At 44.3% G+C, this 70,163-nt stretch overlaps 7 protein-coding genes across 7 annotated transcripts in view; 5 read left to right on the forward strand and 2 right to left on the reverse strand.

Moving 5' to 3' along the window:
• LOC307237953 (vang-like protein 2) overlaps positions 1–2,595 on the forward strand; it is a gene marked incomplete at its 3' end in the record, with an annotated part of 8,726 nt that extends 6,131 nt beyond the window's left edge. The window contains exons 5-7 of the mRNA XM_080010770.1: positions 1–37; positions 237–480; positions 2,335–2,595. The exon at positions 1–37 is cut by the window's left edge and continues 99 nt beyond it. Coding sequence (XP_079866896.1) covers positions 1–37; positions 237–480; positions 2,335–2,595 — 542 coding nt within the window. The remainder of the gene's footprint in view (positions 38–236; positions 481–2,334) is intronic.
• A 2,360-nt stretch (positions 2,596–4,955) lies between these two features.
• On the forward strand, positions 4,956–9,951 carry fcer1gl (Fc receptor, IgE, high affinity I, gamma polypeptide like). Its single transcript, XM_080011213.1, has 5 exons — positions 4,956–5,145; positions 5,477–5,568; positions 5,750–5,794; positions 8,634–8,663; positions 9,671–9,951. The coding sequence occupies exons 1-5, from the start codon at positions 5,088–5,090 to the stop codon at positions 9,734–9,736; spliced, it is 291 nt and encodes a 96-aa protein (XP_079867339.1). The 5' UTR covers positions 4,956–5,087; the 3' UTR covers positions 9,737–9,951.
• A 7,519-nt stretch (positions 9,952–17,470) lies between these two features.
• On the forward strand, positions 17,471–26,395 carry nectin4b (nectin cell adhesion molecule 4b; the record flags this gene model as incomplete). The annotated part of the gene is made up of 12 exons (XM_080011240.1): positions 17,471–17,484; positions 17,645–17,730; positions 18,923–19,123; positions 20,055–20,222; positions 20,943–21,221; positions 22,054–22,171; positions 23,847–23,998; positions 24,367–24,529; positions 24,619–24,694; positions 24,954–25,013; positions 25,179–25,352; positions 26,102–26,395. The coding sequence occupies 12 exons, from the start codon at positions 17,471–17,473 to the stop codon at positions 26,393–26,395; spliced, it is 1,785 nt and encodes a 594-aa protein (XP_079867366.1).
• Positions 26,396–27,144: 749 nt separating this feature from the next.
• LOC307238422 (uncharacterized protein) lies at positions 27,145–29,808 on the reverse strand. The gene is made up of 2 exons (XM_080011391.1): positions 29,478–29,808; positions 27,145–28,638 (listed from the first exon to the last, which is right to left on the reverse strand). The coding sequence occupies exons 1-2, from the start codon at positions 29,704–29,706 to the stop codon at positions 27,704–27,706; spliced, it is 1,164 nt and encodes a 387-aa protein (XP_079867517.1). The 5' UTR covers positions 29,707–29,808; the 3' UTR covers positions 27,145–27,703.
• Positions 29,809–30,486: 678 nt separating this feature from the next.
• LOC307238064 (uncharacterized protein) lies at positions 30,487–34,187 on the reverse strand. Its single transcript, XM_080010911.1, has 4 exons — positions 33,934–34,187; positions 32,754–32,872; positions 32,478–32,583; positions 30,487–32,352 (listed from the first exon to the last, which is right to left on the reverse strand). Exons 1-4 carry the CDS (start codon positions 34,145–34,147, stop codon positions 31,382–31,384), a joined length of 1,410 nt encoding a protein of 469 aa, XP_079867037.1. The 5' UTR covers positions 34,148–34,187; the 3' UTR covers positions 30,487–31,381.
• Positions 34,188–38,819: 4,632 nt separating this feature from the next.
• On the forward strand, positions 38,820–44,407 carry LOC307238309 (uncharacterized protein). Its single transcript, XM_080011241.1, has 9 exons — positions 38,820–38,927; positions 39,019–39,137; positions 39,210–39,384; positions 39,571–39,668; positions 39,820–39,891; positions 40,231–41,019; positions 41,182–41,363; positions 41,669–42,339; positions 42,586–44,407. The coding sequence occupies exons 1-9, from the start codon at positions 38,836–38,838 to the stop codon at positions 44,261–44,263; spliced, it is 3,876 nt and encodes a 1,291-aa protein (XP_079867367.1). The 5' UTR covers positions 38,820–38,835; the 3' UTR covers positions 44,264–44,407.
• Positions 44,408–45,499: 1,092 nt separating this feature from the next.
• On the forward strand, positions 45,500–52,833 carry LOC307238421 (uncharacterized protein). Its single transcript, XM_080011390.1, has 4 exons — positions 45,500–45,833; positions 48,897–49,511; positions 50,098–50,835; positions 51,373–52,833. Exons 1-4 carry the CDS (start codon positions 45,566–45,568, stop codon positions 51,579–51,581), a joined length of 1,830 nt encoding a protein of 609 aa, XP_079867516.1. The 5' UTR covers positions 45,500–45,565; the 3' UTR covers positions 51,582–52,833.
• The last annotated feature ends 17,330 nt before the right edge of the window (positions 52,834–70,163 follow it).

Below are 70,163 nucleotides of genomic sequence, written 5' to 3' on the forward strand. Positions count from 1 at the left end.
CTGAGATGGACCGCCGCATCCGCAAGCGCAAGGCCAGGTCAGAGAGAAGCCACTCCACGATGAATAATGTCATTTTAAAAATGAGGATGGCGGCTGGGCTTTTGCCCTGGCAATATTTGTACATTTGATTTTTCTAACCCTAACCCCATTTGAGGACCAGTGCAATGAACTAGAAATAAAACACAAACAAACACCTAATAAACATCTAAAACTATGATGGCATCCCGCACCTCCAGGTTGGTCGTAGCTGTGGAGGAGGCCTTCACGCACATCAAGCGTCTCCACGACGACGAGGTTGCCTCGTCCCCCAAGCACCCGCGGGAGGTGATGGACCCCCGCGAGGCGGCCCAGGCCATCTTCGCCCCCATGGCCCGCGCCATGCAGAAGTACCTGCGCACCACCCGCCAGCAGCCCTTCCACAGCATGGAGAGCATTCTCACACACCTGCAGTTCTGCATCACGCACAACATGAGCCCCAAGGTGAGCGCCTCACTTTATTTCAGCTCCAACCCCACTCTACAACCACTACTTTGCAGATTCCTGACTACTGAGGTGGAGCCCATTAAAACTTGGGTCATTTGACGCGGGACTGAGATCCGGGTTTTTCCTTTCCCACTGGTGACAAATGCCAGATTTTAGCGGGGGTTACTGGGGTTTTGGTGCAGTGGGAAAGGGCTATAATACAAAGGTATATTTGCACATAAAAGTTTCAACTGGACATTTCCATGTTGGTTATATGTTGTGTCTAGTTATAGGTTGCATTATACTGAAACATGGTGACATTCCCATATTCTGTTTCATTGGAACTCAGTGACCGTTCCATGTTGTATTACCCCGTCTACCTACCCTGCCTCTGTCTGGAAAGGGTTCAGACAAATCACCAACCTCAAACCAGAAACACCTCACTCCATGAACAACTCACACCTGGCCAACGACCTCATCAACGTCTACTGTCACTTTGAAAGACAATGGGACAGTCCTGACACCTTCCACCAGCCCCCCAGCCACAGCTCCCCCACCTAGCTACTCACCTTAGAGGGCCTCCCCTCCTCCCCCACCACAGTGACACCTCTTCGGATCCCGGAGAGGGACCTTAACAGGCTTTTCAAGAGGCAGAACCCCCTGCCAAGCAGCCGGACCAGACTGTCTCTCCATCCAGCCTGAAGCACTGTGCTGATCAGCTGTCTCTGCCCGCTTCAAATCCTCCACCGTCATCCCAGTCCCACAAAAGCCAAGGACCACCGGACTTAATGATTACAGACCCGCCGCCCTGACCTCTGTGGTGATGAAGTCATTTGAACGCCTTGTGCTCTCCCACCTCAAATCCATCACAGACCCTCTCCTGGACCCCCTGCAGTTCGCCTCTAGAGCCAACAGGTCTGTAGACGATGCAGTAAACACGCCTCCACTTCGTCCTCCAGCACCTGGACTCCTCAGGAACCTACGCCAGGATCCTGTTTGCTCCGCCTTCAACACAATCACCCCGGCCTCTTCTGCAGGACAAGCTCTCCCAGCTGAGCGCGCCTGACTCCACCTGCGGGTGGAACACAGACTTCCTGTCTGACAGGAAGCAGCACGTGAAGCTGGGAAAACCCGTCTGTGACTCCCGAGAGATGAGATGAACGAGATTAATTTGTGTATATATAGTTAGCCGTAGTAGCTTGCATACAATGTTATTATCCTCGTTATGACAGAGCTACGGTGTGAATAACTGATGGAGTCATTTAGCTGCAGTAACTCAAACACCACACCATATTTTCCCAAGTTTGCCAGGTCTGGGCTCATTTGATTTCACTACTCCTGTTTCTTCCCACCTGGAAGACATTTAATTGTCATTGTACTTAAATTATTCATGTTGAAAAATGTGAACTGAAGTTCCATAATAGTCTATTAAAACGATGTGGCCACATTGGGGGGGGGGGGGGGGGTTTCCTGTGTTTTTATGTGGATCTATCCAGGAATCTGCAGTTTGAGATCACTTCGACACTCTAAATATTTGTATCAAAAAACTAAATGTGTCATGGAATTTTTCTTTTGGTGAAAGGGAACTTAAATGTAAAGAGTTGATTATTTGGTTTAACTCCGTATTGCCGGTAGGAAATTATTACGTTGGCATCGAAAAGGAAGCGTTTAGAAATCTGTATCTTATATATAGTGTTGAATAGACATTTTTAGAGGGATACCTGGCGTGACATGAGTTGGTTAGTTATTACTGGTAGTGGAGCTATTCTCTCTGGTTTTGGATGTGGAATAAGTTGTAGATTGCATCATTTCTATTGCACAAAGAAAACTTTTGTATTCACTTTTCTCTTCTCTTTCTCTCTCTCTCTCTAGGCCTTCCTGGAGCGCTACCTCTCTCCAGGCCCCACCATGCAGTACCAGCGGGAGACCGGGAGGGGGCGCCAGTGGACGCTGGTGAGCGAGGAGCCTGTGACCTCAGCCCTGCGCCAGGGCCTGGTGTTCTCCGTGCGGCGCCTGGACTTCTCGCTGGTGGTCACCGTGTCGCCGCTGCCCTTCCTGCGCATCGGCGAGGAGTTCATCGACCCCAAGAGCCACAAGTTCGTCATGCGGCTGCAGTCAGAGACGTCAGTGTAGCGCGAAAAACGGAACAAACAAGGAAGCAAAAAAATGTGAGCGTTGGAGGGCATCCGAATCACTCCCCTGCTTCTTTTTTTTTTTTTTTTGTTTGTTTTTTTGTTTTGTTTTGTTTTTTAAATGTCCTCTATTCGTCTTCTCCTCACTCGATCGACAGAACATAATAATCCACAACCCTCTCCGTACTCCCTCCCCTGTCAACGGTTAAAATGAGCAGTGAAAGGGGAGCGAGGCCGTTTTGGAGTATTGAGAGGCAGCCCTGACGTCACTCTTTCCAACTGGCGGGAATCATCACAACTATGCTCCTAAAATACCGTCATTGTTGGTGAACTGTGATAAGCTACGCAATTAAAACCTTTTTTTTTTTTTTTTTTTTTTTACTTCCCACCCCCCAAACCTGAAGACGGATGCCTTGATCCTTACTCTGCATTGTACAACACACTTGTAAAAGAAAAGAAAGAAAATCCCTTTTGTCTGAAGGGGACTGTGTTTGTCTGCCTTTTTTTTTTTAATTTTTAATCTATATATTTCTGTCACTGTAACCACTGGACTACATGTCGACGCTGACTCAACAAACTAACCACTAGACCGAGGGCGGTGAGGTCGGGCTCCTCGCTTCCTCTTCCTGATGTCTTACCAATGGACCAATCAGAGCGCGGCTCTAAATGCCACGCCCACCGGCCCATCGGTCAGTACCTGGACTGAGACAGTTCTTACTGTTTTTGTTATACGGTGTGTTCAAAAAATATATTGAAATAACAGAATGTAGCATAATACACATTGAATTAACAAACTGTATTTGTTGGCTTTGGGCCCAAATGACTTTTTTTTTTTTTAATCTTTTTGTCTTTCTGTCTGGGGAGGGGAGAAAATAGGAAGTGCATTTCTAAGTGATTGCCTCCTCAGGCAGAGTCAATGTCGTAATGATTCCTGATGTCTACATATCTGGCTCTCATTTGACTGCACACTGGGCTTTTTTTGTTGTTGTCGTTTTCTTCGTTTTTAATGCAGATGTTACAGGAAAAACTCAATAACACAGCTCCATTCATCAATTTCGTCAAGTTTTCCGGAAAGAAAGTTGTTAAACAAAATCCCGGGGGACAGAGGCAGCTTTTCAGGACTACTTTTTTTTTTTTCCGTGTAAATATTAATATTGTAAAAAAAAATAAAATAAAAAAACCCCTTTCCAAATCTGACGTGTGATTGTATCACACGAGTCCGGGATCGTGACACCGCGTCACACCCCGTTACAGGTTTCAAAAATAAAATGAAAAAACGGGCGCAGTCCCAACAATGTCTCCATCCTTTACAGCCTTACTACCAACAAATGGGGGAGAGGTTGTTTCCATGGTTATGCCCCCCCCCCCCCCCCCCCCCCCCCCCCCACACACACACACAGGTTTTCACACCCAGACAAACTGTAACCGATCACAGCCTCAGTAACCTGAATGTTAAAACTGCCGTTGGTGGGAAATTCGCCTGTGAGTGTGTTTGAGCCAGGAAAAGAGTGGGAGTGTGCGATAAAACCTCCAAATGAACAATGATGTTTTTTAAAATTCTGTATTGAGTGATCAAACAGCGAGTGATTGTCTCTACGGTTTTTGTAACGCATGCTGGAATTATTTTTGTTGGGGGGGGGGGTCAGACACATTTGTTCTTTTTTGTGTGTTTTAAAAAAAATTCTTAAGGTGCCTAAGTTATGATGATACTATTTCCACAATGTTTTTACAATTTAAAGCAAAAAAAAAAAAAGGAGATGGCTTGTATAAAAAAAGAAAACACGAAAAAAAATCGACAAACAGAAATTTTGTAGATTTTACCCGGAAGTTTTTTTTTTTTGTTTGTTTTTTTTTTGTAACTGTAGCTTGTATAGTGTCTTAGTGATTATTTTCTGTCATTAAACCATTTACTCCTTGTAACTGCTGCTTTTTGTCTGGAACATTTATTCCTTGACTGTTTGATGTTGATTATCGATGCTTGTATCGATCCAAGGCCTTAATGTAGAATAACGCTCCAGAAGTCCAATATAGTTCGATATACAGTTCAGTATACATCACATTTTATTTATTTAAGCCCTTTTTTATGTATTGTCTTGACTTTAACTGTTCACATTTCCCTGTCGAAAAAACCCTGAAAACAACGCGATCTACGCTTGAATGTGACCCAATCATATAAAGCCATTTTTCAGAGGAATACCTCAATATTCATCATTTGACCATATTAGGCAATGGTGATTCATGCTTTCTGTAGAATATTTAGACACAAAGGCAAAGACGAGTAAAAGGGAAGCCGATATCTGGAGCCATATCTGCTCTCCACCTCTCGAACGAGAGGAACTTATCTGCAGGGAGGGAGGGTGCTGCAGCTTGTGGCTTCTCATATGTTCTCGTTTTCTTTTTCTTTTTCTGATCTTTAGAACGGTCAGCGAGCTGGTAAACACAGCTGTGCAGCTTCCAATTCAGAGGACTTTTGAAACCAACCCACCTGCCACTATGAGCGCACAGAAATCCTTCATCACCGTCTTACTGATGCTGAACCTCGACTGCGCTGGTTTGGATGGGTTTTTTTTCTGTTTTCGTTTTTTTTTTCATAGTTTTTTAATTTTATTTTTTTATCTCAACTACATGATATTCTCTCTTTTCCACATTATTAATATTTTAAATTAGATCAGATGAGTTTATTGGCTGAGACGGGGACGTTGGTACACAGGAAGAGATTTGATGGTTGAGAAGTGTCGGAAATCAATAATTCACTGATGAGAAATAGAAATATAATAACATAATACAAATGATAGAATATGATTAATATTCGTAAACCCTAACGAGAACATTTGATTTGGGTGCGGAGACTGGTGTGAGAAAAGTGTGTTTCTGTGGTACAGAGGCCTTGGAGGACGTACAGATGTGCTACATCCTGGATGGGTTTCTGGTCGTCTACGCCTTGGTTCTCACCGCCCTGTACTGGAAACTGAATGTAAGAAAAAAAAATTCCGTTCATAGGAAGGAATATGTGGAAAAATATATTTGTGAAGTGTTTTTCTTTCATTAATTATTCATATTTTTTGAAGTCATGTCTTTCATAAATCCTTCCATGCTCCATCCCTGATCTGATCTCTGAAACTCTAAACTCTTCTATTAACTCTCTTTTTATTCAGATCGATACTGTCAAGCAACATCCTTCCACTTGCCCAGAAGTAAAGGTAAAAAAAATTATAATAAATATAGCTGCAGGCAGCGATGCATGGGTTCCAGGTTAGTCGGTGTGACGCGTCTCTCCCGGATCTGTATCTCTGTGCTTCGGTGCTTCTGCGTATCTGATCGGCGAGTCGGCTTGGAGCGGATGTCTGCTCGACAGTGAATAAACCGCTTGTATTTCGGGGGTTTGTGTCCTATTGTTATCCCAGTATCTGATCAGCGACCCCGAAGGCAGCCCGTTCTGCCCACCGCTTCTTTGCCGTTTTCGACCTTCGGCTTTTCTGTGGCGTCTGGAACACGAAAACACAAAAGGAATGCAATTATTTCCTAATACATACACAGTAAATTCATGTTCCCTTTCACCGTGCAATTTATTATGGCTATTGTTATAACTTTCAATTCAGGAAGACATAAAACCAAATTAATTGCCTGTAATGGAATACACCCTTATGTAATGACATCTAGTTTTGACTATGAAGTATAACGTTTGTAGACTACCTTTAATTTGGAATTTGACTTAATATCTAAGGACTAACACAAATGCATGCTGGGATATGCAGATATGCATATAAATATATATCTGGGATTTCTATAAATTCTTCTCAAAGTACCTGCCTTGATGTCCCGTGTCACGCAATGATAATGCAGTGAAGCAGTGACGCTTCTCTTGACCAATCGCTATTCTGCAAATGTGTTCACGTGACCGTAACAGGGGTGTTAAGGTCACTTTTTTTCATAACTCCTTCCACAAATTCAACCCGATGTGGATGAAACTCAACAGCTTGTCTGGACTTCCCCGAATACAACTATCTATCATTCATGTCCGTGGACTCAAACAAAAACCAGGCTCTCGCCCCTTCAGGCCGGACCTCTAATAAAAGGCCTGATCATTGACACGTTTGCCCAAAAGCCACTAGTTCTGCTTTAAAAGGAGTCTTATGTAAGCGTGTGGTCATTTCCTGTCAATGAGCTCTGCTGCCGTTTATAACGCTCACAGTTTCCACCGTTCTGTTCTTGGTCTGTGTTCCTTGTTAGGTCTGTCTGTCTATGTGTCCCGTATACAGTACACACTGATCAGCCACAACATTAAAACCACTGACAGGTGAAGTGAATAACATTGTTCATCTCATTCCAATGGCTCCTGTCAAGAGGTGGGATATATTAGGCAGCAAGTGAACAGTCAGTTCTTGAAGTTGATGTGTTGGAAGCAGGAAAAATGGGCAAGCGTAAGGATCTGAGCCACTTTGACAAGGGCCAAATTGTGATGGGTCAGAGCATCTCCAAAACGACAGGTCTTGTGAGGTGTTCCCAGTATGCAGTGGTTAGTACCTACCAAAAGTGGTCCAAAGAAGGACAACTGGTGATTGGGCGACAGGGTCATGGCACCCATGGGTTCATTGATGCGCGTGGGGAGCGAAGTCTAGTCCCTCTGGTCCGATCCCACAGAAGAGCTACTGTAGCACAAATTATTGAAAAGGTTAATACTGCTATGATAGCAAGGTGTCAGAACACACAGTGCATCGTAGCTTGCTGCGTATGGGGCTGCGGAGCTGCAGACCGCTCAGAGTGCCCATGCTGACCCCTGTCCACCACTGACAGAGCCTACAATGGACACGTGAGCGTCAGAACTGGACCATGGAGCAATGGAAGAAGGTGGCCTGGTCTGATGAATCATGTTTTCTTCTACATCATGTGGATGGTCAGGGTTAGGTTATCCTATTGAGCATCTGTGGGATGTGCTGGAACAACCAGCCCGATCCATGCAGGCCCCACCTCACAACTTACAGCACTTAAAGGATCTGCTGCTAACGTCTTGGTGCCAGATACTACAGGACACCTTCAGAGGTCTTATGGAGTCCATGCCTCGATGGTCAGAGCTGTTTTGGCAGAATGAGGGGGAGCTAAAGAATATTATTGGTTATTAGAAGTAGTTTTAATGTGTGTGTGTGTGTGTGTGTGTGTGTGTATTCTTATGTTTTATGTATGTCTGGATGAATTAATTGTAGTGAAATGCCTTTTTAAATGTTTAAATTACATTACAAGCAAAGTCAAATGAATGTCACATTCCCGCTACCTTCTCATCGGGGATGAAAGGCAGTAGAGTTCTTTAACTCCAATACTCTTCTTATGTTACTGTTTTAAGCTATTCAAGTGCTTGTGAAATTCAATTTTAGGCAACTTTGACACTATAATTACATTGAATTTCATAGCAACTATCGCAAAGGTAGCTTTAATAATGAGAGGGTTGACCTTTAACCAAAATTGGACCATAAACACTCTCAACTTTATAAATATTGTATGTGTACTAGTTGCACAGAAATATTAATTTGAGTTTTTATTCTTTTTATTTGATACGACTGCATTTAACGTCATAACTTTAATACTTTCTGCTGAAGTTAGTAGCATATTGAATAGAGGGGTTTCACCCGAGAGCTGTTTTTATGTATACTTCTATATAAATGTTAAGAAATCTGCAAATATACGATAAAAGTTTATCCAACCCTGTTACTAATCAGTTAAAATTGACAAATGGTAAATAGTGTTATTTGCCACTGTTCTGGACAATTCACCACGTTGAGTTACATGGAGCGTATATCTATATCTATTACATGCATATCAAACATTTTAAATTCAGTTGAATAATTATAATGGTGGTTCTGGTGTTAGATCTTAAAGTTCCTGTTTTTATTATGAAGAAATACAAATATCAGAAAAAACACAGATTTGGTATTTGAGATGATCTATAAACTCTAAGCCTTTGTTGTGTTCTATCTGTGAGGCTGTATGCATCATGCAGACTGAACATGTAATAATCTTCTGCTGTGTTTATTGTAAATTCCGCAGAAGAAGACTCCTGATGCAGGGACGTACGTGGTGAGACTTTCCATCCTGATGGTCAAAAAAGACATTTCAAGACTCGTGTTCTACTTTATTTTTATCTGAGCCGCAACGCAAGAAACCCCCTACAGAAGAGAATTGGGGCCACTTGATAAAACCATTGATTGAAATTTCTTAAAAAAATAAAATAAAATAATAATAATAATTGGGAGTTCAGAGATGAATCTCAGAATTCTGAGGGGGGGGGGGGCACATTTTGATATTTTTTAATTAGAATTCTGTGTTTAATCTCAGAATAGAATGAAGCCTGAATTATGAAGGAAAAACAAATCAGAATAAAGATAAAATCACACTTTCTAACTTTCCGAGGGGGGATTCAGGAGGTGTTTTTCTTATGTGTAAGTGACAGTTAAACGTGCATCACACCTAGTCCGTAATTGCATCCGAAAATTCGGTTCCATCCCCCAGTGGCCGTCGGATGAACCGCGTCTGGGTTTCGCACATTATATTCATCACAAAAAGATGTAACGGAAACGGGAGAGCTCGTTTTTTTCCAGAACAAAAGCGCGAGGTTTGCTCGGCTGGACATTTACCATGTTCTGTGAATGAGAGTTTAAAACTCCCTTTATAGAGTGTTCGTAAAGCGGGAGAAAAGAAAACAACAAATACACACAATCCCCTTAGTAAAAAAGAGATGCGATGGTGGATGTGGTGACGTCCAACGTTAATGTTAATCACGTCATTATTTTGAAAAACGTGACATTTACTCCGTTTTAAGGCTCGGATGTGGAAATTCCGCGCCGCAGCGCATCATAGCTTTTTCCCGTCCGGAATCCCACCCTTCATAGGAATGAATGGACTTCCGGCTTCAGATTTAAAGTCAGACCTAATCGCGGGGCTCACATATTTATTTTGCGCGGAATTCCTTTTTTCCGATGTGGCCCCAACCCTTTCCTGTGATCAACCATCTCTCTTATCGTTGTGGTTATTGCTGCTGAGGGAAGCAAAGCTGTGTTTGAAGGTACTTATCATCTGTCGCGTAGGGCCTGTTACCTCACAGCGCAGGCGCCTACGAGACCATCAGGGTGGAGAAGAGGCCCGTGCAGTGACCGCAGAAGGATGGTGGAAGACGCGACCGCGTCATTGAAGAGAAGCCAAGTCAACAAAGCCACAACCTCCTTTAAAAAAACTCTCCAAAAATGTGTCTGTCGTGCATGTCTGTCTCATAGTTGAGCGTAACGTCGTAAAGTTTTATTGCTGAATTATTACCGGCCATATTTCCTCTTCGTTGAATTTATTTTGTAAATAGGATGAATAAAGTGTTCCAATACGTATTCGAATAATTGATGGGGACTCATAGTGTGTGTGTGTGTGTGTGTGTGTGTACGAGAGCGAGAGACCCAAGAAAACCATTGAAATCAATCAATGAAAAATTACCTTCCTATAATGTAGAATTATTTATCAGATAAACATATTGTGACGCTTCGGCGGGGTTAACCACACCAGTAAAATGATGGTATTCTGTAAATGATAAGGTTTAGTATAATCACATTCAATAAGTAATACATAAGTGATATAAGTAACATAAGTGATACATGCGCGCACATAACGATCACAGGTCAAAACATTGCTAAATTTGGATTTGAATTATAGAAGCCAGAAGTGGTATTAAATGAAGAGCCGTTTGGGAGCTGAAAGAGCCGGCGTGTATTGCTGAGATGAGCCAAAAGACCCGGCTCACTAAAAAGAGACGGAATTCCCATCACTACAGACTCGCATACCGCGCGGTTCCTCCCCTTCCGCACTTCCCCGGTACAAACCCCGCCCCCTCGACCCCTGGACCAATTATCCACTACATCCTGGACGCCTCCCAACCAATCGAATTAACCCAACGACACAGCGTCCCGCTAATGACCCTTCTCACCCACCACGGTAACACACACACACACACACACACACACACACACACACACACACACACACACACACACACACACACACACACACACACACACACACACAGTAAACTACAAACCAAACCAAGAGAAATATAAAGAGATGTAATAATAATAATAATTATAATAATAATAATAAACGTTATTTTTATGGCAGAATTCATAAAGGAAATGTATCTGAAATCTGCACAAAAAGCAAACAAGCAAGTAAAATAAAAATACAAAGTGCAGTGCCAAATACAAAGTAAATAACATATTTTTCTAACGCTATACAGTAAGAAAGAAACAAAACCAATTTTTACTGAAACTTCTATCCGTTCCACAGATCCCAACTTCTTAAATAGTCATACGTGACGCGCCATGCCCATTCAGGCTGAGTGGGTTGATCATTACTTATGTCATAGATCATACATCAAAAAGTCACACACCCCCTTTCCCTATGGTACTGGTTTGTTCCAAAACTTCCTGGATGAAATCCGTTGGCATGCAGGTAAACACGCAGCCCTGGGTTGTGCTTCAGTGCTGGAGGCCGTTTCGGCTACAGCCCAACGGTGTGTTGCTGAAGTGGTTCGTAAAGCATCAATCCCTCTTTCAAACGTGTGAAAATGAAATGCAATTAGTTTTACACACTTAATTGCATTTGAGAAACATGTGAATACCCTCATGATGATTCTCACAACAATAACATGATGAGAATAATACTAGCTAATAATAATAGTATTAATGTAGCCAAAGTACTGTGTAAGAGGCATTCCAATGGCTCCTGTCAAGGGGTGGGATATATTAAGCAGCAAGTGAACAGTCAGTTCTTGAAGTTGATGTGTTGGAAGCAGGATGAACGGGCAAGTGTAAGGATCTGAGTGACTTGACCAAGGGCCAAAATGTGATGGCAAGACGACTGGGTCAGAGCATCTCCAAAACAGCAGGTCTTGTGGGGTGTTCCTGGTTCCCGGTGGTTAGTACCTACCAAAAGTGGTCCAAGGAAGGACAACCGGGGAACCTGGGACAGAGTCATGGGCACCCATGGGCTCATTGATGCGCGTGGAGAGCTAAGTCTAGCCCGTCTGGTCCGATCCCATAGAAAAGCTACTGTAGCAAAAATTGCTGAAAAGGTTAATGCTGCTATGATAGAAAGGTGTCAGAACACACAGTGCATCGCAGCTTGCTGCGCATGGGGCTGCGGAGCGGAAGAGCAGTTAGGTGGGCAAACCTTTTGGCTCGAGGGCCACATTCAGTTTTTAAAACTGACCGGCGGCGCAGACCGTCAGTAGATGAGGTGAAAAATGAGCAAGCATAAAAGGTAAAATATATGTGAAATCTATTTCCTCTTATCCCATTTGAATTTAATAAAATCATTTTTAAATAAAAAATACAACAATCACCATTGATGGATTTAATGAGAACAGTGTTGCTGGTCACCCTTTTTTGCCAGCGCATCAAAATCTGGTGCCATTTTCATTGTGGAAATTGGGAGGACAGCGCTCAGGTGTTCATCAGTAAGCTGGGCTCTGTGGTGTGTTTTGTTTACGTTCATCACACTGAACATCTGTTCACACACATAGGTAGAGCCAAATAACACCAGCATCTTCTGTGCCAACTGTCGGATGTTTGAAAACTTCATCTCATTCAGTTGAAGCATAAAACGTATCCAGTTTGACGGACTTGAACTTCTCTTTTAGGACAGAGTCAGACTGGAGATCAATCAGCTCCAACTGTAATGTCTGCAGCGCTGCCTCATCATCCAATGACAGGGGACATGACACCAGCTGAAGTGACTTCTCCAACTTTTCAAAATCAGAGAATCGACGGCAGAATTCTCTGCGCATGTCGTCCAGAGATTTACTGTATTTGCTCACATGTTGGGGGGCTTCTTTCAGCGGTGTTAGCGTGGGGGAATGCGCAAATGATTTGTTTGTCATTTGTTTAGAGAACAAAGTAAATTTTACCTTGAAGGCTTTCACGTTTGTATACATGTCGTAACTGATCTTTCCCTTGCAGCTTCACGTTCCACTCATTCATGTGTGCCACTATGTCCACAGGGAACGCCAAATCACAAAGCCAGTGTGCGTCTTTCAGCTCGAGAAGATCATCGGCTTTCCCCATTAATTCCAAAAATGAGCGAATATATCCAGAATATATTGCAATCCAACCTTTTTTCAAAACCCGACACTCGCTGTCAATTTTGTGCTTTTTTTTTGTCCGCTCATTTTGTTATGGGTGATGCACACGTGACGATCAGGTACAGTGAAGAAGAGTGACTTGACATCAGAGAAGGCCTGGCAATGTGCCATCTGGTGTTCCCTTTAAGTATTATGGGAAAATAACAGTGAAATGAATACTACAAATATAGATATATATTTGTAGTATTCATCTATATCTATATAGATATAGATGGGTCGTTCAAGGAGGCTGAGCAGTTTGGAAATTAGGTTAGAACTGCTCAGTCTGAGCTTTTATTGGCAATAGAGCAGACTCTGCTGTGTGAGGTCACCGCAGTCTATTGTGTTTGAAAATACAGCTATTAGCAGGTTCTTTTCATCTGTGGTTTTATTATCTATGCTCTCTAAATTAATTTGCATTGTGGATATACTGTAGTGTTATTATGTGAATTTATCCCCCTTAAAAATGTTTGGGTGAAGCAGTGTTGAAGCTAGTGTGGAAGTGAGTTAATGAGTGAGTGTCATTTTCAATAAGTATAACATCACAAAAAAATCAATGTGAAAATCTCTAAATAAATGTGCATTATTTACCCTGATATGAAGTGGGAGATTACCGAGCTACGCAAAGACAGGCAGAAATTCATTTAGGCCGTCCCTCTGAACTTTCTTATCAGCACTAGAGGGCAATCACACACTGACACATTTACCCACCACGCCACTTCACTGTTCTGGTAAAACAGTACAACCCTCCTATTTACATAGAACAACATTTACAACTGGTAGTGGAACTGTATTCAAAACACATTTACAACTCAAACTCTCCCTGTTTGAGTTGGGCTCCCTGTTGTTTTCCCTCTCTGAGTTCACTTTTCAAACACTAAATCAAACATGAGGAACTGTTACTTTGCATTCCTATTGGCTTGTCCATGGGGACGCCGGTACTCTGATTATTTAAAAAAATCCATACTTGATGGCACTATGAAGACAACTTTTCCAGCTAACAGTAGAAATATGCACTTGAATGAAGGCCTTCTGTTGCCGTTGTTGCTGTTAAAGACAGGTAGTATACGGATTGAGATTTTCTTTTTACAGATCGGAACCTGGAACAATGGGAGCAATGATCAGCCAGACAGAGGTAGTCTGGTGAGTCGGACGGGGCGTGGGGTCACACCGGGGGCGGGGCCAGGAAACCAGACAGGTGTATGGAATGGAAATCCATGTATTCAACCAGCCTCTCTCTTCACACAACCCAGATCCGTACCGTTAGCATGTGCATGGATCTTGAAAGTAGCATAGAGCAAGTTTGTTTTTCTTTGATTGTTTACATTGCGCCTCGGACACACTTTACTGCCAGTCAGCAAAACGGAAAAGCCCTGGGACTCTGGATTGGATTGTGAAAATTATTATTATTAATATTATGTTGGATTTACGTTCCTCAAAAACTAAAAAGGAATCTTTTTTTTTTTTTTTTTTTTTTAGAAGCATACACCTGTCACCTGCAGCCAGCCAGGTGTAACCACTAATCCCATCCGTCGAAAGATTTATTATTTTTTCACTCAACGCGCGGCGCCACCTGTGTATCCTGACCGGTCACCATGTTTATGCGGTGTAAACTGTGCAGTGTACAGTACTAAAACCGTGGACTCCACCGGGAAGCTGCTTAAGGAGCACCGGACTTTAAGGGATGATGATGATGTTGAAGATGAAGAAGCTCTCTGCACGGGACGTGTGTTTGACACTGCTGTGGGTGTTCGGTAGGTTTTCTCTCTTTATGTAACTTTTTAAGTATTCGTTATTAGGTTGATTCATTATTAGGCCTATGTCTACTGTACCTAGCTGTTTTATTACATAGCTAGGTAGACATAGGTCTGTGTTTAGTTAGAACGTACGGAATAAACTAGTTCACACACTGCTAACCGGGGTGTTTTACAATTAGGGGGGCGGAGCTAAGCAGGTGTTGATTGAGCACACACTGTGACAGAATGCAGCAGGGTGACATTCTTGTTTCCGTGGAAACACCATTCATCTATCATTGCTCAATTTGTGCTACTTCCTGTTTGTTTGTTGGTTTCCCTCCCACATCTGTAGACCATTCTTAAGTTATTCATTGAGATTGGGCATTTATGTGGACGTGATCCTGATCCTGGTAGAGTGGAGTAAAATGAGATTACGCATCAAATAGTGTCAACTTGTCACTCATGCACAAACTAAGAGCTTGACTGCCACTGGAAAGGAACAGGAAAATCTAGTGTAGCTGCCTTGTAACATCCAACTACACCACTGTGTTTGTCTTGCTCTCTCTCTCTCTCTCTCTCTCCCCCTAAGTAGGCCACCCAGAGAAAGCTGCAGTTTGTTGTTTTCCCAGGATTAAACTTTCTACAGTGTGTAAATGGGTTAAAAAAGTGTTTGCACTGTCTCTCGTGTGTGTGTGTGTGTCAACAAGTTGAAGACGTGGCCTTCAGCCCTGACCGCTGCCGAGTTGAGGTGCTGTAATATCGACATTGCTGCCCTGAGTGACACCAGGCTCCTGGATGAAGGCTCTCTAATACCCCTTTTCCACCAAGGCATTTTGAGGGCCGGTTCGGAGCCGTTGCCTCGTCTCGAACCAGTTCTTCGCGTTTCGACAGCAAAACAACCGCCTCTCGGCCACGAAAACTGGTTCCTCCACCACTTGGCTGCTGGTATAGAACCTAGAACCTCTTACTTCAGGGGCTGTGGGCGAGGACAGGGATTGGGGGCGGGGGCATCAAAGATCGACTGAAACCGACTGGAGCTCTCTGTGTGCGGGGTGCTGGTTGCTGTGGGTTGGGTGCCTCAGGGTATGGGGGTGGGTGTGCTGGGGCACAGTGGGGTCCGTGTGGCCACTGCCCAGCCTGCTGCGCCCCTGCGTTGATCTGGTTGCACTTTGCCTATCTCTCCCAGAGCCAAAACTCATACTCAGTACATACACCACACAATACACCTAGGGTTTGTGGGACAGGTGGGGTACAAGCTATGTGGGTAGGGATGTGCACACCCCCACATCCCACTATTTTGACTGCAATTGCCAACCACACACGCTGAGTGGGTGCGGCCCCTGCTGGCTGGGTTCCAGGCCTGGCAGCTTGCGCCCGGTGGTTTCTGGCATACTGCGGCAGAGCTGCAGAGAGCGCCACTGGTAGGCTTCCGGGGCACCTAGGAGGCCCCTTGCTGTCATGGGTTGGGGTGCGGGGGGGACTGCAGGCCTTTGCTTTGGCTGTGCGGCTCCTCTGAGGTGGGTGCCCCGCCTTATGCCTTATACCTTATGCCAGGGGTGGTGGTATCTGGCGGCCTGCAGGCGTCAGCAGGGGGCAGCTGACATCCAGGCGCCCCTCACTAAGCACACTCGGCTACGTGGATGGGCGCTCGGGGCTCCTGGCTGGGGCGTCTGGCCGGCTGTGGTGGGGCGCGCGGGGGGGGGGCTTGGGTGTCCTGCTGGCTCCCCTGCGGAGCGGGCGAGCCAGCGAACACACAAGCCAGCGGTCTCGAGCTTCAGCAGTCGCTCCAGGGCAGCTCGTGGCCTGATGCAGGAGCAGGTCGCAGCTCGCTGCTGGAGTTCCAGGTTTCAGCAATCTGCAGCTTTCAACATTCACTCCCAAATTGTCCTGGTTTTCACCACAATTAATATAATAATATCATGCTTGTTTTCAGCGCTTACATAGGCGTTTATCATGTTCTGTCCCACTGAAACATAGAAAATGCACCACGAAATGTAAGCGATAATGGTAACAATTGTCCCCCATCCGGATGAAAAGGTGGAGACGTATGCACAGTCTGACCTCTACAGTGACCTTATGGCGTCCGTTTTTCCTGTGGAAAAGCAAACTGGTTCTTAGAAGGTTTGCAAATTGAAACAACTGCGAACGGTATCCCCCGGCAAATAAACCTTACGCCACACCCAGGGCCTGTGCACCAACTGAGAATGAGGCCAAGGCGCTTTTATCAGGCACTGGATGAAGCTCTTTGCCAAAACCCTCTTGCTTGGGACTTCAACGCTAGGGTGGGACAGAACAACAGGATATGGAGTGGAGTATCGGCTCGGGCGATTGGACGAATATATAGGCAAACCACGATTGGCTGAGTACATCTGTACATTTTTTTTTTTTGCTAATTTAATGACCTGCAAAGCACAATTCATAGCGTACGCAAATAGGAACTGGAATTCCGTGCTGCCACTTTAACTGCTTTTCTCCCCGTGTGGAGAAATCCTCAAAAAGAAGAAATAAATCACCATGAACCTTTCTTTCTTCATTTGGTTCATATATTGGAGGAACAATGTGGCGGTGACACACACACACACACACACACACACACACACACACACACACACACACACACACACACACACACACACACCTGTTGCTGGAGGGTGTGGAAGCCGCAGCCGCCGCCTCCTCCTCCGGGGAGCAGACACGCAGACGGGCTTTCCTCGGGATAATTAATAATTCGGGATATGATCCTTCACATTTTTTTATTTTGCTATCCTTATAAAACGGCTAACTAAGCCATTGTTTCAACCGAAACTACGCACTGCGGCCGGAGAGACCCGGTGTTCTCCATCCCGGGCGCATGGAGAACCGCATCGAGGTGCCCGCGATCCGCCCCCCCCCCTGGCCAATATATCTACAATCACCGGTTGTTTGGCTGATGGAAACTTTTGACACATCGCCCAACCCTCGTGGAGTACTACTGTAAGTAGTAAGCGGTAAGCATGGTATTGGCAAGGTGAATGCAAATGGAATCAGGCTCTCTTTGCTCGGAGCATAACCTTACCATACCATACCAACCTCTTTAACATCTGGAGGCTCCACGCAACCACCAGCTCCAATCACCAGTCACGAGCAGGTCTACAGTATGCAGACGACTGTGCTCTTGTGGCCTGTAGTCCGGAGGATCTTACGACTGTGAGAGTGTACAGCAAGATGGGGCTGGCTGTCAACACCACAGACACAGAAGTGGTCTCTCAGTGGAGTACCAGCAGTCCCACCCACTCTACCCGCCTTCACTGTTGGTGATGAACAGCTGTCATTAGTGCCATCTTTAAAATATCTGGGAAACATTCTCTCTGAGGATAGTGACATTGACAACGACATCCAGAGCTGCATTAAACAGGCATCAGCTGCCTTTGGGAGACTTCAGCGCAGAGTCTTTCAGAACAAGAACATTCATCCCTCCGCAAAGGTTGCTGTATACCAAACGGTCGGTGTCACCACCCTCCTCTGTAGCTGTGACGCTTGGGTAACCTACAGCTGTCACATCAGGTCTTTACAGTGTTTCCACATAAGCTGCCTCCAGGGCATCCTGGGAATCACCTGGCGAGAGCATGTGCCTCACACTGGAATACTTGCAAAGACCACCTGCAGAAGTATTTAGGCCATGATCACTCAGCTCCAGCTGCAGTGGCTGGTGCTGGGTGATCATGGGGGCTGAGTGAACATGACCGTACGCTGACCGTACCACTTGGGGACAGCTGTGTCGGGATAGGGTTTGTACACTGGAGATGGAGAGGACAACCAGAAGACAGCAGAAGAGAGCCAGGAGAAATGCAGCCATGGTTACCACCCCCACCACCACACATACGTCCCACCTGAAATAGAGCTTGTGGGTCCAGGATAGGACTGTTCAGCCATCAAAGATCTCTTTGTTAAAGGAGTGGACGTCGTCATCGAATTTCGATGGACAACCGAAGGAGTACGTCAGCAAGCTGAAGACGTAGCCTTGCCCCCCTGTGTGTGCGTGAAGTGAATAGGCCATTTATACCAAGTGGTTGGTGTCTTTCTGCAACGTTTGTAATCATTAATGAGCCTGTGAATGAGTAACTCCAAAATGTACATGTTTATCACAGAAATCAAAGGGCAAACGTTTGCCCCTAATCTTTCCCGGTTGCGGCGGTGATGTGTGATTTCCCGTGCCCGGCCTCGCTTTTCAGTCTGTTTTATCTGTCTGGTTTTACTTTTTTCCCACGCTGGGGCAAAATCTGAGTCACATCATTGACAAAGTGAAATGAAATGGCGGTGAAAACTTTGACAATCCCGCAGCCTCGTCAGGGTGCCTTACCCCAAACAAACAAGCCGCCCACATAACCTTTTCCCTTATCAGCTTATCTCTTCTCATCTCGCCACCCCTCTCTCTCTCTCTCTCTCTCTTTCTCTCTTTCTCTCAGTGCTGGGTGTGGAGACGGGCTTTGTGGAGCCCCCTCAGCTGGTCACCTCCCTCCGATCCCTGGCAGAGGGTGAGACACGTCTCCCCTGCCACTACCGGGAGGAGGAGGGTGAGAAGGTGGTGCAGGTGAGCTGGTACAAGGAGTTGCCTGATGGCACCAAGGAGCAGATCATCACCGCCCACTTCTCTGACGGCCACACAGGTATGGGCGTGCAGGAAGTGGTCTGAAATCAAATACTAAGTACCGCATACTGCATAATAGATACCACATACTCCATACTACAGCCGCCCTCTATTGTCCAGCGTACTTGAGTATGTATGTAAAAAGAACACTGCCTGTTAGTCAAGCGTTTCCATACTACTACAATATGTCATCCTGGTACTTTGGCATACTATTTAATGCATGCTATGGTTTTGGACATCCTAAAAACACATACTAACTTACTGTACTAAATAGTGCCCCGGGTAAGCAATTTCTAACGCAGCAATAGCAGTAGATCCACCATTTTGGGAAAAGTGGCTCCTGAGAGATTCTTACTAAAAAGGATATGGAAAATATTTATTATTTCTCTTGATATGTAATGGTATTTTGATTTTCGATAACTCCACTGCTACACTTAATATAAAAACAATAATAATTGCAACAGTATATATAAACTTTGCACAGACTTTTGCTAAAAATCATCCCTTTGAATTCATGTTCATTGTACACAAGTACAACTTCTAGTGAAGCCGGGGTGCGGCAATTAGGCCAACATCATAGTTACAAACCAAGCATACTATTTTAGATTTTCCACAAATACTGTCCCTTTTTCATTAGAATATAATTGTGTTTAACAGGTACCTGGCCAATCACAACCACTCTATAAAGTATAAAGGTGATGCTCTGAAGTTGAGGTCATTAATCAGATTCTCAAGTCAGTTTTATTTTTCGCGTCTTATTACGAGAGCGCCAAACCTCTCCATGTTGCTGAAGTTTAGTAATGTCCAGAGCGAAATGTACAATCGAAATGTCAATCCACAGGGGAGTTTATTTTGCTCAATGACCATAACTTAAGGTCCTGGTTTAAAAAAAAAAAAAAAAAAAAGAAAGATATATTATTTACTATTTTGTTTCTTTGTTTGAACATCAGAGTTTGGGCGTTACTCAGGGCGGGTGCGGTTCGAAAGCGGCAGCCCCACGGAGAACTCCGCTCTCCTCATCCCGATCACGGAGGAGTCGGACGAGGGGAGCTACATCTGCCACATTGTCACGTTCCCTTCCGGAAGCTTTGAGAGGAGCATCGTGCTCTCCGTCTGGAGTAAGATCCCTCTTCCTCAACCCCCCTTTCACCTCCGTCTCCTCCTCCTCCAGCTGACTAATCCTGTGAGAATGGTTGTAATGAGGCTAAAACAGTCATCTCACTGAGTAGATGCTGTAATGATGCCAACAAGGAGGGGGTGGAGGCAGGACTCAGTCACGAGTAGCTTTTGCTGCGTTCCGACTGCGCAAATAGTTTGAAACGAGTTTGCCTTCCTGGTTCATAACAAGTTCAGAAGTCACATGCGGTTATAGCATAATGCCGCTAAATGGGAAAAAAAGTTGTATTCAAAATGTCCCCGTAGTCTAAAAAGCAGAGTGAGAGCCAGAGTAGTAGTATCTGTCCCGAAACTTTAAAAATATTTTGTGAGATAGAATATAGCTCTTGATTGAGATAACGTCACTCCCAGTTAATGAAGGGTTAAGCATTTTCCCCAATGAATGGCTTCAATGTCTAACCAACAAGGCAAGTATCTTCAGGCCAAGAGCCATCATTTGATGGCTGTCGTTAACGACTCTTCATATTTTCCTAACAGTCGTCAGCAGCGGCAGCCAATTCTACCTGTTTGAACAGACCACTAATATCGACTTAAGCAACACAAATGCACAGTGAAGTCAATAATACCCCAAGTACTGGATTGGATCGGCCTCAGCGATGTAGCGGTGAATGTTTCGTACGTACACTCTACACAAAAATCAACCTTTCCTCCCTCTCCGCCAGTCCTGCCCATCTCCTCCCTGGAGCCTGTGGTCTTGGTGGAGGGCCAGTCGTTCCGCGTGGCCGCCTCCTGCCGCGCCGTAGCCCGGCCCACCCCGCGCCTCTCCTGGGACACCGAGGTCCCGGGCCAGTCCCAGAACCGCACCTCAGAGGGGGGCGCCGTGTCCAGCCACTACTCCCTGCACCCACTGCGCAGCATGAACGGGAAGCTCCTCGACTGTTTGGTGTGGCACCCGGGCCTGAAGCAGCCCCTCAGGCACTCCAATCGCCTGGAAGTGCAGTGTGAGTCGAGCGGAACCTGCCAGCGGTGCGCGTGAGGTTCAGGATCGCAAGAATTCAAATCAGGTTGTTGTTGTTGTCGTCATGTCAAAATCTGGCACCAGGGCCAGATTTTGACATGAGGACATCAATACCAACCCAACCCAGAATGACGTCAACACTTTAGCTTTCCAAAAATAAAGGAATTTTTTCCACTCCAGGAACTCATTGAAGACTTTTTTGTTGGTTCCAAATTGAAAGGGTAAAGTTGGGTGTCACTTGTAATCTTGGAATGTTGCTTGTTGCTCAATTAGAAATTATGAGGAGACCAAGTTAACTGAAGTGACTAAATGCTTTACCACAAAAAATCCTTGAAGGGATACTCTAAAATTTTACCAAATGCAAGGCTGTAGGGGGAAACGACTAGCCTTGCTTCTTACGGAATTAGGGAATCTTGCAGCGTCTCAAAAGCTGAGTTATTTCAGTGATACACCTTGTGTCTTTATGAGTAAAAATAATAACGAGCTCTTTATTGTTTGAAACGCGGCCGGTCAAGATGAACCATGTGGTATTGACCTTCTCCGTCAGAATTTGGATAAGTGGGACAAAATATCCCCCAAAAACTGGACGATCCCTTTAACGACTGGAGACATGCTCTCAAGCAAGGCATCCAACACTGAACGGATATAGTCAATCTCCCCATTCTGCGTCTTTTTCGTGTTGAAATGTGTTTCTTTATACTTTCTACAATACAATGTTTTTTTCTGGGTCGAAGGGCCGACATACTATTGTAAAAGAGTGTGACGTATACGCGATTCTCTCTCTCTCTCTCTCTCTCTCTCTCTCGCTCTCTCAGATCCTCCGGACGCCACCATCTCCACTGGCAAAGACGGCCAGTTTGTGGGAGCGGAGAACGCCGAGCTCACCTGCAGCAGCGGAGGACACCCCAAAGCCCACAACATCACCTGGACATGGTCGGTGTCAGCAGCCTGTGTGCTCCAAGCAATTATTATCATTATTATTATATATTTCTTTTTTTATTCTGCGTGTATGTATGTCTATCTACCATGTGTACTTTTAAACTGCTCTTTACACGCCACCGGAATGCTTCTCAAAACACGTGTAATCCGGCGCTTACCGTATATGCACACACAAAGGCGACACACAGGGTAACAACAAAGGCATGTGCGTCAACCCAAAGGAGGGCACTTTTGGGGCGGCGGTGGGGGCTTCAATTCATCAGGGAATAAAAACGACGGTGTCGTGTTGCTCAACCGGGAGCTGGAAAAAGAGCGAGGAAAATGTTATCACACCAGGCGGGTTGTGAGACGACACGAGGAAGAGTGGGAGACGCACGCTAAGCACTTAATCACAGTGCCCGACTGTAAATATTACTATAATGCAGCGGTAAAACACCGGGTCTGTACTTTAATTAGAGATGCAGTCCCAGCCACTACATTTACCACTGAATACAAAATAAACTCTTCTCTAGTGCCATGTGGGAGGAGTAAAAAAAAACAACATAATTTGGCTCACAAGACAATTTGGAAACATAGGCCTTCAAATGCATATATTTTGCAATATTTTGATGAGGTTTAAAACATTTAGTCAATTCTTTATGGTTGGCAATTTATTTACAGCAACTTAGAAACAAAACGAGAAGAATTGCACATAAACCTACCCACGTAAACATCCTTGTCTGTTTAAATTCTGACCATTTGTTATGTATCTCGGCTTTCTGATTCTCGCCTCTTGGTTGGAGATGCAAGGGGTGGGTTGGGGTGGGCTCGGCTGGGAATCTGAGAGGGGCCTGATTTTTGTATTTGTCGGGCAGAAGAAGATGGCCACCACAGCGCAGCGAAACTGCGGCAACCCAACTCCTCCCTGTGGAGTTGATCAGAAACTAGTTTCAGCCATTACTGTAGCCCCTGATGGATGGAGCGTCACAATGGCGGCCTCAGTCCCCTGACCTGCTCTAAATCCCCCCCAACCCTGCTATTTCGGTCCATTCAGGTCCACGGGCGCCACTCGTAGGCAGGCGGCTCCAGCTGCAGGTGCATAAGAAATTGCCGGTCCCTTTGTGGCGCAGCAAACCTACTGTTTGAGTATTAAGGTTGTCAAATTACTTAGGCATGCAAACCTGTTTTGGTTTTTGTTGTGTTGTTGTGTTTGCAGGTGGCAATTAAGGCAATTTCACGCTTCCATATCCCCGTTTCTTCATAGGAGCTTTGAATGAAACCCTCAAATTCCTTGAAGTCGAGGTTTAGTTTTAACCCTTGGTTGGTTTGCTTTATTGGTTTCATTCTCTCTCACAAAAGTCAACCACAAAGACAGATAGTCAGAGCAAAGGGGCGGCGGAATAAGTTGGACACTGGTATTTTCACTTTCAGCGGTGTCGTTTTTATGAATAGCCCCCAATCTAAAATAGCCCTGCAGGGCCAGCTCTGCAGCCCGATCGCTCCCTGTCTGACGCTACTGACCGCCCGGGGCGCCTGTGAGGGGTGCGCCAAAACAGTGTTTTTAATTTAGTACCTTAGATGTAGCTTCTGTCACGCACAATAGTCAGAGCTATTGTTTCAGGCAGTGATTCACCGATTTCAGTGAGCTTTACCTGCGTGACGCGTCCTTTACCTCCTGCGATGCCAACAGGAAGGGTGGAGCTCTGCCGGACGGCGTGAGCACGGTTGGTGGAAAGTTGGTTTTTGGGCGGGCCATGAGGCTGAACGACAGCGGGGTCTACGAGTGTGTGGTCAGGAACGATGTGGGAGCAGCGAGGTCAGAATTCACCCTGACTGTAGCAGGTAAGTGTGGACACATGGCAGCATGTGAAATGTTTTGTTTCTGGCTGTGGTTTCTGTACGCCATCAAAAATGTCATTCACAGTTTGATAAAGTGAACCCGCCCGACCCCCCCGTGCCATGTTTTGTCTTTATTGTAAAAAACGCACAGAGAAAGAATATTTGGAGTCAAGGAAATAGAGTGTTTAACCTGTTTGACAAGTGGCCCCAATTCAACTTAAACTTGAAATAATAAAACAACAATATTTTCTGCCCCCTTGTGACAATGTACGCAATTGCACGTTTCCTTGATTTTTGACAACAATTTGTGTGTGACTTGTGTGAATCTGCTTGACGTGGAGACACAGGGATAATTTTTCCCCTCCTACCAGAGAACTCGCGCAGCCACGAGACCATAGCGGACAACCTTTTACTGATCATTATCGGCTCCGCTGCGGGGGCCTTGGTCATGATCATGGTCATCGTCATCCTACTGGTCAACCGCCATCATCGACGCAAGAACATAAAGTTGGCGATGGCGCTCAATGAAAGAACGTAAGCGGACTCAATCTCTCGTGGAGTCTCCCAGAACAATTAAGTCCTCATAATGTGGCGTCTTTTTTATGTTTTCTTTCCTTTTCCAGGGAGGAGATGAACACCCTCTCCAGACAAACATCATGCAGGAGACTTAACTCCGTCAGCACGGATCCCAGAGTGCAGGTACTGGCATGGCTAGTTCCACCACCTTTTTTTTTTCCTTACCCAAGAACAATACCTGTAGGCTAGAGGGAATCCTGGCTGGGAGCCCCGCCCTAGGAGTGCCCAGCCGCGCCGGAGCCACCGGCAATTCAGCCGAGACCGATGATTAGAGGCCTCTGCCACTTGAAACTATCTACACTATGATGTGTATTCAGACACATCATTCATCTTTATTTTAAATAACCCCCGTTTCTTTGGGTCCAACTCAAATTTCTTCCAGCCTGAAGATTACGCGCAACTCAGAGTTGGCAGTCGAATAAAAGACAGCCAAATGTCTCTGGTGAGTGTCCTCTTCACTGTGAATACTGTACTGTGTACTAAGATGATAGATTAAGGGCTTTTTTTGTTTTCCTATTAGAATACCCCTCTGTCACATTCTTGTGTTCAAATATGTCGCAAGTTTCAGCATTTCTATATAATCCATAATGACCCTCCACATCTTCAGGACCACAAAAGCAGCCAGTGGGGGACCGCGGCCGGCGTGGAGCTGGACGAGCTGGGCCGTCCCGTCCTCTGGCACGGCAGCAGGGACGGCGTGAGGATGGCGGACGTGGACGAAGAGCGGGAGGAGCGCCGGAGGAGAGTGGAGTCGTACCTGAAGAGCAGCAACATGTCGCTGGTATTTATCATCTCCAGGGAGTTTGGTTTGAAAGATGGGTTTGGGTTTGGTGACGTGCCACGCTCTTAATTTAAAAACTAGACCAAGTGACCAATGGCAGATGGGTTTTATAGTTGGAGGGAAGGTGCTCTGCTCCTTATTTATTGAGTTATCTAGATAATAATAAAGCTACACAGCATTTTTTTTAAACAAGGTTATAAAGTGCTTTGCTTTAGAGGGATCAAAAATAAACTAAGAAACGGCATTAAATGGGTGTAAGATGATGCATACTGTATATGAAAGATAAGCTTACTTATAACTAGATATTCAAGTTAGATAATTAGAACACCGTGTCAGAGTTATAACCTTTTTACTAGTCAGCATTTTGTATAGATTAGTTAATTCCATTTCCAGGAGAAAGCACCATTGCTTTAACAAATACCAAAATATGGCAAAATTGAATAACTTTGACCAAATTAGGTGTTATCATAGTTTTCAGTGGGACCAGGAGATCATTTGAAGGAAGGTTCCTCACTATACATTATATTGCTTAAATTTTCCAAAACCTGAAAATAAAGACAACATTAAAACTGATATGGTCCTTTTGAGGGGATTCTGAGTGGCCTGAAGTGGACTGTAAAAGGATAATAGAGTATAGAGGCGAGATAACAGGATAACAACTCTAATTTCCTCTTGCTGTGTCTGATTGTGTCTTCTAACCGATGGGGTCACAGCTTCAATCTGTGTCTCCTCGCTGCGCTGTCTACCAGGACTCGGGTCTTCCCTCGTCCTTGGTCCCCCTGAAGCCCCAGCAGCAGCAGGAGGGTGGCGGCGTCGGGCCCAGAGAGCTGGACCCGGGCAGCCCGGGGGAGGAAGGCGGCCCGGGCGAAGCAGACTGGGAGGGAGCCGAGCGCTCGCTGCCGGAACACGACGAGGACGACAGCAGCAGCACTTACCAGATCTCTGAGGCGCTCACCAACCACTTCTACTACAGCAACGGCGTCCTCCGGCCCAAGCCACACTCCAACGCCATCCTGCTGCACCCCAGAGGACAGATCATTTAGCCTGCACGCTTCTGCGTCGATAGCCAAGACTGACGATCCCTTTGTTTTGTGGACGAGGACGCATCAGTTGTGTGCGATGGACAAACTCCTCAGGCATGGACGCGGTTTGGACGTTCCACCGATGAGATGCAGGGTTCACCAGCATCATAAAGAGTTATTCCCTTCCACCGAGTCCAGTTAAAAGGTCTCGAAGCTGCTGTTTGGGTTGTGTGTACTGTGGTGTTGTTGAGCCGCACTAAGGGACAAGGGAACTGTACCCAGTTGGTTCCTATAAATAAGATAAAGACCCTGTGCCAAAGTTAAGTGCTGTTTCAACCATCTAAAGTGAGGGTGGCTACACAGTATGAAATAGTGCACCTCTGGCTATAACAGTACCGTCTGTCTTTGCGTGTGTTTGATATCGAGGGATGTTTTTTCGGGGCTCTTAATGCTTTCACAACTACAAAAACAGGTCATGAGTGCCGTGTTACTCTGGTGAACGTGAATAGAGTAACTACACTTAATATGGATCCATCTTGCATAATGAAATCGCAGCCACGGCCAGTGGCCAATGAACACTGAGCACAGATTATGTCGTTCTTCAGCCATTGTGCTTCTCTTGTCACTTTAGGCATCACTAGGTCATGTTCAGCAGAGCCAAATCTCAATATATAATATACTTCTGTAACTTTGTATATTTGCAAGTGTTTATTTTCTATGAAGTTCTGAAATGATCATGAAGATGTTTACTATAAAAGTGTATGCAAATATAAAAGAACAAATTATTTCCATTTATTAAAAAGCCTCATGAATGGCAACAGTCATTATCTCCCAATAACAAGAATACATGTACAAGACAGACCTTCACCTGCTGAGGACAGTTTGCTGAGAAACCAGTGTTGTAGCATAAATTGTAAAACTGTCTTTTTTTCAGTAATAAAAGAGTAGGCAACATTGTGACATAGGAGGATGCGATGAACCCATACATTCAGGAGGCTGGATCAGCATGATTTCTGAATGAATGGAATCATCGCCAGACGGACAAATATTAACAGGATTAACAACTCAACAATTGCACTCTCTCTCACTCTCTCACTCTCACCAACCCACAGGTCCTTCTGCGCAGCTGGAGCTAAAGCACTGCAGGACTTTCACTTTCTGAACCCGGGATCATCCAACACAAACTTTCTGGTTTAATCAAAGTCTCAGATAAGATTGTGGTTTATGAGGGGAAAATAATGTGAGTTTTTGTCATAAAGCATTGACTAGAAAGGCCAAAATAATTTTTCACGCCATCTTTCTTTCTTCCGAGGCGATAGGAATGAAGGATCACAGATTGTTATCGTCAGCAATATTTCCAAAATGCATCATAAATTCCTTGTGAGTTCGCTGGTGCGTGCGGAGGTTACTCCTCTGCGAGAAGCGCTTGCCGCACGTTTCGCACGTGTACGGCTTCTCCCCCGTGTGGATGCGCTGGTGCATCTCCAGGTGGCTGAAGCGGTCGAAGCTCTTGCCGCAGAACGGGCAGATGAACCATTTCTCCCTGACGCGGCCATTTTTCAAGGCCTTCTGCGCTGCGTCATACTGGTCTGCAAGAAAGGAGAAGGCACTGTCTGAGTGGGAAGCCGGCGCCGAATGGCCTTGCATGTGGCTCTCCGAGGGCAGTCGGACGGTCACTCTTTGCGATTGGCCTGCAACCTGCCCCGGCTGTGCCTGACCTAAAATCAAGGCAGTCGTCCGATCGCTCATGAACCTGTCTATGTATCCCATTTCTGACGAGTTGCCGTCAAGGTCGTCCAGTGCATTTTGGATGAGCTGCATTTCCTTGTCCAAGCATTCCGAATATTGCTCTGGCTTAAAAAAGCAATCCGAATCGTCTGTGTCGTCACTGTCCACGATGGAGATGGACGACCACTGCCGACTTTCCCTCTCTTCAGAAAGCTCCGCGGCTCTGGGGTTTGGCGGCGCCGTCTCAGGCCGATCAGCTCCATCGTCGGCGTCGTCTTCGGGTTCCATCGGCTCCGCCTCCTGTTCCTCCTCCTCCCCCACGATTTGGATGCTGTCTTCTTCTTCCTCTTCCTTCAGTGCTAGGCCCGACTCTTCCTCTTCTCCGCCCTCATCTTCAGTGTGCCCTGATCCACGGAGCTCCATGCGTGGCTCTTCTCTCTGCTCGGGCGGGGCCTCGGGGTTGCTTACCCGCATGTCAACCCTCTCTGTGACGTTCTGTTCTGACTGCTTTCTTTGAACCAAATCTATAATGGACCCTGAAAGGAGAAGGGAAGAGAAGTTGAGTTGGTTAGAAGTTCAAGAGCAACTACACTCTCTATGTAGGTTACACCACACTTCACACAGAACAACATCCCAATAGACACACAAAACAGCTTGTACAATATATTATTATTATGGCATTATTACTTTTAGACTTTTTAGAGAAGTTGAAATAATTTTGTAGTAACAGTTATGATTTAGAGCTACTCATCCATTGATATCCATGGCCGCATGTTGTATACGCTTTTATTCATTCTGTACCGAATATCACATCTATATTTCTATGTATACCGACCATTAATAGCAACCACACTGCCACTTAGCCCCAGCTAGAGCTGTCAAGATCATCACATTTTGTTGACAATTGTCATACAAATGATTACAATTATCAATTGTCAATGTCAAATGAATCAACTTATTACAGGAGACAATAACTCCTGTAATAAGTCGATTCATTTGACATTGCACATTCATTTCCCTCCACTCAACTGATGGAAACTCTCCCAATTCCCATTCTATTTATTGCGAGCTTTCTAACACTGGATTGAAACGCCCCTCACATTTGCATGAAAAAAGATCCAGACTGTTTTACAAAAAGATCGCGATCTCATATAATTGCGATAAGGCGATTATCTAATACGTGTGACAGCTCTAACCCTCGACATCATTTGACTTATCCTGTGCCTAGAACACACTTGTATATTCTGTATTTTTTGCATTTCCTCCTGCTTTTGATTGAAACTCGTTGGGCTTAAATAGCAACTGGTGGGTTGACCGGTTCTTCATACTCCAGACTCCAAAATACAACCGCCCTCGTCGGCTCGTCGGACCTCACCGTCGCCGCCGGGTTCGGGCGCCGGGTTTTCCTTTTCCATCAGCAGCACTTTCCTCCTCAGATCTTGGATCTCCTGCTCCCTCCTGCGCAGCTCCAGCTGCGCCCAGCCGAAGCCCTCCTCCCACAACTTGCCGATCTCCAGCACCGCAGCCTTCACCAGCACGTCCATGACCGCGCTAAGCTTGTTCTGAAACGCCACGCTGCTGGCCATGTTTTCCTGGATCAGCATCTCCCCCCCCCCCCCCCCGATACGCAGCGATGTGGGGGGAAAAATACCGATCGATTTGACTATTTACCGATAGAACGAATTAGGAGCCACAGCTCCGCACATACCCGCTGCTACTTCCGTACATAAACCAGAAACGGAGGCTTCTCGCGGTCACGTGAGACGACTTCGGCTACGGCGCAAGCGGGGGGTCAAAAAGCCTCATCAGCCGCTCGTTATTTTAAAGGAACAATAAAACTCTTGAAGGTTCTTGCTGGTGATGCAAGACTAGCGAACGATCCGCTCGTAGCGAACGGATCGTTCGAGCTGACTCGGGATTCTGGAGTCACTCCGGCAAAAGACTGAATTGTCGGACGCACACTGAAAATAATTACGGCTGACTACACTTAAGTCCAAGTTAAACAGAAAACAACGCCAAGGCATTTGTGGTTATTGATATTAAATCTGACTGATTTACACTTTGCATTCCACCTGTGAAAGTAATTTCAACAGGAGTAAATCAGTTTTGCGATTCACATGTGAACCTGTATTTTGGATAGGATTAGGATAAGGTTTTTTTTGACTGAATCAAATGATTTCTAGAATTGCCATTCACAACTCTTGACTCTTGTTCGCTGTTCATCGGAAGCCCTCCCTCACTCACCATGCCTCACACCAACTGAATCAAAGGAATGAGGAGTGGGTGAAAAAAGGAATTCATCTTTTTACTGGGTGACAAAACAGTCAAACCTTTCATTAATAGTTTATATGGCCACATGAAACAAACATTAAGCACCACTTTAAGCAATTATGGGGTAAGGTAAATGGACGTAAAGATTATATATGTGTGTGTGTATATATATATATATATACATACATACACATACATATACAGGTACTCCTCACTTAATGACCTACCTGTTAAACGACCATTCACTCACAACCAGCTCTCTGACCAGTCTGTATTGTACGCTGCGTACAATATCGTGGCATGCGCAGCGTCTCAGCGTCAAGCATCTCATCGCGCATCACCCTTATATACTATATACACTATATACACTATATATACTAGACACTATATATACTTTAGACACTATATACACTATATACACTCTGTATATCTCATCACATCACCGTTCTCAGTCTCGTTCCCGCAGTCTGTCAGTATTCACTACACTAGCATAACACGGGCCCTCGCTTATCAACCAATTCAATTAATGACCTGGTCCGAAGAACGGAACTCGATCGTTAAGTGAGGAGTACCTGCATATAAAATTACTGAAAGGGCCTCTGAGAACAACAATCTGACTACAGGCGGCATGTGTACATACCATTGCGAGTCACTACCGAACAATGGAGGCTGTTCAAACCATTTCTTTGAAGAACATAGCTGATGATAGTCAAGTCAACAGTCAATGAAAAGGTGACAAATCTTCCAGCGACTATGAAAGAAGTGCGGGAATGCACACTCTTTTGTACGTATGTATAACACAAAAACAGTTAAATAAATCCATTACAAAATAAATACACACAATAATGAATGAATAGTAACAAAAGTCCAATAACAGTTTTAAATCTATTTTGAGGGCAAGAATGGACCCACACAGCAACATCTTTGTGCATTACAAAATAACCTCTACTAGGGCTGAGTAGCCTTATTACTACCCCCTGGCAGTTTACACCAGAGCTGAATCTGTCCTCAGTGGACCGTTTTCTGGTGGGACTTCAAGCTGGAGCGCTGGGTGAAGCACTTGCCGCACAAGGCGCACTGATAGGGCTTCTCCCCGCTGTGGACGACGGCGTGTCGGATGAGGTTGCACTGCTTGGTGAAGCTCCGGCCACACTGCAGGCAGCTGAAGGGCTTCTCGCCTGTGTGGCTCCTCAGGTGCTCCTTGAGCTGGCTGAAGCGCATGAAGCTCTTGCCGCAGTACGTGCAGCCAAACCGCTTCTCCCCGATGCCGGTCCGCCACGGTGTCCGCATCCGCCGCACCAGGCCGAAGGCGGTGCGCCCAAATCCCGAGTTGGCCGGGCCGGGCGAGGTCAGGCCCTGGTGGACGTCTGCCGTGGCTGCCCCATATTGTTGCTGAGTCAAGCCGCTACTATCAGAGGAGTTCAAAGTGTTAAATGAGTCAATGTGTGTTAATCGCTCTTCTGGTAAAAGCGGCGCTTGTCTCTTGAAACCGAAGTTCCTGGCGCGCTTCTTCACCCGCGCCGTGCTGATGGAAGCGGAATGTGGCTTCGCCACCGAGTGGACGGGGGGTCCTGTGTCATCCGTTGCGGCGGCGGGACTCACCGGCGAGCTGCTCGGACAACCGAACAACCCCGGACCCGACTCGTACTGCTGTGCGGAGTACGAGAAGTGGGCATCGCCGGCGGCCACCCCCGGGTCGGACAGCCACAGCTGCCTCTCGGCCTCCTCAGCGAAGAAGGCGTGATCAGCGGCGATGGGGGCGCCTGCCTTCTCCTGCTCATCCTCGGTCTCCTGCTTCACAACGAGGTGAGCGCGATAATCATGGTTTTCGCTCGCTGGCTGCTCTGGGAACGAGGAGTAGACGTCCGTGGAGGGGAGGAGGCACCCAGAGACGGCTTGGTCCTCAGAGTGGAAGCGCTCCACTTCAACCTGGACGGGCTGTTGGTCCACGGGGACGGGTGGCTCCCTATCTCCAGGGGCTGAAAGACCCGACAACAGAAAAGATCACAGATATTACCAATGTAGAATGCTTCAACAGAGTAGTTGTGTCTGTAAGTGGGTGCCAGAGTCAGTGGGTGCCTGTATCCCTTTGCGTTGAACTCACACGGCTCCACCCGTAGGTTGGTCTTCCACGTGCCCTCCTCGGCTGTCTCCTCCTTGATCGGTATCACTTGAGCCACGCCAGCAGACTGAGGCTCCGTATCTACACACTGGAAACCGGAACAAAAATTTGACTTAGTCATATAAAACATACTGGGCGCGTGTTAAACACCCTGCAGGTAGCAAAGGCTACTGTATATCCTAACTGAGCGAAAAGGCCCAACGCGGTCTTCACAGTGTTTCTCATTAGAGGATACCCCTGCAGTAACCTGAGGTATACCTGTGGGGCTCCGCTGTGCTCTGCTGTCTTCTCTCTGGCCCAAGAAACCGCGCTTGCCACTTTGTTCAGAACCACCTTGACTGATGGAGAACCTCTGTCGGCAACTGGGGTATAAATACCTGAAGAAAAAAAAAAAACCCTTTTAAAAATGTATTTAAAAACACTACTGCATACGCACAGGATTAAAATGGCATAACTTGGATGCTATAGCCCATATCATCCAAGTTATCCCTTTGAAATTCACTCTCGTCTTTAGTGCTATAGTGAATTATGCTATAGTGACTGAAACCTATAGTGCTATAAGGAATTATGCTATACAGTAGTGACTATAGCCTATAGTGAATTAGGATATAGTGACTATAGTGTATAGTGACTACTGAATATTGCTATAGTGAATTAGGATATAGTGACTATAGTGTATAGTGACTATAGTGCTATAGTGAATTAGGATATAGTGACTATAGTGTATAGTGACTATAGTGCTAAAGTGAATTAGGATATAGTGACTATAGTGTATAGTGACTATAGTGCTAAAGTGAATTAGGATATAGTGACTATAGTCTGTAGTTAATTAGTCTATAGTGCTATAGTAAATTAGGATATAGTGACTAGACCATATAGTGAATCAGGATATAGTGACTAGACCATATAGTGAATTAGGATATAGTGACTAGACCATATAGTGAATCAGGATATAGTGACTATAGTATATAGTTAATTAGTCTATAGTTAATTAGGATATAGTGACTAGACCATATAGTGAATTAGGATATAGTGACTAGACCATATAGTGAATCAGGATATAGTGACTATAGTATATAGTTAATTGGTCTATAGTTAATTAGGATATAGTGACTAGACCATATAGTGAATTAGGATATAGTGACTATAGTATATAGTGCCAAAGTAAATTAGGATATAGTGACTATAGTCTATGGGGAATTGGGATATAGTGACTATAGCCTATAGTGCTGTAGTGAAATATGCTATAGTAAATGAGGCTGTAGCACTATATTATGGTGCACTATACTATAGCACTACAAGCTATAGAAGTATACTATAGTACTATAATGCATTGGGCTATAGCGATAAAGCACTACAACATCGCACGACAGCCTATAGTGCTATGGTATTAGTTATAGTAGTAATGAGGCTAAGACTGTAGCCCGCAGTGCTCCACCTTTTCTTTTTGCGCGCATCCTCGTCCTCCTGAGCTCTGCCTCCATCAGCTCACACTTCTTCTTCAGGGAGTAAATGTCCCGCTGGCTCTGGGTGATTTCCAAGCGCAAAACCGCACAACTGTCGTCGACCCGTCTGTTTATCTCGGCCAGGGCAGCCTTGGCTAGGATCTCCATGATGGACACCAGCTGAGTCTGGAAGCTGCCGTTCTCCATCTTGCTCCGAGTGTATATATCTATCCCTGGAAGTGAAGAATTGAATAAATAATAACTTGTCCAAGACGAACTCTCAAGCTTGATATTTATAGAAGCTGCCAAACGGGAGTTGGTCGAGTGGTTGTTCGGAGTCATACGCGGTACAAAGCACCCTCACCGACCCCGTCTGACCGGTGACGTCACAACAAAGACCAAAAAGCTCGTAATACGTGCGCAACGCAATTTCTGATGATTTTTCCTAAATGCACAAAATAAAATTAAAAATCATGCATTTATTTATTTGTTTATGAATGTATTTAATATTTGTTATTATTTTGGATTTTTTTTTTTTTTTGTGTCGTGTCTCATATCTTGTGTAGTTTCTTTTCTATAAAAGACCATTCCCAAGATATGGAAATGTTGTCCAATGCACAGCTCTTGAGCACAAATAGGAAAACAAAACAGATCATAAGGTTTACTTTTCTACAAATGAAAGTGACTTCAAGTAAAAGTGAAGCGGTTAAACAGAGAAGTTCTAAAAAACAGACCAACTGTTTTGAGTGGAACTCTGGAAACCTGCGGATTACAATTTAAATGTATTATCTCTGTTTCTGTGTGTTTCAAGTGGCCTAATTATTTTTAAATGTCGTATTTCATTGTTTGTTGACGCAGCTTGGTATTTTCTAACCCTGAATACAAAACAAAAATACTCAATGCAAATGACCCTGTTGATGGGATTACCTGCAACCCTGAAACAGATAAGATATTTAGAGATTATCTTTAGACATTTGATTAAATATTTTCAGGGAAAAATAAGCACAAATGTTTGCTAAATGAGTTCTGGTTTACCGTGTTACTGTGACTGCTTTTTGTATTATCATTATTATTTTTCACATGGCACAAAAATGCAACCACATTTTAATTTGAAATAACAATTTAAAATGAATCCTCATTTCAAAAACCAAGAACATATTTCAACATATAACACCCACAGATCAAATTTAACAAAACCAATTGTACCACTAACAAGGGAAGTGTAATAAGCATTCTTCCTTTATCCTTTATTTGGATCTCCATTACTGTAGCTTCCACAACATGGTCCCAAGCAGGATCTGTTTCTAGTTTTTTGGGGACCCTAATCAAAATGTTGTTTGGGGGCCCCTATTTTGTGAAACCAAAGTAGGGGATTCCAAACCCTCTAAGGTGGTTCGCGGGCATGCATTTAACATTTAAATGCATCAATCTAGGGTACTTTAAAAGGAAAAGAGGATCCGTGGAAAAACTCTTAAATTATTTTTTTTCTCTCAAATTCAAATCAAACGTCTGAAGTTGACGCCAGGAATTTAAACTTACAGAGAATGTTAATAAATGGGAAACACTGGAGCTCCCCCACATCAAAAAACTCCTGAAAACTGACAGGGGTTTACCCAATCTGCATAAAACATCTCCCAAATGAGCATAAATGAGAGAGATGCAGCATTTTCCTTAAAATGTTTATTTTAAATGTTAGGAACAAATTTGTTAAGGGATTTAAATGAAGGCAAACATTGCAACTGATCAATACTAAACATATAAAAATAACCAATAAAGATTAACCACATTTAATGATAAAAAAAACTAAAGTTTTCACAAATAGATTCAAGATTCAAGATTTTTATTCGTCACTTACATATACATACTTTCATACATATATGCAGTGAAATGTAATAAACACAAACAAATACACAACAATAAAAAGAAAATTAAAACAATCCAAGGTTCCGAAACTGCAAAAACCTCAATAACATGTATGTGAGACTCATACATTTTTGTTTTTGTAACTTTTTAAAAGAAAATCTACTTTTGGTGTTTCTGATATGATGGGGAGCATTCTCCAGGGAAAAGCAGCTCTATAGCTTTTCCACAGAATATGTGGTGTATTATTCCAAATAACATTTAGCATCAATAACAGTAGAACAGATTCAGAACACTCAAACAACAAAGAACAATTTAGCCTCCACAGTTAGATGATGATAATCGTTTATGCATCTCACACACATAAGCACGGAAAGAACAATGAAGAGTTAATCTGGCTGCTCTGTTCTGTGCAATTTGAAGTTTTTTGAGGTATTTCTCAACTTAACTTGGCCACATCACTGGGAAGTACTCCAGATGTGACAGAACAAGTGACTGGATGGAACATATGCAGAGCAGTTCTTTGAAATTGCAATTATGCCTGAAGTCAGAGGTGATATTTTTAGGATGCAAAATGCCCATTTATCAATAACATTTTGCATCCTGGAGAGAGAGAAAAACAAACAAACAAAAGAAAGAAAAGCAGTGACAGTTGATAAGGGAAACAGATCCAGCGTTGCAGATAGACAGGTCTGATTTCCCCGTTCAGTCGACTGAGGCGGTAATAATGTGGGAGAAAGAGAGAGAAAAAACACAAGGGCGAGCAGAGCAGAGACAACTCAGGAAGTCAACAGGGGAAGTATAGTGGTTTCTTGCGTCATCATTCTTATGCTGCTACTTGTGTGTGCCGGTTGCACTATGAAGGTAGGAGCATTCTGAATTTGTTTGTTAAAAAAACATATTTATAATTCTCTCCGTTTTTATTTCCACCCCTGAGACTCGCAGCTAGGATTTGCAAGGGAGGCCGCGCTGGAGTGGAGGCAGGTGTCACAGAGCTGGAGATGGAGACCGCAGCACTCTTTGTGACTCTTCTGCTCTGTCGTCTCGCAGCATCGGGGACGCAAGCACAGATCGCACTCAACTTCCGCCATAGTCGAATGGGCCAAAATGGCTGTGACAGGCTGACGCAGAGAGGCAGGCGAGGCAGGGCAGGGCGCGGAGGAGAGGTGTATCGTCCGTAAATACTTGAGTCCACAGTTGAGGATTTAAGCACAACAAGAACAGTACATGAATGGATTGATCTGCTGCGACACTCCACAGCCGAATAGGAGAACTAGAGAGTCAAGGGTGTGGCCTGATAAACGAAAATCAAACGAGAGCATCGGGGAGGAAGTGGGGGGACGCAAGCTTTCCGCAACAGCTCGTGTGACTAGACAAACTGCTGCCACCATTTCTGCTTTGACTTCACAGGTTGGGAGACCCTTGACGACATATCCGAACGCCGCTCGACACTCTCAACCACGACTGTAGCCGAGTTCAATGCAACACAACGCAGTGAAGTCACTGCGACGTGCCCAGCGTCAGATTCACACTAAACGAGCCGTCAGCGAACACATCCAGCGAGGTACAAAGCAGCGATGTGGAGAGTGCGGAAAAGGGGGGCCAACCTAGAAAAGGTGTTTGGATGCGATTTGTTGGAGCACCTGTCCACCTCCTGCCAAGAGAGTAAGTCTAAGACCCTTCTGTCCTATTATGTTCTATTCTATCCTAAACGAAACATTACATTGGTGACCACGGTTTGCCGTCCTCCACAGTCCCCCAGGTGCTGCGGAGCTGCAGCGAGTTTGTGGAGGAGCATGGGATCGTGGACGGCATCTACAGGCTGTCAGGAGTGTCGTCCAACACACAGAAACTGAGGTTGGTTTGCGTGTGTATATTTTAAATCGCACGGTCGACATTCCCCCATTTGGACATTTCGTGTCGTTTGCCCCCAAACCAGGAGCGAGTTTGACATTGACGGAAGTCCAGATCTCAACAAGGACCTGTACCTGCAGGACATCCATTGCGTCAGCTCCCTCTGCAAGGCCTACTTCAGGGAGCTGCCCAACCCTCTGCTGACTTACCAGCTCTACGACAAGTTTGCTGTGGGTAGCTCCAATTGAATATGTATTTAAAAAAAAAAGAGAATCTGGCAGATACACATATGTAATAGACGTTATTTCAATATCCGGTTCAACGAAGCTAAAGTCAAGAAACCAAAACTGTCAAGCTCTGCTTCCGTAGGAAGCCGTGGCCATCCAGCTGGAGGATGAGAGGTTGGTGAAGATCAGAGATGTGCTGAAGGAGCTGCCGCCCCTCCATTACAGGTAGACACATTTATCATCAACCGTCCATGCTCCAACTGCACACACATACAGTATGTTAATAAGGACCAAAAACCCAATTAAAAAAACATTGAATTATCAAATAAATGCATCGAAGAAAAAAGGCAAAGAAAGATGCCTAATGAGAACAACAGGAAAATAACAGCTAAAACACTGAATTGCTTAACTTCGCTTTGACAAAGAGGACGTATACATATAAGTTTTGGACCCACCAGTTGAGAACCACTTATCTTGACCATATTTATCTATCTGTGAAATAACTTGGATTTTTTTTTTAGCTTATTTCGTTGCTTGTATAAGCATCATTGCAAGTTCTTCTTTCCCTTGGAATTGTACACATTGGCTCACCCACTTACAGTATATAGGCATTTTGAAAGGATTCTGCTGTCTAGGTTTTTTTTGTTTGTTTGTTTTCAAAATTTAGCCAAAGCCAAACTCCATGGTTCTCATCAAACTTCTAACATTTCATTCACTTTATTTGACTTAAGGTAGAACCCTGTTTTTGCACCTTTTTCAACCTATTCATCCATCCTTTAATCCACCTATTTAGAAGCCTGGTGAAACTTTTCGAATCTAAAACACATTTTCAGGAGGGACGTGTACATTTTATTCCTCATTTTTCTTTCGTCCTTAAGAAAACTAGATTTTTGCAGAATGAATGCCACTATTTGTTTAATGTCCCTGCTCCCCCTCAGGACTCTGGAGTTCCTGATGCATCACTTGGTCAGAATGGCTTCACACTCCTCTAAGACCAACATGCACGCCCGCAACCTGGCCATCGTATGGGCCCCTAATCTGCTCAGGTTGGCAGTTTTCATCATAGCCATCGCCGACTGCTGACTTTTTATCAATTAATCGGTCAAATATCTATTCGATTAATTTTTTGGCGTGAAGGTCCAAAGACATTGAGGCGTCCGGGTTCAATGGCACAGCCGCCTTCATGGAGGTCAGGGTCCAGTCCATCGTGGTCGAGTTCATCCTCACACATGTCCCTCAGCTATTCCCCGAGCAAGGTAAGGCCCTGGAGCTCAACACACCCTCACACACAAATACATACAAAATACATACTAATTTTTGTGATCCAGGTATACCGCTGGAGAGACGGAAGTCTTTGCCTTCGCCATCACCAATGAGCGGACAGGAGGATCCATTTTCCCGGGCTGTTCCTCCCATGGTTCTGGCCAGCTTTGGGAACATCAGCCCCGGAGATGGCCCCCTTCCTATAAGACCCTACCATGCTATTATAGAAGGCACTGATAAGTACGTAGAGCAATCCATATATCTATTTTTCTATTTGAAAAAATGACTTTCTATTAATAGGCAACTTGGTTGCTGTGTTGTCTGAAGCACATGTGATTATATGTTGATGGTACATTGTACTATCGAGCAACCACTTAATTTAAGGACTAATAAGATAAATCTCCTATGTGTGAAATGGCCCTTTAGGAGGAAGGGATCGCTCAAGGGCAGGAAGTGGATATCCATCTTCAACATAGGAGGGCGGTTCCACGACCCACGCCGGAGAAACAAGCACTCGCACAAAGGTATGTAGAAAATCACCCGTGCATAACTCCCAGTCCCATCCAAATCAGCTTATTATTGAAAAAGGCTAAAAAATTGTCTCTGAAATCCAAGCATTGGAAGGCGGTTGCTTGGAAAGCATAATTTTCGCTTGAATATTTTTATTTCTTCCAGAGAAGGATAGACCTGCTCTGAGACCGGCAAGGAGTATGGACTCACTCAGCAGTCCATCCTATCCAAACCAAGGTATTGTGCTTCATAAATCTAGTCTCCATTACAACGTCTGGAGGTGTGATTAAAATGAAATATTATCTACTATTATCAATATTATTACCTATTATATCATTAAACTGAACACTCATTTAAAATGAATACATTTTCAAAGGCAGTATTATAATAACCATAGGATGGATAAGAATCTATGCTTAGCTTATGTTGACAATTGTAGATTTTCTTATTGTTTGAGTTGAATTAATTCCTTAAATTTATAGTATATTATTAGATTTATACTTTTAATGTTGACTGACCTTCTGAAAACAAATTATGTCCATTTGAGCAAAGTCCACTCCCAATCATATCTTTCAGGTTCGAGGCCACGCTCCCAACGCACTCAAGCACCCACCATGTCTCCCTTGGTCATTTCCAACTCTGGGGCCACCAGCGAGTCGGGCCCCAATTTTAACGCCGCGGGAAGCAGCGGGTACGCCGTGACGTACCGCAGGGGGACGGGGGTGGTGAGCGGCGGCGCGGGCACCCAGGGCACGTACAGCTCACTGGACACAGAAAGGGTGGGAGTCACTGGCAACCAGGTCCAGGAGACCCACCAGACCCGGTCCCCAGGACTCTCCACTAAGCAGGGCCGGCGGGCGGCCATGCACATCACAGGGCCACACTTGGTCACGGTGCCCCTGCACATCACCTCCAACCTGGCACTGGGGGTCCTGCAGGGGGGTGGAGGGGACCGGGTCATCCACTGTGGCAGGGGCCAAGACGGGCGAGACAAGGAGATGATGGGGAAGGAGGGAGTAGAGACGGAGGAGCGAAAGCACGGAAGAAAGGCTGTAGAATCCAAGGCAGGTCGAGGCGCAGGGGGCAGGGCCGCCACCGCAGAGGCTGTGAAAAAGGACGAGAACACCGTAGAAAATGATGGGAAAGAAGTGGCAGCAATAGGCGATGAAGGGGTGATGGAAGAGGAGAGGAAGGCAGAAGAGGAGCAGGTTGAGGGCGTGGTGACAGAGGAGGAAGAAGAAGAGGAGGAGAAAACAGATTGCATGGCGATGCGACAAGAAGTGAGAGGTCAAGGCCAGGGTGGTGAGCAGGGTGCCAAATCCCCGAACTCCAGCATGGAAGAGGATGGCTCTGATGGATATATAAGTAAGAAAATAACCTTTATTTTGAAATGTGATGACCAATTCTGACTCTTTTAAGAAGCCACAAATCACTCACTCTTTTTTATGTTTTGGTATAATTAACTATTTGCCACATCTATTTTCTGAGAGCTGCAAACACCACCCTTTCACGTTCTTTATTTTACAGAAATGAAGGGCACTCCAGAAGACGATATATCAGAAATAAAAATAACCGGAGACAACGGTGTATCCGAAGTGTCTGATATCCTCAACTCCACAGAGCTGGAGGGAGATGACCAGGAGTTATCGGGATACGTCCAGGATAACTTTGAATTCCTGGACCATATGGACAGCAGCATCCCAAACCAGGTGTGTGCTTATATGCCTGGGTTGTAAGTTGTAATAAAATGGTCCCTCCTAGTGCTCTCCTTTGGCTTATATATGTGAGCCAGAGCCAAGATTATGGAATGCTCTCAATAACCATATTTGACTGAAAAAAACAAACATTTTTGAACTTTTAACCATACATTGGCTGGATAAGTGCTCACGCAAACTTCAGGGTGAAATTCCCTTTCCATAAATGGATAAAGTTTGAACTTTGCGCTTATTGTTTATTAATACAGGTTTGGGTCATTTTTGTCTCTTTACTACCGGGTTTCCCACTTTCCCTTCAGATGAACGAGTTCTCTGTGGAGCCACCCTGTCACGAAGACATCGAGTATGAGGCAATGGGGGGAGGTTTTCCGCAAGAACCCACTGAGACTCGACCTCTTCAGAGCACGCTGAGACACTCCCAGCCAGGCATGGAAATGTTCCCTCTGAACCAGAACCAGAACCACAGCAGGCCGGTATCGCACAGGCCACTGAGTGCCGATGTGCATGGGCGACACATTAAATCCCTCAGTCTGCCGTACGTTGCCAGGTCTTTCCAACCTGCTCAGTCTTCCTCTGAAGAGGAGGTTGTAAACGATGAAGACACTGAGGATTACAGTGAAAACGACAGTAATGACGAAGATGAGTCCCTGTTCTACAAAAGCCTTCCGTCTAGCTATATGTTCCAAAACCTGACTTGGTCTGGTCCAGTCGGTGACGTGGAAGATGACTCACCTCTGTCTCCACGGAGAGGTGAGCGAATTGAAAGTGCTGGAGTTGAAAGAGAGCCTGCTGACCAATCGCAGAGCTCGGACGACGGAGAGCCCAAACAGTTGGAGGGCGAACTTTCAGGCATCTGGGAGCAGGATGTAGAAACACGTGAAGAGTGGCTGGAAAATAAGCACCCAATGAACAAAGAAGAGGAAGACAAAAATAACCTGGAAGAAAATACAGAAGAAAAAAATATGCAAAGGTAAGGTCAAACATACCCATTGAGGCAGAACTGCAAAACCGAAAGTGATTTTCCATTCCCCTGAATTACCAAACAACACCTGTAAATGTTAGAAAATGTAAAGCAAATACATAAAGCAAATATTAATATTCGAATTGAAAAGTATTGTCAACCAATTGCCCTCTGACCAAGTATCATTGTTGTCATTAATTTTTTGTGAAGCATGCTGAAACATCTAATGTTACCGTGTCAATCCTCAATCTACAGCACTGAGACTATGACTGATACCAGCATGACAGATGTGAACCAAGCTCCAGGCAAAAAAGACCACTCCAGGGGTTCAGAGCCGGCAGCAGCTTGTGATTTTCCACTGGTAATAAATGGGCACAATATCGGTACAGGCACTGAGGAGATGGCAGAGGTCAAAACTGAGGAGGAAGAGGTTGAGATTCCACACAGTGATACAGAAAGCTGCGAAGGTCTCTCTGGGAACCTTCATGGTGAAACGGGTTCAGATGTTGTGAACGCAACTTGTGCCACACAGCGGGACATATGTGATGTGTATCCAGAGGTTTCCCTGGAATGCTCTGACAACCCAAAAGAGCAAATAGATATGTGCTCTAGTGAGGGCAGGGAGCCAGACAGGAACGAGGGGTGTGAGGAAAAACAAGTAGAAGAAATTGGAGACGTTACACCTGAAAAAGAAGTGGAAGAGGAAAAAACAGGTGTCTCTCCAGAAGGAGAAGAGCTCAAGGGAGACAGTGAAGAAACACTGGATGAAGATAGGGAGGGGACAGTAGAGGAGGACAGAGCAAAGCCGGACAATGGAAACCTTGAGATTGAAGGCGAAATGTTCCCAGAGTGTGAAGACTTTCCCCATGGAAATATAGAATACGAAGAACTTGACAACGCTGAACGGGAGGATGAGTACGATAGCGCCCAGGAGGATAGAGTGATGACCGCAGGACTATCCAGGCATGAAACGGAAGAGGATTGGACTGGATTAGACGACAAAGAGGCAGAGGTTGATGGGATTCTCACGGGAGACATTAACATTGCAAGAGAGATCGGAGAGCTAGATGGTGAGACTGCCATCCCCGAAGAGCCGAGAGCAATGGCCTGGGATGGACTGAGGGTAGAGAAAATCGAGGAGATCGGGGAGAAAGACAGCGAGACTGCGATCCTCGAAAAACTGAGGTCAACGGCTGAGCAAGCCAACTATGACCCAAAGACCCAGCAAGATTTTCCAGAAGAGAACAAATTTGCTGCTGGGAACAGCAAAGGGGACGTCAAGGTCCTTGGCATCAAGGAAGAAGAGAAGTGCGAAGAAGAGGAAAGGGGGCATTCAGAAGAGCCGGAAAAAGGTAAAAAAGAGGAGAAGAGCGCCATGGAGCGACCTCAACCACTGGCGAGAACAGTCTGCAACGATTCCAACATCAGTCCCACCATCTCATTGAAGAGGGAGAAGGAGAGTGAGGTGCCCGGCACCAAATGGGAATCTGAGACAGGGTTCGGAAGCGCGCTGGTGATTTCCAAGCAACCGCCTTCCAAGGTTTACCACGTTAAATCGGTGCCCGTCGTGCCGCCGAAGCCGCAGCACTGCAGACTGACTGTGCTGGGATTTCGGCAACAGCAGCAGCAGAGGAAGGTTGCAGACAGAGAGAGGGAATGCCCGTCTAGCATCGCTGCAGAGAGGAATATGGACCAGAATGAGGAGACAGAGGCAGGGGCGGAGGGCGAGAAGGCAGGGAAGAAAGAGACGAGGGCGCCCAAGTCAGGGGAGCGGAGACTGGATTGGGACGAAGGCGGGACAAGAGACACTCATGCCAAGAACAGTCCCCATAGCATGTGTTTCGATGAAGCGGTTGCCATTGCAACCCTGAGGCGGGGGAGGGAAAGAGAGAGCAATAAACAAACAAAGAGAGAAGAAGGATCAGGGGTATAAGTAATTGTGAAGGGTCGCAAAGTCCTTTTTTTTTTTTCCTTCTGAGAGATGAGACTATTTTTTGTTTTTCAAATTGTAGCCAATAAGTATTTTTATATTCTCGTTTTTTATAACCTCAATTAAAAGTTAAAATTCCCACTATATGCTGAGAATTAAAGGTGTGATGTGTTGGTTTTTTTGAATGCGGGGCAAGGCAACTTAATCTTGCCTTGAGCTCCTTGAAGGAGCTAACGTAATCAAACTACATTATCTAGTAATGGCAAAACTTAATTATATTAGCTATATTATCCAACAATAAAGATAAATTAAGTTATATTGGATATATTATCTAATAATATAGCTAAATCATGTAATATCTGCTATATTATATAACAACACAGCTAAATTAGTTGCCATGTTGTCTAATAATATAGCTAAAATAAGTTGTATTGGATATATCACCTATTATAATAATATAGCTTAATCCAGTTAGTCCATATATATATATTTATAAATAAACTGGATTTAGCTTTATTATTATTATTATTATTGGTGATATATCCAATACAACTTATTTTAGCTTCATTACTAGGCAACATAGCAACTCATTTAGCTTTGTTATTAAATAATATAGTGTGTGTGTGTGTGTGTGTCTAAATTAGTTGCTATGTTGTCTAATAATAAAGCTAAAATAAGTTGTGTAGTTGTGTGTGTGTGTGTACATATATATATATATATACACACACACACATACATATACACACTATATTATGTAATAATAGAGCTAAATTAGTTGCTATGTTGTCTAATAATAAAGCTAAAATAAGTTATATTGGATATGCCACCTATAATAATAATAATAATAATAATAATAAAGCTAAATCAAGTTAGATCAGCTACATTATCTTATAATATAGCTAAAGTTATATTGGCTCTATATTACCTAATGGTATAACTGTGAAACTAAACTATCCCTTGGAAGCTAAAATAATAATAATAATAATAATAATAATAATATCGGTTGGAATAAATAATGTTTTGTTGGTTATACGTTTGCCAAATCACAACCCTGGTATCTTCAAATAAAATGCACTTGCAAACGATCCTATTTATTTTTATTTTTTCCCCCTTCGCGTTTATTACGGACAGTACGGTAGTCTGCTCCGCTGCCATTTCCGTCCTTCACATTCGACGTCAACGCTGAGCCAGATGTCCCCAAAATAAAGCGAACGCGCTGCTTCGAGGGATCGCCAAACGCCGCCCGAGCAGGGGTCTCGCAGTTTAACGGGGTTGTTGGGTTTTTTTCTCTTTGGTTCGACGACCATGTCTTTCCCGCCGTCGTTTAGCTTGCAAATCGCGGCGATAATGGACGTCCTGGCGAAGGCGGCGGTGGCCGAAATAGCCAAGCTGGTGGAGGACGAGGCGGTGGTGCTCCGGCTGGAGGTGTGCCGGAGGGAAGGGGAGATCCAGGAGCTGAATAGGAGTCTGAGGAAGATGGAGGCTGAACTCTGTCGAGCCAGAGAAGCAGCAGCCAAAGCCGGAAAAGACAATCAGCCGCAGGGGATGATGGGTATTCACGGCTGTTATGCAGGTAAGGGAGTTACCGCAGGTAATGTTCAGGCAGTGGTGTGAAGTACAGTAGTAATGGAGGGTTCGACTCTTTGTTGGAGATTTGTTTCATGGCGAGTGACTCGGTAAAAAGAGTCGTTCGGTTTTCCGACTCTAAAGTTTGGTGTAATGCACGATGAGCGAGGGGTGACTTCCGGTGGATGGGAAGGATGGACGAGTCGTGACAGTCGGTTGGGCTCTTTTTAGGACGCGGAATTCTCCCAAAAAAAACCCCAAAAAACCCCATATGGAATTCTGTCAAAACGATCGATCCAGGCGGAAGAATGCAAAGTAAGGAACTAAAAAAATATTTTAGCCTCATTAAATGACCTCTCTACCCTTTGTTGATTAATAACCTCTCAAAATTACTTGTTTGTGAATCACAAACAGTAATTCACTTCTGTCAAAAAATGTAAGTGCAAATCCGTCACGTTCAACATGAATTGGACCAAACGCATTTTTAACTTACTCGGTAATTCTTTTCAGATTGTGATTTGAAGATTCTCTCGCTCACCAACTCCCGAAATTAAAATTCAAGGCGCTTGTTTTGGACTGACTGCCGACTCATTTAAAAGATGAGTTTGTCCAGAACTAATCGCCCCGGGTCTTGCATCGCTAGTACTAGAGGAGCATCCACCATGCGCATTTCACAAGGCTTCAGCCTACAGCTTTCAGTGAATGGCGGGTGTCAGTTGTGTTTCTTTTTTTTCTTCTTTCATTACAGCTGACCCAGAGGATAAAGAATCACATGCGCACGCAATGCATTTCCAATCAAAGACTGTCAATGCACTCTATCATGGGGGAAGCCCTTCGGATGAACGCAAGGACCTGGGGTTCGGGAGGCAGTCTAGGCCAGCAGAGAAGTGCTCCAACGCTGGGATGTCCACGGTTGTGTCCGTGAACCACGAAGAGAAAAAAGGACCTGGTTGGTCCCCGGGACACAACACGTCAGAGCGTCCTGCACATGCGATGCAGCCCTTTTTCTCTCACTCCAAGCGATATCCCGTCAAGAACAATCCAGAAAGGTCATGCAGTTCTGCTACGACCGTGGCAGCTTCTCATGACTCACTGATGAGCGCGCTGATAAAGGAAGAGCCCCAAATAGAAGCAGTTTGCGCAGGAATTGTAACGCCGGAGTCCATCTCTGCAGAGCAGGACTTGCATCTGCCACAGCTCACTGTCCATGATGGCGACCCCACACAGCCAGGACCGCTACAGTCAGGACCCTCACAGATAGACCTCCACACGTGGAGATCCACCGAAGCCAACCTCCCCACGAGGAACACCCTCAGGGCTAAGAAAATGGCCATCCTCTGGAAAGGCAGTCAAAAGCTGTCCAAATCCAAAGCGAGTCACAGTCAGCATGCTCACGGGGCATCGAAACCGTTCAAATGCCAGGAGTGTGGCAAGTCTTTCACTCAGAAGACCCGACTGAAGACCCATCAGAGCGTGCACACGGGCGAGCGTCCCTTCAGCTGTCAGATCTGTGGCAAGCTGTTTGCGCGGCAGGACAACTGCCTGAGACACATGCGCTTCCACAGCGGACTCAAGCCCTACTGCTGTGAAATGTGTGGCAAGACCTTCACGGTGCAGAGCAACCTCAAAATACACCAAGAGATTCACCTGAGAGCAGCGTGGTAGTGCTGCAAAGACTTTGTCATTTTATACGTTTCTTATGGAATATGCACTGCTAAAGCCGGCTTTACACTGAATCCGAAGAAGGATCTGACTGTTGGACCCTCCCTTCCGCTGGTCGTCGTAGTGCATGTGTCTGGATTTGTTAATCCATTTATATAAAAAGAGATTCATTGATACTGAATCTGGTGAACTCCATTGTTAATCTTCGAAATGTTGCAAGAGTGGAAAATTTTAAATAAATTGACCCTCGTTCGGATGGGGAAATTTCACACATACTCTAAAGCATTTCACATGTGGAATTAGACTCTCAATATAAATTGATAGACTTACAGCCAGCCGTTGTCGTTTGTCAGATTCAGTGTAAGAAGCCATTCTTACCATTGAGCCTAAGAAGCCATTGCTTTGTTTAGCTTTTATATTGCTTAATGCACTGCTCTTGTATTTTTAAATTTTCTTTGAGTAACCACTTCTATAAATAAGGTAATTATTGTGATCCAAAGCCATTTGCCTTTGATAAATAAATTGTCCTAGTGGGGTTTTTTCGCTCATATGAAATTGTTGGTTTTGAGGTTTTAAATCACGATCAATAATAATAATAGTAAAGTTTCTCAATAGTAAACTGTTCAGTGAGGTTGTGCTGTTAAGGGTTATACATGATGTGGACCAACATTTTAAAAACATTTGGAAAAATTGCTAACCTATCCTCAATGAAAAGTGTGAAATATCTGGAAATAAAGGTTTGGCGTAAAATAATTGCACTCCATTTGTTCTGTAAACATTACTGTCTAGGAGGAGGTGGGAGCCCTCCCTTCTAAAAGATGTTGATTCGAGAGCCAAGCCGTATCTTGGCAGATTTTGGGCCTTTCTCCCTCGATTGGGCCCTGATTGTTTTCAAAACATTTTATGGCATTTGCATCTTAAAAGGCTGGAAATGATGGACAAGAAAGGTCGAGAAACTGATTTGTCTGTGTGCCGTTGACTATTACGCAATTGACGATTCATTATATTATTTAATGAAAGCAGCAAGAGTGATTGATGACCAGGGGAGAGATGGTAAGATGGACATGGTGAGGTTGTTCGACTGCCCCAGAAAGTGAGGTCTTCTGCTGGACCGAATGAGTTTAGGTTGAATCAGGTGTTTCTTCTTTTATTAATTTTTTTTAAATATATATATATATATATATATATATATACACACACACACACATAATATATATTCTTCCGTTTTCTTCCATGTGTGATGTTTCTGCATTTCTGATCATTGAGATCCCTCATCTTGTCTTTGATCTTTTTGATTTCAATTGCTTTCAATCACAGTAATCCCACTATCTAAAGCCATGGCATCTAAAAAAATATCGACTGTGCATTGAACAATATTTTTGAATGAAACGATAATATCTCTCCACAGATGCCAAGAGTGCGATCAATGACTGTGAAGAAAAACTGGAAGAGGCGCGCACTGACAAGGACCAAAGTATCTTATCCACCACACCTGAGGTCCAGATGAAGGCTGAACCGGGGGTGGTGGAGAGGCCAGAGACAAGAGCCGTCCCTCAACAGCTCGAAGGAGAACTCTGCTCGTTCGAGAGGGACAACCAGACAACCATACCCGGCTCAGACTCCACACACACTGACGGCCACGCCACTGGACTTGGCAGTTCAGATTATTTAGGATTCAGGGCAAATGCCCTGGCATGTCTGACTGACCCCCCACCAGATGATGGACAGGCTCCTCTGTGTGGCGGCTCCGGCTTGCTGCAGCAAAGCCCGGTCAGCCGCGAACTATTGGGATACAGTTTCTATCGCTACGCCTACAACTCGATGCGACGGAGGACTACGAAGAGGTTGCCGTTCAAGAGAGGCTTCCCCTGTCCGTACTGTGGGAAGGTCTTCAACCGTACCGCGCACCTCGAAAGGCACAAAATGATCCACACCGGCGAGAAGCCCTACCACTGTGAGATATGTGGGAGACGCTTCAATCAGAAGAGCAGCGTCAAGGAACACATGAAGACTCATAGGAAATGTAAGTTTCCCGGGCGGAAAAGATCCGGCCATTCCATCCCCACGATTCGGGCGTGGCAATTACCTTGTTGTTCACAGTCAATTTACACCCTCAGATTTTTGCCTTGCCCGATCTCCACCCCCTCCCTCCACAGGGAGCTCGGAGCACATTTGTGGAGACTTCTTTGTAGCTAGAACAACACTGTACTATACTGTGTACCAACACTGCCCTTTGATAGGAGTTTGGGGCCTGTCCACTGTTAGAAGGTCCCAGCTGTGGCACTCCTTGAGGTCACGCTGAACAGAGAAGGTCCTTGTGGTTTGACTAGAGTAGAGAGAGAGAATGGGGGGCATTGGGACCTCTATACAGAGCTCTATACAAAAACCTCTATTTCTTTGAAAGACAACAACAAGTGACACAAATAAGTACACAAAAAGTGAAAAGGAACCGTTAAATAATCCATCCAGAAGCATAATAAAGGGTTTGGCTGGAACCCTATATACAATCAGTGGGTCTGAATTGAACATTTTGGTCAGTTTATTTTATATAATCTTCCAATGTTGTTTTGGATGTTTAATCACTAGACCTATGTTTTGTGTATTACTAGGTGTTCAGATATTACCTCCCGAGATGCACATTGCCGACCAGCCCCAGGATTCCAAGGAGAGCGCTTGTAACAGCATTGGTCCGGTTGTAAAACAGAGCCAGAGCGAAGTTCACGATGGCTTTGCCAAAGACGAGGGCAACCTGGCTAAAGTCATGCAGGTGAAATCCGAGCCTGTGGAGGAAGTTGTAGAACCAGCTTTCAATGCCGCCTATCTGACAGGAAGTGGGGCGACCAGGGAAGCGGCGCAGGACGCTGATGGAGAAATCAGGTCTTTTGAGAGGGGCAGCGAACCGTGGCTGTTCGGACTCCACGAGCAAAACGACCCCTTGATGAGTAACCCCGAAAACCCGGGCGTCTCGGGGCAGAACGCACCGCCCGTTCCCGGGCTCCGACTTTTCATTCCGACGCGCACGGAGACGTTGTGTGGCTCCCGGCTCCCGCCGTACAGCTCCCCTGGCGCTCTGGTGGAGGGAGCGGCCTCCTCAGACCTCCACGGGATGCCGTGGCACTCGCCCAGTCACCCGTGGGCGAGGAGGAATGGCTCCTCCCCGCAGGCGCTCCAAAGACCAAAGAAATGTTTCGTCTGCTCGTACTGCGGCAAAATCTTCGAGCGCGGCGGGCACCTGGAGAGGCACCTGCGCATCCATACGGGCGAGAAGCCATACGGCTGCCACATTTGCGGCCGTTGCTTCAATCAGAAGAGCAGCCTGAAGGGCCACATGAATACGCACAGAAATGGTGAGGTCATAGATTTAAATGAGAAAATATTTACACTACTAATACCTAACACCCTACTAATGTAGCAACCCTCTGGAATGCAGCACAGCAAGCTTTAAACAAATGCAGGTTTTTTTCCACTGCCACAAGGCTTTTGCAATGGTTCCAAATGTGTTTCCATTACAGAAAGGAAGTTTTTATGTATATTGTTGCTGAATAGTTACACAAATAAGTGTATCTACAGGCCTCAATAACCATTTGGTAAGGATTTCTCCTCTGAACAAATGCGAAACCCATACGCCATTTAGCAATTTTAACCATGAAAATGTGAAATGACTGCACAACTTAGTAAAGTTTTCCCATGAATACCTATATGACTGAAGGCGCTTCTAGTCAGTCAGACAATAATAGCGCTATGCGGGGCACTAGCACCGCCACATGGTTCAAACCACACATTTGGCTCAATGTCTTAACATAAGATATAGCTCTTTAAACTCTGCAGAAGACTCTCATTAAATATAAAATGTAATTTCTTTTCAATTTTGTTTTGCGTTAAAGGGCAGAGCTTTGAAATGCTGGAGTCGTATCACCCACTGGGCAAGATCCACGAAGGCCAGCCCTCGGTGGGCCTGGAGACCCCCGAGTCGGGCCGGTCAACGTTGGAGAAACAGCTCTCCGGCTCCGTGTTCAACGGCGTGCTTGGCGAACAAACGATTATAGTGAAAGTGGAGACAGTGGATAATTTTCAACTTCCGGAGCAGTCGTGAGAGGCAGCCCATCTAAGACCCCCTCTAGAGACCAGATCGTCGCTGAGAAGAGTAGTAAGGTACTTTTCCACTTCCCGGGATCCAATCTGATCCTGCACCCTGGAGAGACCCCAGAGCTTGCGGGAGCGTTGGCAGTTTAGTAGCATTACTTTTACAGTGAAGTACGTGGTAAGAGCTTCACTCAGATAGAGCCAGAATATCATATCTTAGACTATTTAGGCAAGTGGGCGAGAAGGCTCTCTTCCTCTTTTTTCGGACTTAAATGGGGTTCCTGTTAATGGGGGAGAAAGAAATGCACAACATTTTCCACAGCAGACCGGTCCAAACTATTGTTCACTCAACTTTGAGGACAGTTCCCCATTTGGTGGCGCTATAGCAACCGTATGGAACTTCAACAATATAGCCGTACATGCTGTGGTTTTGCAACTTTCACCAAATGTATGCCTATGTGTGAGAATCTTTGATACACTTGCCACCACTTTATCTTCTGTACTGGGCGTGTAGTACATCATTTGTGCTAGATTTCATGTCATTATCTTGAAATTCAGAATCCACTGCAATTGGCTATAGCCCTTTCAGCGGTTTCAGGCCAAATCCCTTTTAGAGCTGATCCCAAATGCTAAAAGAGATGACATAGTCGATTTGGCTGCTCTAACGGGAAGCCCCTATATGGCCATGTCTCCTTTTCTGTTGCACCAAAACGAAAGGAGAAGAGGAAGAAACGACAGCCGAGCGACACATCTAACAGAGCGGAGCAGAATGACTTTGAACCGACAAGCGGTGGATCATACTGTAAAATTAAATGTGCACCATGTGCTGCAAACCATGTTCAACTAGAGATGCCTTGTGTGCAATTGTGCCATATAAGGGGGAAAAAGGAAGTATGAACACGCGCCTGTTTAGGGGTTAACGCTGTAGCATAGCGCAGTGTGTGTCAAAGTCTGGTTCGTGACCTGCAGGTGGGTCGCAGGAGATTTGAATTGGATTGCCAAATCAAGCTGCAGAATTTCTTCCATAGTTTTGGGAGATTTCCTTCGCTTTCAAATCATATGAAGGAGCTCACATAAGCATGGAGTACATCGTATACCAACGTTATAGTCTAAAAAGGTGTAGGCTACATGCTGTTAATGTTGGTGAAACAGTACACCATTACTTTGACTATTTATAAGGGAAAAAAAAAAATTTGTGCAGTTGTTGGATACATTTCTATCACCAATAGAATAGAAAAATAGAAAACACTGGCATGGAGGTATGGTCTAAGTAAGTATGTAAACCTAAGCAAATGGTGTGACATGGATATTGATCATCCTTTTACTACATATATATATATATATATATATATATATATATATATATATATATATATATATATATATATATATATATATATATATATATATATATATATATATATATATTTATTTATTTTGTGTTTTGCTTTTTTTTTTATTGATTTTTGTTTTGGATCAAGAAATAAAGATTATCTTTTCATTCTTTTTGATTCTTGGAATACCTTTTCTTGGAGGAGATAAGTCCCCTTGTTGGGAAATAACATTGGATTGTATAAATCGCTCCTTTCCATTATAATAATGCTGTTTTGTGAGAAATTGGATTTTAATGCAGAATTTTCCAGAGGGTGCAGTCATTTCATCCTTTTCCAGTAGGTGGCGGTATAGACTTAGCCATTGTAGAGACATAACCTTGCAGCTTATATTATGGGATGTAAAATGGATCAGGAAGGATATGGTCTCCGAGCATTTCATATTTCAGAATCTGCTTTCTAAATGATCTTTTAAATTTTTTATAGGGACTGTTAAGGTTGTGCAATTAAATACACTAAATTGAAGTGGAAGTAAATAATGGATAATCTGTCATCTAAATATAGAATAAAGCACAGAGGGTGATAAAATACATTTAGCTGTCATGGCAGTAGTTCATTTATGCACAAGGTCGAAAGTATGAACCGACACAAGGTGCAGATTCATGATCATATCAGCAGGTTCAGATGAAGGCTGTAAAAAAAAAAAAAAAGCTATAGACTCACTTCTCCTTGGTCAAAACAAATACACGCAGAGATTGATGACGTTGTCAATGTGTGTGGAAAAACCTTTATCGTAACTTAATCACAAGCAACTGAAAATGGAGGAAAAAAGGTTTATGCTGGCGGACACAAGTCAGCCCATGCCAACCTAGGTCTCTGTTTTTACCTAAGTAGAAAGGTACACTATTATTATTTTTTACTCAGCAAACATTACAACTTGAAATAGAAACACATTGTTATGTGACGATTCAACTGAAAAGGTGATTTTATTTTTACTTATTTTGTGATTTGTGTTGAAAATGGTATTGCGGATTTGTTTTTCATTTGTAAAAAAACAATCCAAAAAATGTCTTTTTGCCCATACAAGCTTAACGCAACATAAATATTATTATTATTATAATTAAATAAAGAAGTTATTATTAAAGTTACATTATTATTATTAATAATATTATCTTATAAATGATTACATTAATTTTAAAATTTATAAGGATTATTAAGGGTTCCTATGCCTGTAATTGGTGTGAAATAATGGAGTATTATTATATTATAATTATTTTTTGATTTTTTTAAAGAAAATTATTATTATTATTATTATTATTATTAATAAATATAGCTGCAGGCAGTAATGCATGGGGTTCAGTTGAGTCGTGCTCAGTGCGTTTTACAGTTTCCCGGGTTCTCTGAAACGCGTATCAATTTTCCAAGTTTACTTGAAAGCAGCATGTACATGCATAGCGAACTCATTTAAGCAAAATGAATGATTACTAAATAACAAATAAAAAAACAATAGAAAAATAACAACCGTCTGCAAATTGTAACGCTGAATTCAAATTTGAATTTAAAGGAAACTTCCTGTTAACTCTACTACTGTAGATAGTAGTAGAGTAGTGTCACGCATACAATATCAAGAAATTCTGATGTTGCATTTCAAAATAAAAGCCGTCTAAAATGTTGATAATGATCTGTGTTACCTCTGATTTCAGATTGCTATAAAAAGGAAATACCCATTTCCACAGACAAATTCCACGTAAGAATGATAGTAGACCACCGCAGTATATCACTCATGCAATATCAACAGATTCCGATGTTCAATTTCAAGAATTTGGCAAAAACACTCAATTTGTTGTAAAATCATGACAGAAAAAAAAGGTATGGCTATGGTATTAACTTGAAATTCGAAGTTCTTGTAATTTAGAATTTTGGGAAAAACCTTCAAAAACCTTCTTGTCAAGAACCGTAAGCCCGACATTGGCCCCGCATTACAGACTCCACCTTTAAGGTAAGGCCTTTTGTACTGTCCGCATGGCACAAGTTTAGGGGCACAGTTCTATCCATGTTGCCATATATCCAGACCCACCCCAACCACTGGGACATAGAATAGAACGTCTCTTGGCCCACAGTGACCACTATAATAAACACTTTCAGTCTAAAGCACATTGCTGCATCCAGGTGGATCCAGAGAAGTGCAAGGTGTTACACATGTTTAGCTGGACATACTGTGCACGATGTCGCTTCTTTCCTTCATTCCTTGTCATTCAGTGAAACTCTGTCCATTGCACTATATTTGCCTTTGGAACTGAATTGATTTTCAGTGACAATAAAATACAGTTTCCATCCAAATTAATTCAATTTCATAATAGTACTGTTGCAATTTCGCCTACCACACCCCACTCAAGTGACGTTTTCAGGGACCTCCGAGACAGACAACAGGGTTGTAAACACACCCGTTTATTGGGCTGGTTGGAGTAAGTCCAGGAGCAGATAGACATGTCATGGCAGGGGCTCCTCTCCTGAGTGTGTGTGCTGATGGGGGGTTTACCTTTTGCTCGTTAGACCAACCAACAAACAACAGGTACACAGCCACTCTGACCCTGGGCACCAATTTCCTAGACCCAGGTCAGGTGAGGCTGCTCAGACCACACCATCCCCACACCACAATAACATCCAGCTTCAAGTGTATTGGAAATCACTTCCAAAATAATACATTTAATTTGAAATTATGTTATACCGATTTTTTTATTCCGTTTTTAAATGCAATTATTGAATTGAAACCATACAAATTAAAAAATAAATGATTCAAATTAAGTTTCTAGTGACAAATATTCCTGCCCATAGTCCTAGCTCTGTTTTTTAACATTTGATTGGTTTTGTGCTTAAAAAATTAAAAAAAAAATTGTCTGCATGAAAATCTGGTCTGGTCTGATATCTGCTCATAGCTGACCGACCAACAACCAAAGAAGAGTAAAAAAAACAACTTTTTAATAAATTCAAGATTCCATCAATGTATCTGTTTACAATACAATCATGCAATAATAATTGAATGAAATGCATTTTGTAAATACTTCTGTGCTGCACTGACCTGTATTTATTAGACAAGCTCAGCTATGTTTACTAGAAGGTTAAAAAGCTGCACAAAAGAAAAAGGAACATTGTTACAACACATACAGAGGAATTGTAGAGAACTGTAGATAATGGAAAAAACGAATTGGTGGTGGATTTAACCACATATTTGATAGGTAACACAATTGTATTTATTGGTGTAAGGTAATATGATTATTGAATGTTAAGTACATTTTGTGTAGGCTACTACTTATATGAGAATTCAACACACAATCTGTCTCTATGTCAGACCATTAAAAAGAATACTGAGCAAAAAACTAAAGTCTTCAACTCCAACTTCAGGTCAGGAGAGATAACACCCCCGAGGAACCTGGAGCACTTCTCGTCCTGCACGCAGTGCTTGGGGGGTTCGTCCTGAACTGTCATCTCCACTATCTCGAGTGGGCTCAGCTCCAACTTGTTGTGACTACAACAGCCTCTCTATTATTCTGAAGCGGAATTGATCTGTGGAAACAGGAAGGTTCTTTTTAATAGACATTTGAAATCAGACGTAACATATCTCATATCTGCTATTTTAGAGGGCTTTAATATTGAAATTCAGCATTAGAATTTCTTGATATTGTAGGAGTGACACAATAAGTTGGGCAAATATAATTCTCAAGTCGAGGTGCTTGTACAGGCAGCCGCATGGGGCGGCGCCACACATTGTTCACTAATATCGGCTCTGCATTTGGATCGATTTGGATGAAATTTGAAAACGAGACCTCAACCGTGCTTCTAGCTTATGCCGAGGAAAGTCTTCCAGATAGTTTTAGCCTGGTTGGACATACTTCAGACTGGCGTGCTCCCATGTCAGTCTTAAAATCGTTCAAAATTTGGTCTTTTTTTGCTAATATTTGCTCTGTATGTGGATCGATTTGGATGAAACTTCAACCAAGAGCAGCACGGTTTAAACAAGACATCAACCATGTTTATGTGTTGTGACTTATCTAGAGAAAACCATCTGGAACACCAAAGAGTTTTAGGCTTCAAAATTCAGAGAATTTTTCCAAATTTTTCCTCTTACAATAACAATAAGGGGCTGTCGTACAATTACAACAGGGCTGGACCCCTAAATATAGCTGCAGGCAGCAAGACACAGGGTCCAGTCTTTTTAGGTACATTACATTAGTTTTCTAGGTTCTGTGAAATGCAGCACAAATTACAAAAAGCAGTCTGCGTGCGGCTGTAAACCAGGGTTTGTGATTGCTATAACTCACTGTGATGCTTGTGGTAATACAACTCTTCTCAGAGGCTGAATATGACGTCTCAGGATATGGTACAGGTACAGGATATGAATGAGGGCAGTCAGACAGTAGTAATGTGGTGCAGTAGGCGTGACGAAGGCATTCAAAGTGGAAGTGGGATTGCATCAAGGATCAGCTCTGAGCCCTTTCTTGTTTGCAATGGTGATGGACAGGTTAACAGATTAAATCAGGCAGGAGTCTCCGTGGACTATGATGTTCGCAGATGACATTGTGATCTGTAGCCAGAGTAGGGAGCAGGTTGGGGAGAGCCTGGAGAAGTGGAGGCATGCATTAGAGAGAAGAGGAATGAAAGTCAGCAGGAGTAAGACAGAATACATGTGCCTGAATGGGAGGGAAGCGCCAGTTATCCAGACTGTGATACGAGGTCTATATGGTGCTGTAATGGTGACCCTCTCCATCGCTGTGGCCTGGTCACTGCCCATGGCGATGGGACTTGGGGTCTCACCCCTGAGCTCCACCTCTGTGCATTCCTCTCCTGTATGCTCACTCCACCTGAAAGAAACGATGACGTGGGCAACAGGGAGCTCCTGGCGGTTAAATTGGCACTAGAAAAGTGGTGCCACTGGCTCGAGGGAGCGAACCTGTTACGAGGTTATGCCGAGTGAACCCAGGAGCAGAGAACGAGGCAGAGGCGAGGTGGCAAAAATAAAGGTTTACTTGAAACAAGTACCAAAAACGGACAAAAAAACAAATAAGATGCCGATGCCGGAAGGCCCCGGGCAAACCCTGACAGAACCACCCCTTCGTCTGGATGGACCACAAGAACCTGGCCTACATCCAGTCGGCGAAGCGCCTTAACTCCAGCAGGCCAGGTGGGCTCTATTCTTTGGCCAGTTCAATTTTTCTTTGTGTTACTGCCCAGGTACCAGGAACACCAAACCCGATGCCCTGCCCATACGTTCACAGCAAAGGAGAACACTATTGACCCTGACCCCATCCTTCTCCCCACCTGTTTTGCCGCTACGCTCACTTGCGAGTTGCTGGTAACCCGAGCACAGGAGCACCAGCCCGACCCAGGTACCAGACCCCCCAATCGACTGTTTGTTCCCGACTCAACACGTTCCCAGGTGGATTCAGACAGAGGGCCACAATTCATCTCCCAGGTCTGGCGTGCCTTCTGCTCGCCCCTGGGAGCGCAGGCCAGTCTATCCTCCGGCTTCCACCCCCAGACCAATGGCCAGACCAAGCGGGCAAACTAGGAGGTGGAGGCCATGCTCTGCTGGCTCAGGGCCACCAACCCCTCCTCTTGGAGCGACCAGCTCCCGTGAGCTGAATACGCCCACAACACCCTAGTCAACGTGTCCAATCCCCTCTGTTCCCTTCCCAGGAGTCTGAGATTGCTGTGCACTCGGTCCAGGCCCACATCCACCACTTTCGGAGAATGTGGAACAAGGTTCGTTCTGCCCTGCTCCAGGCATCCACCGGGTCTCAGCAGTAAGTGAATCGGCGCCGTGTTCGCCTCCCGCTAAAAAGAGTGGGTTTCCGCAAAGGACTTGTCCCTCAAGCTGGACTCCCATTAACTCGCCCCTGGGTATGTTGGTCCCTTTGTCATAGTCTGTCATCAACCCCTGTGCCGTACGTCTTTATCTCCCTCCCTCCGTATCCACCCCACCTTTCACATGTCCTTGCTGAAGCCAGTGGTTTCCAGTCCCCTCTCCCCTCCCGCCCAGGCCCCACCATCTCCCCGCACGGTAGATGACCACCCGCCTACACGGTCCGGCACCTGCTGAACGTGCGTCGCCGGGGGAGGGGCCTGCAATACCTCGCGGACTGGGAGGGATACGGCCCAGGGGAACATTCCGGGATCCCCCGAAGACACATCCGGGACGCCTTCCTCATCCGGGATTTCAACAAGACTCATCCCCTCGGCTCCAGGTGTCCGCCAGGTGGCGTCTGTAGAGGTGGGGTACTGTCAAGCCTACAGCCTCCTAGCGCCACTAGAAGCCCCTCTTTCCTCATCTACTGCTTCTCCCTCCGGCAAACTCCACCCACACACCTGAGACCTATCATCATCATCATCATCATCAACCGCTTATTCTCCGGCTCCCCAGTCACTCATCGCCAGATTGTCAACTCACTTACCCGAGCTACTTCCTAGTCTGTAGATCCAAGTTTGTATATCCAAGTATCTAGTCCTTGTCCTAACCTGGCTGTCTCCTCTCCTCGTTCAAGCCTTTCTGTCCTGCTTCATCCAGTTCTCCGTCCGTCCACCCGGAACCTGGATCCCTCCTTCCCGGTCATCACCGGTCCTGCCCCGTCCTGCTCCACCTGGTCCGATAGTCCAGCCGGTTCGGACTCATTCCAACCCAAGCTGACATCTCCTGTCATCTCCATTGTGTCTCAGAATAAACCTCCTTTGTTTATCCCTGTCTGCCTACCGTCTCTGTGTCGTGCATTTGAGTCCCTCCTAGCCTTGATTGTAACACTCACTGAGGAAAACCTGTCGTGATCGAGGGTCGCTCCGAGTCCGCTGTGTTTGAGGTCGGGTTGGAGGGATTTTTTTTTTTTAATGTAGATCTGATGTTTTGGAAATAAATTGTGTAAATAATGTGTGTAAGTAAATAATGCCATGTTTTTAAATGAAGTATGTGATTTTTCATGTGTTGAGAAGGTGGAAGGAGTACTTTGAGGAGTTGATGAATGAAGAAAATGAGAGGAAGAGAAGAGTGGATGATGTGGGGATAGTGGATCAAGAAGTGCTGCAAATTAGCAAGGATTTGGTGAGAACAGCATTAAAGAAGATGAAGAGTGGAAAGGCAGTTGGCCCAGATGACATACCTGGGGAAGTATGGAAATGTTTAGTTGAGATGGCAGTGACATTCCTAATGAGACTGTTTAACACCATCCTGGAAAGGGAGAGGATGCCGGAGGAGTGGAGAAGAAGTGTACTGCTATCCATCTTTAAGAATAAGGGAGACGTACAGAGCTGTGGTAACTACAGGAGAATGAAGTTGATCAGCCACAGCATGAAGCTGTGGGAAGGGGTAGTGGAGGCTAGGTTAAGAGGAGAGGTGGGGATCAGCGAGCAGCAATATGGTTTCATGCCAGGAAAGAGTACTACAGATGCAATGTTTGCTTTAAGAATGCTGATGGAAAAGTACAGGGAAGGCCAGAGGGAGTTGCACTGCGTCCTTGTGGATTTAGAGAAAGAATATGATAGGGTGCCGAGAGAGGAAGTGTGGTATTGCATGAGGAAGTCGGGGGTGGCAGAGAAGTATGTAAGAGTGGTACAGGATATGAATGAGGGCAGTCAGACAGTAGTAATGCGGTGCAGTAGGCGTGACGAAGGCATTCAAAGTGGAAGTGGGATTGCATCAAGGATCAGCTCTGAGCCCTTTCTTGTTTGCAATGGTGATGGACAGGTTAACAGATGAAATCAGGCAGGAGTCTCCATGTACTATGATGTTCGCAGATGACATTGTGATCTGTAGCGAGAGTAGGGTGCTGGTTGGGGAGAGCCTGGAGAAGTGGAGGCATGCATTAGAGAGAAGAGGAATCTGGATAAGTTCAAGTACTGGGTCGACCATCCAAAGCAGCGGAGAGTGCGGGAGAGAGGGTAAAAAGAGAGTACAGGCAGGGTGGAGTGGGTGGAGAAGAGTGTCCAGAGTGATCTGTGACAGAAGGGTTCCAGCAAGAGTGAAGGGGAAGGTCTACAGGACGGTAGTGGGACCAGCTATGCTGTACGGTTTAGAAGTGGTGGCACTGACTAAAAGGCAGGTGGCTGAACTGGAGGTGGCAGAGTTGAGGGTGTTGAGATTTTCATTGGGAGTGACAAGAATGGACAGGATTAGGAATGAATACATTAGAGGGACAGCTCAGGTTGGACAGTTTGGTGTAAGGGAGAAAGATGAGCTGCTGTGGCGACCCCTAACGGGAGCAGCCGAAAGGAGAAGATTGTAATCACGATTACTCATCCATTTTGGGGAACACAATTATTTTATGCCACTTTGTAAATCAACAGAAAACTGTATAAACCTATAAATAAATAAACTCAAATGTACAAATCTTTGAATCAAATTGGGACTTACCTCATATGAATTCAGAATTCTTAAGGCTATATATAAATGACATCCAAAAAAGAAGGTCAGTTACATTACACCTGCAGGATTTTTGCAAGGAAATAAAATAGACTCCAACATGCATCTCTGCTCCTCTACGCATGCTTATTTCCCTATTCATAATATCCATGAAAGTCTGACGTCAGTCACATGTGCAATGCTATCAGGTGACCTGTGCAGAGCCGTCATTTGCACACGACCAAAAATACAGTTTTTTTTTTACAAAATTATAGTGGTGTAACCGAACGTAGTTGATCCGTGATCGGTATGTATTGCCCCCCACGGTTCGGCTCGCATGTGAACCACAAATCAATGGCAAAATTTAACCATCATAGTAAAATACAGTTTTACTGTCGCTGTAAATTTTTTTAAGTAATAATTCCCTAAATCTCGATGCAGATTTGCAGTGTAAAGCTGATAATCAAGACAGATGTGTGCTGCTTTACTGTGAAGCACAATGATTGGTTTACGGTACGCCGCGCTGTGTTGCTGCTACTTTACAGCATGTTGTCAATGAGCTGCTGTATGTCGCCGCTTTGCGTCTGCGCGTCCACCATATTGGAGCTGTCAACATATGCTAGTAAATACCATGTGTATTGAGATATGCAGACTTCTCTACATAATCGACTGTAACTTGCTTAATTCTGAACCGATTTTCATGAAATTTAGTTTGTTATAAACATGAGAAATTAAACATGATTCTTATTGGAATTGCTAGTTACTTGGAGGCAGATCTAATCATATTTTGTCATTCACTATCATGTTTAAAGGAAGAAGGTGCCATGCATGCTTCATATTGCACTTTAATTTAGCGATTTAGCATTGAATATTTTATGTACGATTTGATTTAAATATTTGCACATCTTGAATGTTGTTTTCATTTAAGACCATGGGCAAAGATTCCTTGCTGTAAGTGTTATACAGAATAAATGGAAAGCAAAGTTGTTTTTCTGTCCCTTTCTTTTTTTTTTTTTTTTGTTTTGCTGAACCGAAAAATGATCCGATCCATGATTCAAAATTGTGATGCGATCCGAACCGTGAGTTTTGTGATCTGTTGCACCCCTACTAAATTTTTCCACAATAAATGACCGATCTGGAACAAACTTGGTCGACGGCATGACGGGACCGCCCCGAAAACACATTTTATTCATCTTGTCTGTGAGTGCAGAGGATCCATCACATGCACAGACTACCGACCTCAGTTTTTCATTAACAATAACAATAAGGCTCCCGCCACTTCGGGGCAGGACTCCTAAATATAGCTGCAGACAGCAATACACAGGGTCCAAAGACTGTTTTCCAGCTAGGTGCATTTTAGTCACGTAATGTTTCTTGGTGCAGCTGTTTTGGATTTGCGTGAAAAAAGCAACAAACAAACAGGATACAAGTTGGGTCGTTATTTAGTTAGTTGACAGGAAAGCAGTAATCCCGCCGTCCCTGGTGTCAGTGCAAAGACAAACATGCTGGTTGTTAGGCCACCGTGAAACCCCACTGGCACTCATTAGTGAGTGAGGGAGAGAGAGAGAGAGTGAGAGACAGAGAGAGAGAGAGAAAGAGATGTACCATGACCAGACTCAGCGTGCACAGCCTTGCCGAGCAGAGAGGCCACCACAGGCAGACCTTGCTCCCCAGAGAAGAAAGACTGCGCACCCACTGCACAGGAGGTGGAAACCCAGCTGCGCTTTTTAACCACCTGCCAACTGTCCAAGACATCAGAGACATACAGTATACTACCGACAGATTACAACCACCCCAAAAGACAAACATGGCTAATAACAAAAACTTCCATATCTGCTGGGCGAAATACAGCAATATGTAAATGCAGTGGCAACATTTGTGAACTGCTTTGACAAAGTGAAAAGGCTGTGAAAAGGGCATCCAATGGAATACAAGCACCATAAAGACTGTCAATCACCTGTGTATTCCTGCACCAAAACGCCGATGCCCCCCAAGGCTCCATGCAAAGGCGAGACCCGCCATACCGCAACCGGCGAGATGCCCCACCCGGCCATAATCCCCAAGCGCTCACCCACGTAGCTGAGTGCATATGACGCGGAGCACCCCAACATCAACCCACCTGGGGCAAACTGAACCCCGCCATCGCCCACAGAACGTCGCAGGTGTCCCAGGTGCCTGCAGACTGCGTGCACCTGGGACACCCACCACTGAGAACCCCTGCAGCAGGAGTAAGGCTGACCGCTGCGACATTTATATACAGTTAAATTGTATCTATGAATGAAATTCATACTGAAGGTATGAACCTATATCCCTATTCTTGCCCAACCTTGAATTTAAAAGACTCAATGGATACATTTTGGTGACTATGAGCTTGAAAAAGCGAAACCAGTATCCCGCTTTTATTTATTTTATTTTGTGCAAAATTTAAACCCATGTATTTTAAATTGTAATACATCCATGCCCCAGTCCAGCACGATAAAAGGCTGAAAAATGCTCCCAATTGAAATGCATGGGTTTAAATTTTGTTCTGTGTCGCACAACAAAAGTTGAACAGTCGTGCTGGACAATATTCAATAGATTTATATATGTGACTGTGAGCACGAAAAAGTGTGATACTGAGTTGGAGAAGGAGGGGATAGAGGGGAGCTTAAATTAGAGAGACGGATGAAAGACAGCAGAAATAATGAAAACAGAAGACAGAAGGAAAGTTACCTAAAAAAAAGACAAAAGAAAGAAAAGGTGAGACATAAATCTGTCCGCACCGAAACCCTCCCCTTAATCCTGTCACCTTCTTGTTTTCTTTCTGCACTAAATATAGAGGATTCCTACCTAGACGCCATGGGGGAACAGCAGACGGATTTACAAGTATAGCTCAAGGCAAAGCAGCCAAGCTCCGGCCAAAATGCTACACGAAACTGATGTAATAAAAACTTGAATCTGACAATGACTCATACTATGAAATTGACTGGTTCGGAATAGAGGCCCAGCAGAGATCGGTTTGAAATTATACCCTTGTTTATTGGGTGGATTTCGAGTTTTTTCCGGATGAGCGCAACAAGAATATTGGGAGAACATTTGCGTTTGCCGGAGCCAGAAGGACGCGGTAAATGAACCAGGACAGGATGGATGTCTCTGCCGCTATGTTCTGCGAAAGATGGCCTGCGGGGAAGCTCTGTGTCCGATTCACCCGGGCATGGAAGAACTAGATTAGGGGGCGTGGGGGCGTTTTATACTCTTAATTCATAATTCGCCACCAGTCACTGTGGAGGGGTACAGTCATCAATCTGCTCTTCTGTCCGTCCGTGGAGACACGATGATTTAAATGGCTCCATCGCCCAGTGCATTGTGTCATTTGGATGAAATCCTAGAATTGCATAGGGTCTGTGAGGAAACAAGAGAAATCAGTCTTCAATTTCTTTGGGGAAGATGGGACAGGCAATAGTATGCAGAATATGATGTTAAATCCCTTGGGCTGAAAATTACGGAACGGCATACAGAAAGAAGCCCACCCTCACCAAATCACTTCACACACTGGTCCCTAGGTTTAAAGGGGACCTATTATTATCCTTTTACAAGTTAATATAGGTCTCTGAGGTCCCCAAAGCATGTTTTTGAATTTTTTGCCAAAAATACCATACTGCTCATGCATTCAAGCCATCTAACATGCCTCTAACACACTCTGTTCCAGGACAGGGTATTTTTGTCAGTGGTGCCACCGCCTTGAGGCCCCCAGTTCTGTGAGCCAATGGTGTTTGAGCTTTACTTCCGGGTTCTGTTGTATTTAGTCCATAAACTTCCATTGATTTCACCTTATCGGTCCACCCAAATCTGTTTCTAAATAAAAACGAGGCGAGAAATAAGCCATCCAATTGCTGAATCTTCACTCATATTAAATCTACAAGGCCTCATTTAAAAGTTTGTTACGACTTTCATTGCCATTCTCCAACTTTGTGGGGGATGGCAATGAAATGACACCTCACCAGAACACCGCATGTGGGGATTTTTTGTTCCATGTAAATGTCAGAAAATAAAATAAAAAGAAAACATCTACAATTAAAGCACTCTTTCTATTGGTTTTGTTAGAAGAAAGGCACAGCGGATACGCACGGCATACTTCCTTTTTTTTTTTAAGAAATACATTTTTTAAATACTTACTTTTCCATCGTCTGCAGTTTCTTCACGGACAGTTGGTATTAATTCCTCTTTCTTTTTAAATATTTGTGCTGGTCTTCCCAAGCACGCTTGTTATTCTCCAGCCTTGGGTTGGTAACTCAGATGGAGGGCGGTTTTAATTCTACTGAAGCCCTCAACAGGGTGTTTCACAACATGTTTTCTGAAATAGAAAGCTTACAAAACCCTGACTGAGTTGTCTTATTATACAGTTTGCGTTAGTAGTCCCATCAGATACCCAAATGTACGTGCACTGAAATATTGAGTATATCATACTAGGTCCCCTTTAAAGTACCTCGGGCTGTGCCGTCACAAATCTCCACCACATTTGGGCCCCCTCGGTGGCTACCATCCATCCCTTAGTATCACTATGACAGCGTGGAGAGACCTCCCCAACTCTTTTCTTCTCATCCACAGCCACTTTGCTGCCCTTTCAGCTGTTTCAGCCAAATCCTTTAGAGCTGGTCTCAAGAGAACAACCTTGAATACCAAATTCTAAAAGAAGTGTCATACTTGATTCGGGCTTGACTTCAATTTGACTTAATCCTCTTGGCCCCCATGGGAGCATAGGGCGTCCACTATGGATCTCCAACTCACTCTCTGAGCCTTGATGCCAGGTGCCAATACTTGGCCAGTTTCCTTGTAGACTTGTGGGATGCCATTGCATAACCAAGCATAAACTGCTTGTAATGATGTAATTACACATGTTTAAAAACTGAAAGGATGTCGTGATCTGTCAGGATCAACAACCGTCAAAAGCCTTTTGACGTGGAACTTAGCCTCGTCCTTATTAATGTGGTGCTCCAATCTCGGGGTCTGTCACCCTCTCACACCGAAGCTGTCTGATGATAACCCTGTATCTTAACTGATCAGGCTGAGGCCAATCGCTCATGGTACTTGGTATGCGGTTCTGCTTTAACACCATGAATGGGATATTCCAATCACCATGAATTTGCATTGATTAGTAATCGCAATGTGAGCGATTATTTCAATCTTAAAATAAATATAGCTGCAGGCAGAAATATGTGGGGTCCAGGGTAGTCAGCCAGCTTTGTTAAAGTTCAGTGGACGAGTGTGCTTTGGCTCTCTGTTCCGGTGTGATTGGTAACTGCAGAAGTTTGTTTATTCCAGCCTCGTTACAGTGTAATTCTATAATCGGGCGGTGTTGGCCGCTGTGGGTGGGTTTCCTACACCACAACTAATGACTGTTATAATTCTGAAGTAGGGCTGCATGATTATGGCTGAAATGATGATCATGATTATTTTGGTCAATATTGTGATCATGATTATTTATCACGATTATTCCATTTAATCCATTTTGTGGAACAGAATTATTTTATTGCACTTTGTAGATCAACAGAAAACTGCCTTCACAAGAATAATGTATTTTATAAACCTATAAATTAATAAACTAAGGTAATGGTAGTGGGCTACAACTAAGGTAGTGGGCTACATGAAAAAACGAAAAGATTGAAAATATTTCAAAACACATACACAATAAATACATGTTCCTTGTATTACGAAATTGCTTATGGTTATTGTTACCAGTAGTTATAATTCTGGAAGATTGTATACATTGATATTTCTGGAATGTCTATAAATTCTGACAGTGATGTTATTGGGTTTTTATATGTAGAGCTTACTCTGGTTCGTGTCAGTTGTCCTCAGAAGCGTATATATATATATATATATATATGACGTTTAATACGCTGCACGTATTTTTTTAATTTTTTTTAATCCAATTGTCTTCTGGTTATACTTTAACTTAAGTTTTTTCAAACATATTAAAGGTTAGTAGTAATAAAATAATATCTGTGACATTGTAACTTTGTATGGTTAAGAGTTCTTAGATCTCATATTCCTTTAGTTAAAGTCCAATCTGACTATATCTGTGCTTGACAGTATCTTGGTAAGGTTTGGGTTATTGACTCATGTGATCTGTGTACAATGTCAACTTGCACATGTGTGCAACGATTTCTCCGTTGTGGCATGCATCTATCCGTGGCGCCAACTTGGTGAGGTTGCGATTGTTAATTAGAAACTCCATCCACAATACTCAACCGCCGATCTGGATGAAACTCGAACAACGCCATGTTGGAACCTCCTTGAATACACATCTTATTCAAATTGTCTGTGGGTTTGTTGGATCCATGACATCCATGGGAGTCTGAGGTCTGTTAAAGTATCTCTGCACGTGCCGCCAACATGGTGAGGGCCTGGTTGTTGACCAATCACTAGTCTGCAATGCTGTCATGTGTACGGTGACCAGATGTCCCGGTTTGTCAAATATACAAAAACAACCGGAACTGTCCCGGTTTCAAGCTGTGTGTCCCGAGTCCCGAAAGATATCTGTAAAACAATGTCAATGTTTTAAAGATTTACCGCCAAGTTTTCCAGGTTTTCAGCACAATTAAAATAATGGTAATAATATTATATTTGTTTTCAGCTCTTACATACTGTATACAGGCAAGCAGAGAAGAACATGCACAAAGATCCCACCGGAGAAGTGGCCGTCCTGTGTGTGTATGTGTGTGTGTGTGTGTGTGTGTGTGTGTGTGTGTGTGTGTGTGTGTGTGTGTGTGTGTGTGTGTGTGTGTGTGTGCGTGGTTGCGTGTATGTGTGTGTGTGTGTGTGTGTAGAGTGCCGGCCCGTCCCCGTGCCTCTCCGTTACCTTATTGAATGAAACAAAAAAAGCACCATGTATAATGGGGGGACGCTCATCAGTCACTCTCTTACACCCCCCCACCAGCAGAGTGCCAAATGTACAGTACATAGTGTCCCGGTTTGGGGGTTTCAAAATTTGGTCACCCTAGTCCCCTATCCTGATGGCGCATGCATAAGCTTATACTGTACATGTGCCTGTGCATGAACATGGGATAGACTTGAGGGTCCCAGTTTGGGAGTTAGAAAATGTGGTCACCATAATCATGCCACCGTCATTTGCTCATGCGCGCATGTTGTAGCGATGATAAAAAAATACAGTTTTTTACTATATTTTCAAGAATAATGGACCGATCTGGATCAAAGTTGGACGACGGCATGTCAGAACTGCCCAGAAAACACATTTTATTCATCTTTTCTATGAGTGCAGCGGATCCATGAGATCCACAGACTACTGACATCAGATTTTCATTAACAAAAGTAATAGGCCTCCGGCCCCTTTGAGCCTGGGCCCCCTAACTAATAAAGATGAAGCATGGTTACATGTGTGTTCTAAGTGTCAGAGAAAGGTACTTTATCTTCCTTTAAATGTATAGGAACCACTGGTCAGTTTTTTGAGGTAATAAAACGCTATCCCCCCACGCGTTCCAGACGCGTCCCCTTCTCGCTACATTTTGCCAAACTCGATCTGCCCGTCTAATTTATGGGCTGCTGTAATTAGACACTTGTGCTGAGGGAGGCATCAAATTGAAACTGTTCCAACGGCTTCAGTGGGAGCATTTGGTGGTTGTGAAACATTCCAGGGAACAATTATAGGAGTTTTGACCTCCTTCCTCCCACCCAGAGGGGTTTCAATCCCACCCTTTATCATGTTGCTGGAGTGATTTTATGTTGATTAAGAGGCTGTAGCTCTTCCAATCACACCAGTGCATTGTCTTAATCACTAGGAGGCAGTAAAACATAGACAGTTGGGTTGGAATACGTTGTCAGGCTGAGTCGTTTGGTATGCTTAAGCTGTTCTAGCTCCAAAAAGCTATAGTTTTTCATGGCTTGGCCCATTGACTTTGAGTAATCTGCAATGTATATGGGTATCTATGGGTGAATAATTAATACATGACCTTTACTGTCTCTCAGGTTGCTGTCTTAAAAAAAAAAAAATCATAGACCAAGTTGACTTTTACAATTTGACTCTGGGTAATTCAATTTTAATAAATACTTCATCCGCTTGGACGGAGAGACAAATCCGCTATGAGGAGTTGGGAGAATTATTCATCCTTTGGTCATTTTGCAACAAGTGGGATAAGCCTTCTGGGAGACAGGGAGCCCTACAGGACACATAAGCTTATCTCCTGCTTCATGTACCTGGAGGAAATCCCATGTCCAAGTACAATGCGGTCCCTGCAAGAGGTACAAGCTGGTCCCGCTGAGATGGAGAGACTACTGGAGTGTTTCTATTTGTAGTAGCACCGGTTATTTGTCTTTTTTTCTTATTTTTTTTTCCTGAGTCACCGCCGAAGCATCAAAGGACATTGAAAATGGCAAAAGCTTTGCGGTGGGTTATAGAATAAACCTCTGATCTCTAATAGTTTGTTGTCATCGATCCAAAATCTTGATAACGCCTTTTGAAAATCTGCCAAGAAACCTTTGGCATCATGAGAGTGTGGGGAAAAAAATTGATAGATGAATGTATTCCCATTAAACCAAAATTCATACTCAAGTGGGGTTTCAGGGTTTCACATTGAAATGACTCTAGTAAATGTAATAATGTGCAACAATAAAAGGACAGCAGTTGCTTAACTTATTAAATTCTCCCTATTTTAAAGTTTGGATAACCTTGTGAAATATTCCTTTGTAATGAAAACTTTGACATCTCAATGACAACAATTACCCTCCATCGATCACTCCATCCATCCATCCATCCAATGGGAGTAAATAAGAGTTCCTTGGGGGGAACTGTACTCATATGTTCTCTGCGCCTGATTTTGTTCGTGCAATGAGGTAAGCGTACACTCTGGGGGGTTAGTGCCAGGGCACAACCTTCCCTTTT

This window comes from Zeus faber, assembly GCF_960531495.2.
Source record: "Zeus faber genome assembly, chromosome: 12".
Taxonomy (NCBI): domain Eukaryota; kingdom Metazoa; phylum Chordata; class Actinopteri; order Zeiformes; family Zeidae; genus Zeus; species Zeus faber.

What these genes read in the sequence shown, in the direction of transcription:
- LOC307238309 (XM_080011241.1), top strand. Translation starts at nt 38,836, where the DNA reads ATGCATCACTTGGTCAGAATGGCTTCACACTCCTCTAAGACCAACATG. An exon ending in TGGCTCTGATGGATATATAA is followed by an intron (nt 41,020 to 41,181) that starts GTAAGAAAATAA and finishes TTTATTTTACAG; the next exon opens with AAATGAAGGGCACTCCAGAA. An exon ending in ACAGCAGCATCCCAAACCAG is followed by an intron (nt 41,364 to 41,668) that starts GTGTGTGCTTAT and finishes CTTTCCCTTCAG; the next exon opens with ATGAACGAGTTCTCTGTGGA.
- LOC307238064 (XM_080010911.1), bottom strand. Translation starts at nt 34,147, where the DNA reads ATGGAGAACGGCAGCTTCCAGACTCAGCTGGTGTCCATCATGGAGATC. An exon ending in GATGCGCGCAAAAAGAAAAG is followed by an intron (nt 32,873 to 33,933) that starts GTGGAGCACTGC and finishes TTTTTTCTTCAG; the next exon opens with GTATTTATACCCCAGTTGCC. An exon ending in AGCACAGCGGAGCCCCACAG is followed by an intron (nt 32,584 to 32,753) that starts GTATACCTCAGG and finishes TCCGGTTTCCAG; the next exon opens with TGTGTAGATACGGAGCCTCA.
- LOC307238422 (XM_080011391.1), bottom strand. Translation starts at nt 29,706, where the DNA reads ATGCTGATCCAGGAAAACATGGCCAGCAGCGTGGCGTTTCAGAACAAG. An exon ending in GCCCGAACCCGGCGGCGACG is followed by an intron (nt 28,639 to 29,477) that starts GTGAGGTCCGAC and finishes TTCTCCTTTCAG; the next exon opens with GGTCCATTATAGATTTGGTT.
- fcer1gl (XM_080011213.1), top strand. Translation starts at nt 5,088, where the DNA reads ATGAGCGCACAGAAATCCTTCATCACCGTCTTACTGATGCTGAACCTC. An exon ending in CCACTTGCCCAGAAGTAAAG is followed by an intron (nt 5,795 to 8,633) that starts GTAAAAAAAATT and finishes TAAATTCCGCAG; the next exon opens with AAGAAGACTCCTGATGCAGG. An exon ending in CTGATGCAGGGACGTACGTG is followed by an intron (nt 8,664 to 9,670) that starts GTGAGACTTTCC and finishes TCTGTCGCGTAG; the next exon opens with GGCCTGTTACCTCACAGCGC.
- LOC307238421 (XM_080011390.1), top strand. Translation starts at nt 45,566, where the DNA reads ATGTCTTTCCCGCCGTCGTTTAGCTTGCAAATCGCGGCGATAATGGAC. An exon ending in CATGAAGACTCATAGGAAAT is followed by an intron (nt 49,512 to 50,097) that starts GTAAGTTTCCCG and finishes GTGTATTACTAG; the next exon opens with GTGTTCAGATATTACCTCCC. An exon ending in CATGAATACGCACAGAAATG is followed by an intron (nt 50,836 to 51,372) that starts GTGAGGTCATAG and finishes TTTGCGTTAAAG; the next exon opens with GGCAGAGCTTTGAAATGCTG.